The 72,089-nt window shown below is 37.0% G+C and overlaps 4 protein-coding genes, 2 long non-coding RNA genes and 1 pseudogene across 6 annotated transcripts; 5 read left to right on the forward strand and 2 right to left on the reverse strand.

Annotated features, from left to right (window-relative positions):
• Positions 1 to 1,359: 1,359 nt before the first annotated feature.
• Positions 1,360 to 4,249, forward strand: LOC128129373 (uncharacterized). The gene is made up of 4 exons (XR_008227266.1): positions 1,360 to 1,424; positions 1,980 to 2,059; positions 2,883 to 2,948; positions 3,504 to 4,249. It is a non-coding gene; the product is annotated as an uncharacterized LOC128129373 (long non-coding RNA).
• A 16,176-nt stretch (positions 4,250 to 20,425) lies between these two features.
• Positions 20,426 to 26,502, forward strand: LOC111901611 (uncharacterized). The gene is made up of 5 exons (XM_023897488.3): positions 20,426 to 20,635; positions 20,869 to 21,016; positions 25,283 to 25,509; positions 25,586 to 25,843; positions 25,955 to 26,502. Exons 1-5 carry the CDS (start codon positions 20,594 to 20,596, stop codon positions 26,264 to 26,266), a joined length of 987 nt encoding a protein of 328 aa, XP_023753256.1. The 5' UTR covers positions 20,426 to 20,593; the 3' UTR covers positions 26,267 to 26,502.
• Positions 26,503 to 30,425: 3,923 nt separating this feature from the next.
• Positions 30,426 to 31,282, reverse strand: LOC111901795 (bifunctional protein FolD 1, mitochondrial-like; annotated as a pseudogene).
• Positions 31,283 to 31,598: 316 nt separating this feature from the next.
• Positions 31,599 to 34,718, forward strand: LOC111901612 (autophagy-related protein 3). Its single transcript, XM_023897489.3, has 9 exons — positions 31,599 to 31,916; positions 32,460 to 32,530; positions 32,642 to 32,758; positions 32,833 to 32,999; positions 33,528 to 33,613; positions 33,760 to 33,811; positions 33,919 to 33,984; positions 34,303 to 34,430; positions 34,500 to 34,718. The coding sequence occupies exons 1-9, from the start codon at positions 31,756 to 31,758 to the stop codon at positions 34,594 to 34,596; spliced, it is 945 nt and encodes a 314-aa protein (XP_023753257.1). The 5' UTR covers positions 31,599 to 31,755; the 3' UTR covers positions 34,597 to 34,718.
• A 2,351-nt stretch (positions 34,719 to 37,069) lies between these two features.
• Positions 37,070 to 38,224, forward strand: LOC111901613 (uncharacterized). The gene is made up of 2 exons (XR_008226858.1): positions 37,070 to 37,443; positions 37,514 to 38,224. It is a non-coding gene; the product is annotated as an uncharacterized LOC111901613 (long non-coding RNA).
• A 12,212-nt stretch (positions 38,225 to 50,436) lies between these two features.
• Positions 50,437 to 51,876, forward strand: LOC111901615 (60S ribosomal protein L15). The gene is made up of 4 exons (XM_023897490.3): positions 50,437 to 50,581; positions 50,710 to 50,876; positions 51,046 to 51,243; positions 51,491 to 51,876. Exons 1-4 carry the CDS (start codon positions 50,578 to 50,580, stop codon positions 51,734 to 51,736), a joined length of 615 nt encoding a protein of 204 aa, XP_023753258.1. The 5' UTR covers positions 50,437 to 50,577; the 3' UTR covers positions 51,737 to 51,876.
• A 3,949-nt stretch (positions 51,877 to 55,825) lies between these two features.
• LOC111901796 (QWRF motif-containing protein 7) lies at positions 55,826 to 57,621 on the reverse strand. Its single transcript, XM_023897666.3, has 5 exons — positions 56,995 to 57,621; positions 56,669 to 56,905; positions 56,489 to 56,578; positions 56,115 to 56,222; positions 55,826 to 56,007 (listed from the first exon to the last, which is right to left on the reverse strand). Exons 1-5 carry the CDS (start codon positions 57,439 to 57,441, stop codon positions 55,957 to 55,959), a joined length of 933 nt encoding a protein of 310 aa, XP_023753434.2. The 5' UTR covers positions 57,442 to 57,621; the 3' UTR covers positions 55,826 to 55,956.
• Positions 57,622 to 72,089: the final 14,468 nt, after the last annotated feature.

Here is a 72,089-nt window from a genome sequence, read left to right on the forward strand (position 1 = left end):
TACATGGGTAATAAAACAAGTTAGATAACATACCTTTTCTTGTAGTTGGAAGCCTTGGAGCTTTAAGACACTACAAGAAAAATAGCATTTAATGACGCGCAAACAATGACACTCGCTGATTCACGTTACGCATTTTTGGGCGTCCTTAAAAATATTGTCAGACTTCCAAAATTTGAAGGATAGTGGACGCGCATTTTTGCGTGCCCTTAAATTAGTGTTTCAAGAAAAAAAATTAAAAACACGGAGGGCGCTTTATCTTAAGCGTGCGTCTTCTCTAGGTGTCGCTTTATAATTTTAAGGAAACGCGCCTTGAGAAGATAACGGGGGGAAACGAAACCCTAAAATTTTGAAAACCCGCCTTTCTTTTCTACCTTCTTTTCTTCATCTTCACAATCGAATCTCCCCTTTTGTTTCTCTATTTCGATGGTTGTTTCCCTCTTGCCCTAATCACGTCGTCGCCGCGAATCACACACCGAAGGCTGAAGCAACGAAAACATTGTAACTTTGTCTTAATTGTTTCATGGTGGTTGAAAAGGTTTTCCTTGTGTATCAGTTACCACTATCGTCGCCGTCATCTGACCTTCACTTGGTTCTAACGAAAAGGAAAAAGCGTGGTTTGTGTATTTGTAAACCCGATATAGAGATTTTTGGGTCCAATTTTTAGGGATTACCATAAATCCCCCTAAATCCAACCATTACTCATTCATTCCCCATAAATCCCTTCATCTTGATTACGATCTACAAACCCCCTAAATCCCCCAGTTAGAGTATCTACCATGGATGCTGTACGCCGACCTAATATCGATCTTAGTAATTCTTCACCCATTTCATCAATTTACACCAAAACCCCTCAAACACCAACCTCTTCAACTTTTTCCTGTAAGTACCGATTATCTTCTTCCAATTTCAATGGTTACGATAGCAAGTGTAAAGTACCAACACCACCTCATGCTTCATCTTGTTTGATCGGGCTCGCTGCTGCAGTCTCTGTTTATTTAGATTCGCCAACTCTTGCCGAGTCCTTGACAATAGCATTCCCAGGTTCTCGTACTCATGAGGTAGGTGTTCAGTTCGATCATCTTTTTTAGTAGTTTGTTTGGGTCGTGCAGATAAGGTGTTCGATCTATTGCTTATATAGGTTTGGTAAAATTTGATTTCATAACAGGTGAATGTTGTGCAGCGAACTCTCGTAGAGACTTGGGGTTTGAGATGCAAAAAATTGAAGATCACAACTTATAAACATATCTACCAAAATTTTTTATTAGAAGTTGTTAAACATATGCTTTTATAGTTGCTTTATATATTAAATTCAGGTTCTGTATTTTTGTATTCCATTTCATGACCTGGTTGAAAATCCAGCAGGGTTTGGAAATTATAATGAGATGTTTACTATTGTGGATGAAGTTCTGGCTGCTGCCCATCAGGTATTCGATGAAATGCCCGGGTCTCTTTGTCCCTATTGTTATCATCGGTTTACTTTTATTTTATATTAGTTTATTTGATAGATTCATTGGTGTTGTAAATATTCTAAGTGTTGAAGAAATCAACTAGCGACATAACAATTTTGTGTTGTATCGGTTTTATTACAACTAGGAATTATCTTCCCTTGAAAGCAATCATAAGACCATTTTATATGTGTTTCTTATTTCTATGAGGTGAAACAAAAATGTAACGACCCGTTTCCGGTATGTTAATTCCTTGGTATTTGTTGTAAGTTTTGCAAGAGGAACTCGGCGAGTTCATAGCCTGACTCGCCGAGTAGGGTCGCGGCTGCGTGCACGCGTGAGCCGGGGACTCGGCGAGTCCATATCCTGGACTCGGCGAGTCCATCCGTCTGGGTGAAACCCTAAATCCCCGGGTTGCCCACTATTTAAACCACCTTATATCCCCATTCTCGCCTCCCTCACCCTGAGAACACAGTGAGAAAACCCTAATCCTCCCTTGAGAGCTTATAAGTGATTTGGTGCCATTTTGTGAAGGTGTGAAGAAGGAGAAGAAGAAAGAAGCAAGGAAACGAGTTGTAGTGCAAAGATCCAAGGGCAAATCTGAGTTTATTGAGGTATTTTCGGAGTTCCCTTCTTGTTATATGCTTTAAACTTCCATTAGAGCTCTTCTAAGAGCTATTTGATGTTTGTTCCAAGCCTTATGGTTGCATGAATGTCTTAATAAGTCGAAATACCTTTGGATCTGAATGTTGGGGTGTTGTAGAGCCCATATCTACTGTCTTTTTGGAGTTACTTTGCATATTAATCATAGATCTACCCATTTTATGCATCTTTTAGCCTTATTTCCCTTATTCATGAGGTTGTGCACGTAAAGTTGGAAACTTTACGTGGTAAATCAGCTTATTGGACTCAGATCTATCAATTGTATGTGTTGGATTCAAACAAAATCGAGTAAAAATCAGTTGCATGGCGGCAACTCGGCGAGTCGGGAAGAACAACTCGGCGAGTTGGGTCGCGAGTTCCTGAGTCCTTCATTTTGATCAGTGTCGAGTGAATCCAGTGAGTTAGAGAGTGGACTCAGCGAGTTGAGGGTAGACTCAGTGATGGAGGGACTCGGCGAGTTGTTCATACAACTCGGCGAGTCCAATGCAATCTTCTTAGGATCATGAACAACTCGTCGAGTTTGTTCATACGGCTCGGCGAGTCGGATGAAGATTGTCTGAGTTCTTGGATCAAGAGTGTACTCGTCGAGTCGATGCCACACTCGACGAGTAGCAGCGTGTAGAACTGAGAAGTGAGAGTAGGACTCGGCGAGTTGGGTGGCCCAACTCGGCGAGTCAGCCCCAAAAGTAAGTTGACTTTGACCAAGGGTAAAAGAGTCATTTTACCCCAAGTGCAGTGTTTAGTATTTGATTGAGTGTGTTCATGGGCTTGTAGCCGAGGAGATTCAGGAGCAGCAGCCGGTAGCTTTCAGAGACACACACTCAGCCGCCAGTTTACGAGGTGAGTTTCCTTCCAGTAGGGACGGGTCTAAGGCCACAATGCCGGCCCGTCTAGTTAGCAGTAGTTTCCGGACTTGATCCGATGCAGAAGTTAGTATGTTTGATGCCTTCGTGGTTCAGACAGGATTTGTGAGCTATGTTTTATGTGTTATGTATTATGTGTTCCGGGCTACGGCCCGATGTAGTATGCAGTATATGTGCTCATGCTAGTTGTTATGATATGCTATGCTATGTTCAGTCCCGGACTTCGGTCCGATGCAGCCAGTTCCGGACTTCGGTCTGATGCAGTTAGTTCCGGACTTTGGTCCGATGCAGGGGACAAGGTCCCAGTCAGTTCCGGACTTCGGTCCGATGCAGTTAGTTCCGGACCTTGGTCCGATGCAGGGGACAAGGTCCCAGTCAGTTCCGGACTTCGGTCCGATGCAGTTTCCGGGCTTCGTCCCGATGCAGTGGGCAAGGCCCGATATGTGTTTATATGATATTGCTATTGTATGGTATGTGGTATTTTGGGGGAGCTCACTAAGCTTCGTGCTTACAGTTTCAGTTTTGGTTTCAGGTACTTCCGCAAGCAAAGGGAAGAGCTCGGGATGATGGCATCGCACACACCACCGCCTCAGCTTTAGCCTGGGATTGATTTAGTTGTTTTGATTTGATGTAGTATGATACAGTTTTCCGTACAGTATTTCATTATGTTTTGGAATACATCACGCATGGTTTTATTATATGATGCTCTGATTACAGTTTTGATTATATTAAAACAAAAATTTATGGGTCGTATTTTTGGGTCGTTTCAAAAAATCATGTGTATATATTTTTGAAGGCCATGAAAGCTATTGTCTGCTTTATTCTACAACTAAAATACACTTAGCATCTCATTTTATATTTTCCCCAGTCATGCAGTTATTCAGACATGGAGCTACAGCCACTACAGCTGAAAATAGGGTCAATTTAGGTATTTTTTATTTATTTATTTACTTTCTGGGAATTTGATTAATTTGAAAATGTTTTTTGAAAAAATTATATTTTGTTTCAGTTCTGTGTTTAAAGAGATATGAAAACACAGGGAAGGAATTTACAAGTACCTGGTATGGTGAATGTCAACGGGAGAGCAGGCAAAAGCTTGATCAGGTTGTGGCCACTTTATGCCAGAACTCTCAAACTTACTTATGAAGAGCAGAAGCTTTTGATAGAGGTATAACTAACTTCAAAATTATTGTTAAAATTTCATTTTAGGTCCTTCAATTTAGATGATTTTTGCCAACTTTGGTCCTAAACCGTCTGTTCAATGCTTGGTCCTTGAGATTTTTGTAACTATTTTCGTCTATGTTCCATGTAATATGACAATATTACCCTTATCTATTTTTTTTATTTACTTAAAGTTTGTTATCGAATCTCTAATGTAACATTTAAATAATTATTATATACTACTATTACTTTGAAACAATAAAAACTCCTGACACTGTTACTTGAGAACGTCAGGTTTTGATAAAGTAAGTTCTTCTAAGATGATGTCACTGATGATAAAAAGACATACAATTAACGATTATTATTTTTTTATAATTAAAGTTCACTTATAAACAACAAAATCCAACAAGGGTATCATACTATTTTACAATTCTGTAATTTAAAATTTTTGAATCTCTAATCAAATATATAGATTATCAAATGCATGGACCAAAATAAAGATAGTTATCCACTAAAAAACCTACAGGAGTGATATGTTGGTTTTTGATTAACTTACATATGTTAAAAAAATAGAATATTTGAGAAACCACTTTTGGTTTCCTTTGTAGTTCTAATCTTACAATTACTAATTTTAATACTTTTTTTATCTGTTTCCCAACAAACACCCGAGAAATAGCAATGTACTTTTGTTATAGGCCACAAATAGCTATGTACTTAACCATTTTGTCTCAAATGAAGTTAAATGGATTAAAAAAATTTAGAAAATGGTTTACTATAATTTTTAACAGATCTAGGAAGATCTAAATAAGTATGGTCCAATCATGTTTTTTCACTTACAGAAGATCACATCACAACCCACCTGATAAAGTTTTAAATTTGTTAATGTTATTAAGAGACTTTCATTTATAGCATGCATGAGCTTTTAAAGAAAAATGAAGATGGGGTTTCTATTATATTTTACAGATTTATGGAGGTATTATGTCTTTCAAATTTCAATTTTCAAACTCCAATAAGACTGTAACAGTAGTGTCATTTTTGTCATTTTCGAGGGTACCAATTTTCACCTATGTAACTAAAACAGGTCAATTTTCGCATTGCACTTTCAATTACCCATCTTTCGCATTACACTTTGAATTGTGTCCTATTAGGACACTGTAGCTAGAACAAATACATGAATGTACGTTGCTGTTTACTGCATTTATAATCCTTTTAATAATTTTGTTCTATTTTATTTTTCCTAATGTACTAGCTTTTATTCAGTGGATCCAAAAAACCGTGACCGTTCAACCCCGTGCAAATGGCTCGACTGCCTTTAAGGAACGTATATCAATATATGAACGTATCCTCATGTCAAGCAATAAAAAATCCAATCGACACATTTAATGCAAAAGCAACAGCTTCCAACCCCCGCAACGCGGGGGAACGCATCTAGTTATTATTCATGTTGTTGTTCAAACTTAAAATAAAATTTCCCAATCTATTAGGCAACTTTATGCCAGTCAGACAATCTGTGGAAGATCACAACTTATAAACATATCTACCAAAAAATTGAAGTTGTTAAGCATCTGAATCTGGTTCTTTCCCAAGTTTGAGATGCAAGCCAAGAAAGTAGCAATGGGAAGAAATTCTTCTAAAGCACTTGCTAGTCCAAAAGTTTCAAAAACTCAGAAGAAGGTGCCTGAAGATGTCAACAACCAAGAGAACAAAGCCTCTCAGATGATTACATCCTCTACTAGAAAAAAAACCAGGTTAGTTGGTTACCCTTTTTTATTTTTTGACATTATTATTACTTTTTGTTCACTGAGGATTATAAATTTGGATGCTTTATTTTTTGACATTATTACCTTTAATCCCAAGCCACTAGACATCAGGACAGTTATTAGCTTTTGTACACAATCGTCTAACTAAATGTACCTTTTAAACTGGGATAGTGCATGCCTATGCATGAGATCACATTTCCAACAATAGACATACCAAAGCTCCTAAGTCAGGTATTAAAAATTGCACCTTTTACCCTTGGCTTGATGCATATTTACTATTTAGCTTATTATTTTGATTTACACTTGCAGGAAATTAGAAGCGAGGAGCTACATAATGATGTTTCATAGGTGCTCCCTGGTTATAAACAGGTATGAATATGATTTACACTTCCAGTTCACAATGTATCCAATTATGGAGAGGATATTTGGCCCCATAGTAGTAGCTCGTTTGCAGGAGTAAGCAATTTTTCTTTAATTTAGTTTTTCTTTTACCATTTGTTTAATTTAATTATTCATTTTTTATGTAATTATTGATTTTGCATGAGAGAAAAAAAGTTTTATATATGAATCTTGAAAAATGGTTGTTTGATAAGTGAGGTCTTGAATATGTTTTGTGTAGGTTGTGTCTATACCACTACTCACAAGTTATCCATTCATAGCCATGTTGACTGGATTTGCTCTCTCGTTGACTTTAAATTGTGCATCCATTATTAAAAATGTTTTATATGTAAGTTTTTCAGGGACTAAATCTGTCTACTTCATTAATTGCATGCTACTATTAGTTTATTACTTAATATAAGATAATATTTGCACATATTTCTGCAAAATGCAAGAAATGTTATAATTATTTTTATCTTGATAATTTGGTTTCTTGTCATTAATAGGTATCCATCATAACGGGGACATTCACGCTGCAAAATAAAGTTGTGGTAATATTCGCCTCCTCAGTTCTATAGCTTTTTTTAGGGTTTGATTCATAAAGTAACAATGCACTTTCATTGATTTATTTATTTATTACAAGTTTATAACATCCTAATTTCATATTTTCTTATTAGAACACTGTACTTCGAAAAATCTACCCAATTATCTTATTGTATAGCTTGAGTGCATCTATGGCTTAATCTTAATAATAATTCAGTTTTATATTATCTTGTTGTCAAGTTTGTTTAGTAAGTTTAAGAAGAGTAAACATGGTATCCTTATCTCAGTTGCAGTCAAATCACAAGCTTCCGGGGCCAATTCAGTTGCTGTGACATTTTCTGAATTCAAACACCTTCTTCTTGTGTATAAGTTCAATAGCAAATTCATTACTTTCTTATGTATAAGTTCTATTAGAATACAAACATATTTTTGATCCCTTTGAGATTTATCCATTTCCCTACTATTGGAATGATTATTTGTATGACATCAACTTTTGTGCAATGTATTATATTTTTTGTATATGGTATTTTATTTTCTATTATGAGACATGAAATGGAAATTTAATTTGAAAATTAGTAAATCTATAAATAATTTTTTTTAAACAGTTAAAATTATGATACGCAAAAATGTGTGTCATTTGCATTTATGACATGGCCTTTCCTGACAGGGGCTTTCTTGATACGCATTGCGTGTCATTAACACGCGCGTCGTAAGGTTACGATACGCAAATGCGTGTCGTCTTCCTTTATGACAGGGCCTTTCTTGATACGCATTGCGTGTCATAAACGTGCGTCGTAATTGCGCGTCGTAAATGCGCGTCGTCTCTCTTTATGACAGGGCCTTCCTTGACGCGTATTTGCGCGTCGTCTGAGCCCTTTACGACGCGCAATGAGCGTCGTAAAAGGCTGTTTTTCTAGTAGTGAGAGCTTAGTGCCCCAAGTGTTGCACCTCAAATGGAATCACACAACACCACCAACAATTGGAATAACTTGAAAGAAGAACACTTCCACTCACAAATTGGCTAGCCCTCTTATCTCTACCACTAGTGCCAATTTCATGAGCCTTGGGGTTTCTTATATAGTGTGCACATTAGGGTTACACCATGTAACTCATGACTTTCCACATTCCTCATGATCCATGGGTTTTAACCTCCAAGGAGTATCTATGGGTCACCAGATGGGTTTAGCCCAACATGAAGAACTATGGATCATAAGCCCACTTTATAAGAATGAATGATTTACCAAATCAATCCCCATTTATTTAATTACTCTCTTCTGATCATAAAATTAATTCCAAACTAATTCTTGATCAATACTAATTAAATAATATGATTTCATATTAATATATTAGAACTTATAATATATTAATAAATCATAAATATCCTCTTCTCACAAAAGTCTATCCAAATTGTTCTGATGCCATGCAACCCAAATGGACCATGCTACTCTCGGGTCAAGTACATACCAATAATAGTTATGGGCTTAGAAACCTAATCCAACAAAAACACCCAACCACTTGTAGAGGAGTGATCCTCTAAGTTGTTAATCCATCTGGCATCTAAATAACCTTCCAAAATAGAAGGATATCCACTATAAATTAAACCATAATTTATGGTCCCTTTCAAATACTTGAATACTCTACTTACAGTTTGCCAATGATGTGAACTAGGATTACTGGTATATCTACTAAGCCTTCCCATAACATATGTTATATCAGGCCTAGTACTAATCATGGCATATATTAGACAACCAATAGCCCTTGAGTATTCAAGTTGAGACACTGGAGATCCTTTATTAAGTAGAAGCTTAAGACTAGGATCTATAGCTGTGCTAACAGGAGAACAATTCTCAAAGTTAAACTTCTTCAATATCTTCTCGATGTAATGAGATTGAGAAATTGAAATCCCATTGTTTCCTTTTCTAATTCTTATACCAAGAATTACTTCATCCTCCCCCATGTCTTTCATGTCAAAAGTAGATGATAAGAATTTCTTGGTTTTATCAACTTCACCTTGATCAGTACCAAAGATTAACATATCATCAACATATAGACAAATTATAACTCCTTTACCAGAAGAATAAAATTTGCTATATACACATTTGTCAGCCTGGTTTAATGCAAAACCATTAGACAGTATCACATCATCAAACTTTTGATGTCATTGTTTTGGTGCTTGTTTCAAACCGTATAATGATTTATTCAACTTACACACCTTATGTTCATTACCAGGCATCACAAACCCTTCAGGTTGTTTTATGTAAATTTCCTCATCTAAGTCACCATTCAAGAATGCAGTTTTCACATCCATTTGGTGAATCACAAGATTATGTATAGCTGCAAGAGATAACAATAATCTAATTGTGGAAATTCTAGAAACAGGAGCATAAGTATCAAAGAAGTCAATGCCTTCCTTTTGCCTAAAGTCTTGGATAACCAATCTGGCTTTATACTTATCAATTGTGTCATCCACTTTCATTTTCCTTTTGAGGATCCACTTACTACCCAATGCCTTGCAACCAAGAGGTAAATCCAACAATACCTAAATATTGTTATGCATGATAGAATCAATCTCATCCTGAATTGCTTCTTTCTAGAAATGAACATCCCTGGAAGCCATAGCTTCACTAAAAGTCTTTGGATCCTCTTTAATATTAAAACAATATTGATGCTGACATATAGTCTCATTCCATGTTCCTTCAACTAGATAAACTTGAAAATCGGATCCAAAAGACTTGGCTTTTCTTGCTCTTGTGCTTTTCCTAGGTTCAGGCACAGAACTTGCACCAACATAAACATCTTTAGCTTGAGTAATACTATTGCTGGAAGATTGATGACTCGTGTCCCTTGTTATAGGTATAGATGTAAATCTTTCTTCATCAAAGATAGCATCTCTTGACTCTATCACTGTGTTTACATACACAGAGTTATTAGATTCTAAAACATAGAATCTATATGCTTTGGAATGCTCAGCATATCCAATAAAGATACAATCTACACCTCTTTCACCCACTGTTTTCCTTTTGGGTTCAGTGAGCCTTACTACTGCTCTACAGCCGTAAACTTTGAGATAACTCAAAGTTGGTACCATTTTACACCAAAGTTCATAAGGAGTATTCTTACTCCTTTTATTTGGAGTTTTGTTCAAGATGTAACATGCAGTTAACATTGCCTCACCCCAAAACCCTTCACTTAATCCAAAATAGGAAAACATGGAATTAACCATTTCTTTCCTATTCTTCCTTTCAGCTACACCATTTTGTTGTGGTGTATAAGGAGCTGTGGTTTGATGTATTATTCCAGTTGATTCAAAATAAACTGGATCCTAATACTCACCACCTCTATCAGTACGCAAGACTTTTATTAATTCATTTTTATGAAGCTCAACTTGTTGTTTATAAATTTTAAATTTATCAAGTGCTTCATCCTTAGAATGTAGCAAATAGACATAATAATATCTAGATGAATCATCAATAAAAGTAACAACATACTTTTTTTTTTCCAAGGGAAGGTGTTGCATGGAAATCATATAAATCACTATGTATAAGATCCAACACCTTGCTTTCCCTAACAACATATTTGAAAGGTTGTCTAGTGATTTTAGTTAGTATACATGTTTTACATTTTTCATTATTTTGCATATCAAAAGCAGGAATTAAGCTCATTTTAGACATATCGTTTAATCTCTTGTAATGAATGTGTCCTAGTCTAGCATGCCATAATTCAGATTTATTAAAATTATTACTAGTACTAGTAGAAGCCATGCAAACAGAATTATCAATAAAATGATAATTAATATTAAGTCTAATTATTTCATTGCATATATATCCAAATCCCATAAAAGAACCATGTCTTGACAAGATATACTTGTCACTTTCTAATACTTGTTTGTAACCACAATTATTTAAAACAATTTCAGACACAAGATTCTTTTGAATCCCCGGTACATATAAAACATTGTTTACACACAAACACTTTCCATAATTAAAGTAAAGTAAAATAGATCCTAAACCCTTGATTGGTTCAGTTGTAACATTTCCCATTTTCACCACAAATCCATCTTCAATTGGTTGACATTCCTTGAACCAACGAAGATCCTTACATATATGGCTTGTTGCTCCCGAATCAACCCACCATGCAACATCATCATCCTGTACATAAAATGCTTTAGAAATATAATTTTGAACATATTTAGAATTCTGCATGGAAATAGAAATCTGACATTGTTGCTTTTTTGGATCCTTGGATCCACTTGGTCCAGCACCATCCTTGTTCACTTTGCGAAGATGACAATCTTTCTTGAAGTGACCCGGTTTGTTACAATTCCAACAAACCAACTTAGCCTTCTTGTTGGAAGACTTGTCATCCTTTCCTTTAAAGTTCCTTTTTGCATTAGACTTCTTGGGATTCTTTGAACTTTCTCCTTCCACCATGTTCACAGAAGAGGAACCAACTTGGTTCTTGCCTTTAGGATTGTTGTCAAGTTCTTGAGTCCTTATGGACTCTTCAATCCTTAAATGGCTTCCAAGTTGAGTCAAAATCAATTCCTCTTTGTTATGTTTCAGATTGTGTTTAAAATCCTTCCAGGAAGGGGGCAGTTTGTCAATGATCACTACCACATAAATGGCTTCATCCATTTTCAAATTGTGTTGAGAAAACTGTCCCAAAATCCTTAACATTTCATGGAATTGCTCCATAACAGGCCTGGAGTCAATCATCTTGTAACCCATAAAGTTACTAACAAGAAACTTCTTACTATATGCATCTTCAGCCATGTACTTTGATTCAAGAGAATCCCACAGTTCTTTTGCAGATTCGAAATTTTGATAGATATCAAAAAAAGAGTCAGACATACCATTAAGAATATGACCACAACATATGTAATCATCATTTTCCTACTTTGATCTTCTTCTTGTTGCCTCCAAAGGTTCATCTTCAACAGGTTCTGGTAAGACCGGCATGGGTGTACTCAGAACATACACCACTTTCAGAGTGGTAAGGAGAAACTTCATCTTCTTTTGCCATCTACGAAAATCTTGCCCTTCAAACTTGTTCAATTTTTCAAACTGCAACGCCCGTGTTTCTAGGCTTGTCATTAATGTTGATATAATAGTCTAGGTTAACCTTTGTAACCCATTTTGAAATAATAGAAGTGTATTATTTGAGTATTATGTGTTTTGTGCTTAATTGTGTGTCTTAATTTAATTAAGAATAAAAATAAGCGTCAAAATGAAATGTTAGATAAAGCCGATATCTATGGATAATGTTGTAGTAGTTGAAACGAGGTTTCTGAATATATAAAGAATGCCGAAATCCGAGTTATAACGAAGAAGTTATGACCTGTCGAAGTTTTCCGACAGAACTGGCAACGTTGAATGACGTAAAAAGTGAAATTTACGTTAGAGCGTTATTTAGCCTTAGCGATCTAAACGAAATTCGTAGAGTTCGTTAAACCGAGAGCGTGCATAAAAAGAACGCCCAAATCTGACTTCGTATGAGGAAGTTATGATTTTTCCGAAGTTTCGACTTAGCAGTATGCAGCCCGAATCCTCGATTTGAGACCGAGTGATTTTTAGCCGAAACAATCTAAATGAGAATCGAAGATCTCATCGATAGTAGTGAAACGATAAAAAGATAGGCGAAAACGGACGTCAGATGAAGAAGTTCTGAATTTCGAACGTAGTTTTACTGTCCCGGCCTACTAAAAATAATATATAAGTAATATATTTATAATATATTAAAAATAAATTCAAAATTAGCCAATGGAGTCTAAACGAGAGTTGTAGAGCATAATCTCACCTACGCGCCGATATAAAGAACGTCGAAAAAGGAGTTCGTATGCGAAAGTTATGAATTTCTGAAGTTCGGGGCGCGAAACCCCAAAACTGTCAGATACCACGACGTGGCAAGTCTTCTGACACCTCCTGGAGTCCCCCAGACGCAACTTGAGATGACGCATGCAGTGACGACCAAGCCCACGACATGGAAAAGGTGTCACGACGTGGCAAGGGCAAATTTTGCCCTATAAATAGATTTGAAGGGCCAGCCGATTATGGTTGCTCCATATCTTCTCTCTCACTCCCGATACTCTCTCTAAGCCCTATTTTAAACCCCCGAGGCCCCGGTGTTCATCCCGAGACCCGAAGCGAGTCCCGAAGCCCGAAGATCCCGAGAAGAAAAGAGTTTCCGAGCCGAAGCTCTGCCTACGAGAAGCCCGGTGTATGAAGATCTTCTAGTTTCACCGAAGAAGTACTACTCTTAGAGTCGTAGTGTTGTCCGATCATCTTCTGATCAAGTGAGTGTGTATTTACATTCTTTTAACGCATAATTACGAAGTATTTTATACGAAATACATGTTATGTGTATATTTTGTTGCTATATATGTGAATGTATATTTACTTTCTTCTATCTCATAGATATGATTTATTCTCTATGAAATACGTGTTATGTGTATGTGTATCATCTGTTGTTTGAAATATGTATTGAATGAGAATGCTATACAGGTTTTAAACTATGTATAAAAATATATATATTTATCTACTAATATATTGGGTAGAACATGGGTAGATAGTTGATGTGTGATAAACAGATGAGAGGCATCGATGTTGTTGTTGTTGATCTAGTTATTCAGCAGAGTATGGATAACGACCACAGACTCTTTCTAGACAGTCATGTGGAACGCTAGCAGGTTCATAACCTGTAGGTATTGTGAACGATGTGTTCACCGGTGTACTCTATCCCCCTCATGGTTGCCTTTAGGACATCTATTGTTGAGGAAACCCCTTTGCAGTAATGTCCGTCCCGATGAAAATCCTAGATTAGGTCCCTTGAGATAGATGTTGTTTTAGGGACGTAAAGTGAGTATAACGGGAATGAGTAATCGGGTTATTGTTGGTTGGTGAAATTAAATATAATTATTTATTGTGGGTTGAAAACCCTATATGCTCACCAGGCTCCCATGCCTGACCCACTCAGTTTTGTTGTATTACAGGTAGTGGCGCGAGAGCATAAGTTGGATGTCTTATCAAGATCTTTTGATATTAGACCAGTTGTTATATGTAACTGTTGTATGGTCTATCTTTTGTTGTTTATGATTTTGGTCTGTTTATCGGAACATGACATCCCGAATATTGTTATATAATGAAAATGCATCTCTTGATGAAATGCTTTGATAAACTTTATTTTATCATATTTTGTTTTGGGAACAAATTCCGCAACTCTTTTAAATCAATGGATTTACTCTGAAATTATTTTAAAAGCATAAATTAAAACGGTCTTTTCTGGCCGTGATTTTGGGGATATCACACAAACTTACTTGTCATTTCCTTCACAGAATCACCACTTGCCATGATCACAGAAATACTTTAATCTTTGTAAGAATTGGGGTATAGGAAAGACTTGGAAATTCTGAGAATTGTGGTTTTCACTTTCAGATTAAAGTATTTGGGTGGTACTCCCAATCTTTAATCGAATAAGACTCAGAATTTGAGAAAACAGAAGAGAGAATGTTCAAGATGTTATGAAGAAGAAGTGTACCAACAACAGATTTCGGATATGATCATATAACCAGAAAAAACTTCCATTCTTAAAACTGCCACATGACAGTTTTATGTCCTAAAACTGTCAAAACGTCGTAAACTAACTTAAATTCGGGTCTAGAATATAGATAAAAAAATCGGGTACATTTACCAAAAATCTGGATTTCTAGAATATCGATCCCAGCCAGGGGATCTGCCCTTTGGACCCCGCTCCTATGGGCGTTGCCCCCGGACCCCCGTCGGTTCAGGGGCTTCGCCCCTAAATAACAGTGTACTTTCAACAAAGACAACATTAAACAAATGTACACTCCGCACCATACCGATTTATTCAATAATTGTCAAAGTGACATTGATCAACAAATTAGCATCATTACACTTAAATAACATTAGTGATATAAAATCACTAACAGATAGTCAGGCGAGAAGAAAAGAAGCAGCTGCGTATTTTGGGGATCAATTCCATTTACCAGAAAAGCAGGGGAACGGTGATGGAAGCTTCACTCGAAAATGGGAGCAGACGAAGAGGACGACCAAACTGGAGAAGAGGAAGATTGTACACATAGGGTTAGTTAGAGGTCGAAATAAGCGGTGGATTACATTGGAAGATGGGAACGGTGATCGGCTCCAAACCATCGGTGGTATTGAAGCCAAACCAAACCACCAAGCCGACAGCTCCAAACCAGACACTTAGATAAGCATCTTTGTAATTTATTGTATGTATAATAAAAAATAGGAAAAGATCAGGTAGTCTAGGTCCGAGTAAACCCACATTGTAATTAGCCTATATATTAATATTAATTGTTGTTCAAGGAGAAGAGAAAGGAAAATATTTGTAATCAATCCATACATGTTCATAGCAATATTGCATTGTGGTGCTATGTTGACTTTTTGACTCTCTATATGTGAGAAAACCATGCAATGTAATGCTATTTTTAATGTTACACTAACACAACAAAAGCGACAACAACCTTTTTCGTTCCTATATACAAAATCGCATTTAAAACAGTAGAAACTCAGACGTTCTTCATCAATTCAGTTCAAGGCTTCAAGCAACACTCACCATGGTTAAAGGAATTAGGGTTTATGAACACGGTGGCCCTGAGGTGAGTTTCTTCATCAATCTATTTGTAAAATAGTAGAAACTCAGACGTTCTTTTGTTCAATTTTGACGAAGATCTTGTATGTTTTATCTCCAAATCAAATGGTTTCCACTTTCCACTATGGTCAGATCTGTTTATATTCTGCTCTAAATTGAAAAACATGTTTTTTGTAAAGCATGTCATAACTTTATGTAGGTTTGTTTATTGATCACAATTGTTTTTTGAGAAAGTCAACTATTATTTTGCATTTAATTTATGTAAAAATAATATAAACTATTTATCATATGACATCGACTCGTTTAATTTGTAAAAGTTAATGACAAAAGAACTATGATTATGAGGAAGTCGACATTTATCTGAAAAAATGCAATATCAAAAGGAACTTATATATAATGATTCTTGCATTCTGTCATTACAACTTTTCAAATATGATCAAATATAAGATTAATTAAAACTATTTTGGCATTTATAGAAACTTTAAATTTCATAAGTTGTGAGCTTTAATCTCGTAATAGTTCAATTATTTTAAGATTTACTCTACTAACACATACATTTAATAGTACATGTATATTCATAGACTTTCAAAAAAAACATAATCATTTTACACATGATAACTAATTTAAATTATCTCATCACTTTTTAATAAATTAATTATATCTAAAATATGGGTTTGTAACTTTGAAAACGTGCCATGAATGTTAAAAAAGTTAAAATATTTAATTAAAGACAAAATTTAAGTTATTGAAAGTCAAAAGACCATGATGTTAGATTTAAAAATTAAATCAAGTACATATAATATAATACTATTTTAAATAATATGATACATTTTAAAATACAATTAAAAAAACATTATTTCTTTAGATTTTCCCATCTATGCATCACACCGATCGTGCCTACGAACTGACTAGCACCAAACAAAGATAGATCATTAATCAATCACCCAAGTCCTTCAAGTTTGACCAAAAGTTAAACTGGTCAACGGTCAACTAAGTCAATGCTCACCACAACGTAGAGACCTCTTGGTCACGTTGTGGGTATGTCAGGAAAAAATGATCTACATGCATGACACCACCACGTCGTAGCGCCCTTGGTTACGTCGTGGTTCCTGGCAGAATGTCATGTTCTTCATTAAGAGCTTAATCCTTGTAGATCTAAACCCATAACGTCAGATATAGTCCTTTCTAATGACTTAATGGATAAAGTTTCCAACTTTATCCCGTAGGACCTTAACCTAAGGCAATATCTAAAACCCTAATCCCATTAAGTCCTTAATATGACCAAAACTTGAGCATGGACAAGTCCAAACATTACTCTTTTTCTTATTCATCAGAAGCCTATTGACCTTAGAAAACCATAACAATCTCTAAGGTTCCTCAAACTCCAAGACAATCCATGGAATTGACCAAAATCATACAAAATGAACTTAAACTTTCATCAAGAAGAAAAAAAAGGTCAATATATGAGCTTTATACCTCCAAGAACTCAGAAGTATAAAGGAGATGATGGATCCAAGCTAGTTTATTGCTCCCTTGCACCAAAATAATATTCCTCCTTCCTCAAGATTCACCAAAATCTAAGAACAAGGTCTTTAATCAAGCAAACACCTCTTAATCATCCATGGAGACTATGGTTTCATATTGAAGGGTTGGTGGTTGAAGAGGATGCCCTAATCCTTAAGTTTAGATACTTAAATATGGAAGAAACCCTAAAAATCATGGGCTTGGGCTGCAACAGCTACCACGTCGTGACATTCCTCTTGCCACGCCGCGGCGGCTATTAGATAAGTGTTCCATGTAATTGGCATGCCACGTTGTGGTGCTCCATTCACCATGTCACGACACAAAGTTTTTCCCAAAATCCTTGCATTTGATCCTTCTAACTTCTCAACTGATCTATCTTGGAAAACGAGTGTTACAAAGAGGAACGCACTTTGATCAAGACTTCACACCCCCAAAAAAAGGCTCCGCTCAACGCATCCATTTATGGCGAAGTACACATCCTTCCCAACTCTTTTCGCTCCACCCCTCATGTCGGTATGCCTATCTTTGACTTTTCCCCTCTCTATATATACTCTTTATTTCTGTGTATTTTATCGGTAGCTCTTGATTAGGATTTTTAGAAAACCTAATTGATTCAGAATTTCTAAAACCTATTAGTAATATGGTGCTCCAATTGATGTTAAGAGTGACAATCGTTTTGTGTTCGGGTTAGGGGGTCAATATGTCCGACAACATATTTTCTTCATTACTTTGTGCAGTTCGTCCCACATGCTCGTCAGCTCCCATTTGCCCAATTGATATGCATTTTTTCATGATATGCATTTTTCATCAAGTTCTTCCATTCTTGTCATAAGCATGTTTATTCTATAATTTCATCAAAATAGGGTCATTTTGGGCAAAGATACACTAATTTAAACGTTTCAAAGCATTTTACCATATACTTAAGATGGCCCGATCACCCTATATTGCACCTCCTTTCATTTCCATGTTAATACTGATTTGCCTCATTTACCCCTCCTACTCCTATCTTTAGGTTTCTCTCATTAATAGTACAATTATATCTTTAAACTCTTTGTATTCGTCATGTCTCCCGCTGATCTTTTGTTTATTTACATAATGTCAGCCATTAAAAAAAAATATACATGTTTATCGGGGTGCTATCTTGACTTTTTGATTACTTTACATGTGACTTTGTCCTATCTAATGAAGAACGTTACCCTTTACAAATAGTAATAACTAGTGATGAGCCCGTGCAGCACGGGTCAGATTTTTTTGCCAGGGGCACTTTTGTCATTTTTTTTATTACATGTTTTAAAGTGCAACTTTTTCCTTCTCTTCAACCACGTTGGCATTCTTATTGTTCTTGACTTCTTGTCTTGTTTCTCTTCCATAGGGGCATTTTCGTCTATAATATTTAAATGATTTACTTGTGAAAAAAGATATTACTTGATAAGCTGCAGAAAAATATGTTGTTGTTGTTGTTGTTGTTTTTTTTTTCTTTTTATACCTGCCTTTTATCACACCACCCCGTAGAATAAAAGTTATAGAAAATGTGGGGCAAATAGCTATCTGTCAGATATCAAATCATTCATAATATCTTTTTAGGATCAATACCTTTACAAAAATGGCTAAGAAACTCAAGTCATCAAGAGTCTTGTCTTTTTGTTGAATCTTCATCATCCTTTAAGAACGTAATACATAATGAAATTTAAAACCACCATTAAGAAACAAAAAAAATCAAGAACTTCCTTGAGTTATCTGACTTAGTAGCTCCATTTTTAGATTTATATCGGTATCCTGCATGATGAGATTAATAATGTAATTTACAACTTGAATTATAAACTAAGGGGCAAAAGGGTAAAAGAGACATACCAATTCAGCTTCAGCATCAGAAAAGGAGCAAGCTCAAGAAGTTTGGCAGTTGACATGTTGCCAAGCTTTGGTGGAATCAGTCTGATTCCTGTGAAGGTATGTATGGAATGGAATTAGACAAATCAGTAAGCAAAACAAAGAACAAAACAAGGATCAAAGTTTTTAACAAAAACAAAATAGCAATCAAAATATGGCAAAGGATAGAGACATCAATTAGGCTCAAGTCCAAAATTCAAATCACATAATTCCTTGGAAATCAAAACCAATCCAACATAATAAACCCATGAATCACCCATTCACCAAGTATGGAAAAAATCAAAAAGATTAGGATTAGCCACGTCCCAAATCAATCTCTTTTCTGAAACACCATCTGGAAAAAATCAAAAATCAAAAAGATTGAATTCATAAAATATGAGTTCTTAAAATATATGATGTTTTAGGTCAATTTTCTTTCAAAATCACGAATCGGCAAACTTGTCTTATAAGATGAAACTTAATGAGAAGCTTACATATATGATTTCTGAACTGGAAACTAATCAATTGAGCATAATTTTTGAAATGTGATATAAAATTTTGAACTGGAACTAATCAATTAGGTATAAATTTTTCATGGGCTAAGAAACGTATCACATTTCAAGAACACCCAATCGTGTTCTAAACTCTTTTCTTGAAATTAACCATACAAAGTCAAGGAAACTTAAACGACTATTAAAGCAAAAAAATTCGACCAAACTGGAGACTGGAAATAGTTGAATTTACCTGGTTGGTGTTGTAGAGTGTCGATAGTTGGAGAAAGATGGACAGGATTGTGGTTGGAGTAGAAGACTGGCATTTGCGGATCACAGTGAAGATAAGAAGAAACCATATCTAGGGTCGATTCGGGTTCGATTTTTAGTTCAGGTCTGAAATAGAAATAAACACAAACTAATCACTGAGTTCAAGTTATGATTTTTAGTTGAGAAACAGTAAAATTCAGAACAAACCCGAAATCACTCATACCATATACACCAAAGCAGCGACACTGATAATAATTAAAATCCGCCTACGAATTAAACAACTTCACCGATGATCTCCAAGAACAGTGAGAAGGTCTTCAACAAAAACCTCTGAAATTGGGAGTAATAGCCTAATTCTTTCAGCTATGCTCGTCCGGTTTCGACAGCTCAACGTGTTTATGGGAGATTGAGGATTCCGAAATTATGATATCGGTCAAGAAAAACCTCTAAAATCATGGAGGAAGATGGTCAAGCGAGAAGAGGAGATGCGGCTACGTATTTTGGGGATCGATTCCATTTACCAGAAAAGCGGGTGAACGGTGATAGAAGCTTCACTCGAAAATGGGAGCAAACGAAGAGGACGACCAAAGTGGAGAAGAGGAAGATTGTACACATAGGGTTTGGTAGAGGTCAAAATAAGCGGTGGATTACATTGGAAGATGGGTATTGAAGCCAAAACCAAACCAGACACTGTATTTAAGCATGTTTGAAATTTATTGTATGCATAATAAAAAAATAGGAAAAGATCAGGTAGTCTAGGTCCGAGAACAGAGAAAGGAAAATATTTGTAATCAGTCCATACATGTTCATAGCAATGTTGCATTGTGGTGCTATGTTGACTTTTTGACCTCTCTATATGTGAGAAAACCAGGCAATGTAACACAACAAAAGCGACTACAACCTTTTTCGTTCCTATATATATAAAAAATCGCATTTAAAACAGTAGCAACTCAGACGTCCTTCATCGATTCAGTTCAAGGCTTCAAGCAACACTCACCATGGTTAAAGGAATTAGGGTTTATGAACACGGTGGCCCTGAGGTGAGTTTCTTTATCAATCCATTTGTAAAATAGTAGAAACTTGAGACGTTCTTTTGTTCAATTTTGACGAAGATATATCTAGTATGTTTTATCTCCAAATCAAATGGTTTCCACTTTTCACTATGGTCAAATTTGTTTATATTCTGCTCTAAATTGAAAAACATGTTTGCCACTGATTTCCGATATTCAATGAGATTAGTTTCGTTTGTTTAATAATGCAAAAACTGTTGCAGGTTATGAAATGGGAGGATGTGGATATAGGAGAACCGAAAAGTGGAGAAATCAAAGTGAAAAACAAGGCGATTGGAGTAAACTATTTGGATGTTTATATGCGTAGAGGTTTAATCCCGAGTTTATGTCCTCCACTGACATTCACACCAGGTATAAATTTGTTTTAATTCCTTCTCTAATTTTCTCGTATCTTATTACGAACTTATGCGACGATCGATCAATTCTACGTTCTTGTTTGATGGATTACATCACTAATAGCTACATTAAATCGTGTAAGTATTAAAAATATATAAAGTGAAAAGGTGATAACGGGTGGAGTTGGTGGTTGCATTGGCAACTCAGTAATTGGAAAAGTGTATTTCTTTATTTTATTATTACTTTAATCATTTGTTTTTGAATTTTCATTGTATCCCTTTTTATTGGGTCCTCCTATATTACATCGAAATTAGTAAACTAATATTATAAAATTTTTAAATACAATCATACGACATGATGCTGCTGACCATCAAATTCTATATTTTATTTTTTGCCTTTTTTATTTGGTCTGGTTTAAAAAAAATACGTACTTCAATGTTTTTATTTTATATTTAGTCTCTTTTCATTTTAGTAATTTTGAAATAATTTTCAAATAAAAGTTGTATATTAACATAAGAAATCACAATCTATTACATACGCTAAAAAAAATACATTAATATTATAAATTTATTTTTTTATTGAATTAGTATGCGTTAAACTAGATTTGTTTGACGATTTGTTAAATATAAATGGAGTTTATTTTTTAGGCAAGCTCACTATAATAGTAAAATGCAAACTCCAATAACTAAAGTTATAAACAAAACCAATGAACATGAATGTAATTTTGTTTATATATGTTCGTTTATGTTTTAACCAAACAAATGAATGAAAACGACTGAATTGATGAACGTTTAGTTCGTTTATAATCATATTTATAGTTATACAGAAAAAACCATTATATTATATAAAACCTAATATCCGTTTTCCTAATTAGTTGTCAAACAAATTAAATAATTTATTATTGCTAGTTTTTTAACAAAGAAAGCAATTAAATTTTTTCCTATTATTTAGTATGCTTTCGATTCTTCATTTCCCACTATATAAGTTATTTTCAATTCTCTGTCCGGTTCGTCCAGGGTCCGAGCCGATGCTCACTTCCAGAATTGTAAATCCGTTAAATGTTAAAAAATAAAATATAACTAATATCAGAACAAAGTTATGAAACATCGCTAATATCATAACAAAATAGTTTAATATTATGGTGGATGGTGTGGCGATGGCAATGGCGGTGGTAGTGTTTGTAGGTGGTAAATGTGTTGATGACAATGATAGATGTGGTGGTGGTGGTTGGTAGCGGTGGTGGTGGTTGCTGGCAGATGGGAGGTGATGGATTTATATATGAATATACTTACATTTATTATCACATATAAATATTACCAACCCCCCATCGTGTGTATATGACATAACGTTTTTTGAAAAAAAAATTATTGGTTAAGAATGATTTCTATTTTCATAATCTTTTTGTTTCAATTGAATTTACATTTCTCTCTCTCTCTCTCTCTCTCTCTCTCTCTCTCTCTATATATATATATATATATATATATATATATATATATATATATATATATATATATATATATATATATATATATATACATCTTTCTCTCTTTCTCTCTCTCTCTCAGTGGCGGACCTTAGTGGTGCCCCAGGGGTCCCGGGCCACTGTTCCGACGCCGGCACATAGTGTAATTTTTTTTAATATTTTTTTCTATTGGGTGCACCGGCTTAAAACACGAGTAACACTACTAATATAGATTTATTTGGAAAAAAAATTAGTGTCACCCCCTACAAAAATGTTCTGTGTCCGTAACCAAGGAACCAAGAAACCAATCTTTTTTTCAACTTTTAGAACTTATTTTTTATAAAAAAAAAAAATACAGAAATTCATAACTTTTTATCCTTTTTCCAATGATATAAAATTCGATTTTTTTACGTCAAATTCACAATGTGAATCCGGATTCACACGGTGAATCCGAAAAATATTTTTCACATTCACAATGTTAATATATGAATTTAGATATTTTTAGAATTTTTTTTCGATAAAGAATAAGCTTTAGAAATTAAAAAAAAAGATTTGGTTCCTTGAAGAACCCATAATTATGGTTCTCTATTTAACTTTTCCATATATATATATATATATATATATATATATATATATATATATATATATATATATATATATATATATATATATATATATATATATAAACTAAAATTTTAAAAAGAATAAAGTTTGATTTCAATATATAAATATAAGGGGCGTTTTATGTAAATTGAAAATTAATATCTTCCAATTTTAAATAAAGACAAATTTATTTTAATAGATTAAAAATAGTTAAATTTGTTGAGTGACATATATCAACTCAACGACATGGTGAAGACATTAGGTGGCGGTGGTGGATAATCGTCGGAGGTAGGTGACGACGATGTTGTACAGTTGCTGGAGGTAGGTGGCAGCGAGGTTGTACAGTCATTGGAGGTAGGTGGTGGTTGTAGATAGTAAACCTTTACAACTTCTATTTCGTGAGAATTACAGCTTATGTCATTCCGTGTTTTGACAAGAATTTCCCTTAATTAGTTGGTTCTTAGGTTTTTAATCTTTTTTGGTTCTCATTTGAACCTTTATCTCTCTCTCTCTCTCTCTCTCTCTCTATATATATATATATATATATATATATATATATATATATATATATATATATATATATATATATATATATATATCATCTCATCTACCTTAATAAATAAAAATGTTATTGTCACTTGTCATTCTCTCATTCAATTGGCTACATGTCATTTTGTCATAATTTTGAGATATATTTATTTTTCACTTGTCATTTATTTCATTATTCATTTTCAATATATCATTAAATTAGTTTCTATAAATTAAACCTACTATAATAACTATTAATTTCAAATTTGAAATTTCAATTTCAATTTCAAATAAATTTACACTTTAAACCTTTGTATTTAACATTTTGTTATAATAACTGGTTTAGTACACGGGTCTAACAATTAAACATATAACTTTAATTAATTTATTTTTTGCATGTTTTTTTTTCTCATAATTTTCACTTATTTTATATTTCAAATTCAAATAAACTTCTCATTTAATCGCTCCTATTTAACATTATGTTTTTATCAACCCGTATAATATAGGGGTCTCACAACTAATATATATATATATATATATATATATATATATATATATATATATATATATATATATATATATATATATATATATATATATAAACTAAAATTTTAAAAAGAATAAAGTTTGATTTCAAATCTATATAAATATAAGGGGCGTTTAATGTAAATTGAAAATTAATATCTTCCAATTTTAAATAAAGACAAATTTATTTTAATAGATTAAAAATAGTTAAATTTGCTGAGTGACATATATCAACTCAATCAACTATTTGTGTATTTGGAAATCAAGTCGTGTGTTTAGAATTACCCTTAAAAATATATAAAGTGAAAAGGTGATAATGGGTGGAGTTGGTGGTTGTGTTCATGGCAATTCAGTAATTGGGAAAGTGTGTTTCGTTACTTTATTATTACTTTAATCATTTGTTTTTGAATTTTCATTGTATCCTTTTTTATTAATGTGAAAATTTAAAGAAATTCAGTAGGTGTGAAACACAAAAGTGTAATTATCATAACTTGTGTGAAAATTTCAAGAAATTCAGTAGATGTGAAATAAAAAGTGTAATTATCATATACATTATATCTAAAAGTTATATAATTAAAAACATCAACTCTAACATGAACGTTTTGGATGTCTCGCAAGTATGACGGAAGAAATTGACAAAAGTTGTCGAAATAAACTCATTTTAGGGCATCCAAATATATTAAATTTTATATTAATTTTCCTACAATGCATAAATTATTTTACTTTATAATTATATATTAATTTTCCTACAATATATTGAACTCAATAGAGTTCAACATAATATATATTTAATAGTTAAAAGACTTTTTTTTTCTGATTGAAGAGTTCAATAACCATTGAATTTCATATCCATTGAATGTCAACATGACATCTCATAATAATAGAGTTTAATCCATTGAATATCAATTAGGCATACCACTTCATTGAACTATGTGTTGTGGGGGTTAAATTCGTAACAAGATTTTAAGTTCGGATCAAATTTGTAATAAATCTTAAAATTTGAGCCCAAAATGTAAAATTTGAAATAGTTGTGATCTGACCTGTGATAGCAATAACCATATAAAAAAACATAAATTGGTTGAAATAATACAATTTTTTCAATCATCTATCATGATCCAAAAATGGTTGAAATTAAATTAAGCGAATATGCCATTAATGCAAAGGTATGGAGGCAGTCGGAGTTGTAATAGTCGTTGGTCCAAAAGTCACCACCTGTAAAGTTGGAGATTACGTGGCTTATGCCGGCTTTCCTGTCTGCTCTTACACCGAAGAAATGATACTTCCTGCGGATAGAGTCGTACCAGTTCCTCCTTCAATTGATCCTATTATAGCCGCTGCTGTGCTTTTTAAGGGACTCACTGCTCACGTTCTTGTTCGCAGTTGCTTTCAGGTGATTGAATTTTGCTTTTAGATGCCAAAAATGTCATTGGCAATATGACTCAGTATCGTTATAATTTTGAAAACAGATTGGACCCGAGCATACGATCCTCGTCCATGCAGCCGCAGGTGGAGTCGGGTCATTGGTGTGTCAATGGGCAAACGCACTCGGTGCGACCGTAATTGGAACCGTTTCAAATGAAGTGAAAGCGGTGCAAGCTAAGGAAGATGGATGCCACCATGTCATTATCTACAAACAAGAAAACATCGTTGATCGTGTTATGGAGATCACATCAGGAAAAGGAGTTGATATTGCCTATGATTCTATTGGGAAAGACACATTTGAGGTAACAATTTATAATTTTAATCGAAGGGTTAAATACAAGAAACAACAACGTATTTTAAATTTAACTACTGGTTTGTTAATTTATTATAATTTTTATACTTGGTTTTTGAAGGAATCGGCGGCGTGCTTAAGGTTTCGTGGATACATGGTTTCATTTGGGTTCGCATCGGGCTCACCCGAGCCTGTAAAATTCAGTGTATTTTCGGATAAATGTTTGCACTTCACAATTCCATCCATGATGCTTTACACAAAAGCACGAGAAGACCTCCTTGCAGCTTCGGAGGAACTATTTGATAATGTTGCAAAAGGAGTTTTACGTGTTCGAGCAAATCACAAGTACCCTTTATCGCAAGTGGCTCAAGCTCATTTGGACCTTGAGGATCGAAAAACAACCGGTTCCGTTGTTTTGATACCCGATAACTGATATCTATATGTTGTTTAAGCAAATCCACATAGTTCGTCCAAGAGTGTACTTTCATTTGGTTGGTCTTATTCATCATCTTTTTTTTTATTTATCTGTAGACTATAATATTCTGATTTGCCTCATAATTTACTATTTAATAATTCATACATGTTGACTGTGGTGGTATGTTGACTTTTTGTACCATGTAATGGAGAGCGTTACTCTCTACCAATAATGGATCTGTCTTTTTACGAACAGTCAATATTGGATCCTGAAATTTTGACTAAAGTTTTAATTTTGTGGAAGAAAAAGTTCTCTTTAGAGTTTACATAATGATTTTATATTATAACTTTCATATATATATATATATATATATATATATATATATATATATATATATATATATATATATAATCATAAGTTAATTGTCACATACTTAAATTTGGTACCACTCCTTATATGTGCAATATCTGAGATCCCCATAAAACCATGAGGCCAACCTATCTTATACGCATGCAAATTGGTTTCGCCTTGTCTTTGGCTCGTTAGGGAGGCAACATTAGTCCTCGACCAATTGTGTCTAACACGCTATAGTCCCTTCACAGTCAATCTCTTTATACGACTATGCATGACGGCAATGACTAGACTAACAACGCCCTTATAGAATAAATATTGCCACCTAATTAAGAAAAAGATCTTAGTTTGAGAGCTCTTGGTCCCATGTTCAATTTTTGGTCATGTTAAGGACTTAATAGACTTAGGGTTGGAGATCTTGCCTTGGAGTGAAGTCCTAATGGATAAAGTTGGTTACTTTATCCATTAAGTCATCGAGAATGATTAGATCTGAAGTTTTGAGCCTTGATCTATAAGGATTAAGCTCTTAATGAAGATTAGAGGAAAGCTGCCAATGACCACGTCATTGCCAAGGACTGACCACAATGTGGTGAAGTTCAGAATTACGACTGTATTGTCTTGTATTCCTTCGACATAGCAATCTCCAGCATGTCGACTGTTTTATCTCAACATGCCCACGACGTGGCCAAGAGGTCTCCACATTGTGGTGGCTGTTGACTTGGTTGATCGTTGACTTTTGTTGACCATTGACTTTTGACCAGTTTGACTTGGGGTCAATTTTAGAGGATTTGGTTTGTTGATGGAAGATTTATCTCTTTTCGTGTTAGTCGGTTCGTGAAATTGATCAGTGTAAGGGGTGAGAGTGTTGTTGTGCTTCTTCGGTTCTTCAATTCAAGTGATTTTCTCACTACGCCACATATCTCACTGTATATACTTTGCATGGCACGGTAGTGGTACTGTTAGAGTACAAGTATGCTAGTTGACTAAGATAAGTCCTTGTTTTGCATGTACAGTATAGGACACTTAGTGTCATGATATGATAGATCGGTAAGGTCATGCCTGTTGGTCGTATCTGTTAGGATTAAAGTTTGGTTAGGGTAATTGGGGAATGCCAGTTATCAAGATTATATATGTTTGACCAGTAAAGGACTTGATTGAGAAGTGGTCAGTAACAGGATAACTAGGGAAGGCTATTTGCTAACGGTATGTAATGGTAATATATGGTATGTGTTATGTTACATGATTATGTGATAATGATAGCATTGGTTGTATATAGTTTAAGTTGGATGGTCTGAGAACTATTGGTCTAATGCCTGATTGTGATGTTCTTGTTTGATTATTCGCTCTTGGTTGGACCATATCTTCGACTGTCTATCTGATACCTGACTATGGGAGTGTTTGGATAAATTAAATTATAACTTATTAGCTTATTTGCGGTGAGAATAAGCAATAAGAAATAAGCAAGGGGGAGATGCTAATTAAAATCAGCTTATTTAGTTTATCCATACGACAATAAACTGATTTTTAAGGATTCCTATCCAAACACTTAAACGTAACTTATTAAGGTGAGAATAAGCAATAAACAATAAGCATCATCTTTTTTCCCTATCCAAACACCCCTTACATATGACTTTATGAATTGTAAGGTCCGGAAAAAGTAATGACTATTGAGGGAACCTTAAAAAAATTGAAAAAAGAAATCTAAAAAAATATAAATCATAAAATCGAGCAAAGATCTATGTCTAGGAGAAAAAAATGGAAAAAAAATCGTGCATCATTAATATTGATCCATGATTCAATTTTAATGATCTAAATTTTTTTTCCAATTTTTTTCTTCCTAACATAGATCTATGCTCGATTTTATTATTTGTATTTTTTTTAGATTTTTTAAAAAAAATGTTAAGCTGTCCTCACGAGTGCTCAATTTAAAATGAGTCGTCACCCGATCTTATATATATATATATATATATATATATATATATATATATATATATATATATATATATATATATATATATATATATATATGTATATATATAATTTCAACTCCCCATATTCCATATAAGGGTTAATGACCTAGAAGGGTAATAAGGTTTTAACTTTGTCCACATAAGGTCTTTAAGGTATTTTTGTACATATTACACCAACATGGTTGTTATAAACCGTTTAAAAAGGGTAATACGGTTTTAATTTTGTCCATATTAGGTTCTCAAGGTCTTTTTTTTGTACATATTACATCAATATGGTTGTTATAACCGTTCAAAAAAAATGTAATAAGGTTTAAGTGTGTCCACATTAGGTCCATATTTTTAATATTTTTATCATTTTATATAATTCTTTTACAATTTATATTAGTATCTAGTTAGACGACTTCATCATTTCATCTTTTCATTTTAATCACCCATTCACCATAATAACGATTTCAATCGAAAGGTTACATAACATTTTTTTTCCATTTTTATGAAAAATGCTAATAATAATGAAAGTCTTAATGATTAAGACTATGTTTGGCGCCACAACTAGCTTATGAGTTAGCTTATTTTTCGATATTTTTTAAGTTGTCATATTTGGCAAGCCAAAAAGCAGCTTATAAACTAGCATTTTAAAAAGCTACTTAAACTAATTTTTTAAGAGTTTTTTTTTAATTTCCAAATATACCTCTTAATTAATTAAGAAGATATATTTTTAAATGTTATTTTATGTCATTATATAAATTTCCTAATTCGTTAACCCTCCGTATGATTCCTATGAGCGTACATGCCCTAGAGTTTATTTATTTATTTTGTTCGTTGGAGAAGTAATGAAATATTGTTTTATACTATCACTAGTTTATAACCCGTGGGCACCACGGATTAGAAAGGTAAAAATAATTTTATTTAAATTATAAGGTAATTATTAAGCAATGATAAAAAAAATTAATAATTTAATAAATTAGACAATAGATATTACAAATAAATTTTTGACAAAACTTCAAAAATGGTCCCTGTAGTTTTCAAAAATATCAAGTTTAGTCCCTAAGTTCAAAAAACCTCACAGATGGTCCCTGTGGTTTCAAAACTTTTAACAAATGGTCCTTTTCGCTAACTCCGTTAACTTTTGGCCGTTAAGTGAAGGGTATTTCCGTCATTTCACAAAAGAGGGACCATTTATGAAGTTTTTTGTTATTTAAAAAAATATAATTATTTAATAAAGGGTCCCACCCTCTCTCTCTCTCTCAAAAGAACCCATCTTAAACTGGATCTTCACTTCGTCGATGAACTCAAATGCAAAAGGGAGATGGTGCGTTTTCTTCGTCTGATCGGGGAAGAACACGAATGGAAGCAATCAAAAATCGAGGGTACTAGTGAGGTTCAAGCAGATCACAAGGTAGGACTGAGAAAGGGACCTCGGTCCTCATCTTCGTCTTCATTAGATCAAGAAGGCATCAGGCGATCGAAGGCAGTCAAAATGGTGGTCATGTGGCTGGCGATCGTGAGAAAGGGGGGAGGGGCGTCGACTATACAGGTCTGCTCCGACGGTTTCCCTCTTTCATTTTGCCTCATCGCCGGCCGTAACCCGACATAAGGGAAATAGTAGCAACATTTGTCTGTCAAGGGAATGAGGGGGTGTTCGAGGTTGCTTTTGGTCGTCTAAGGGAGAGCTGTCGGTGCTTTTCTTGTGACAGTTTCTCAGCAGTTTAAGCCTTGCTAGGAGGTTGTTTTAGGTGTCGATGGTACTTGAAAATACAACAAGCAGGTGGTGGGTGTTGAATTAACGAAGCAAGGATGGAGATGGGGCTGGAACAGTCGAGAATCGGAGATGGAGAGGCCGACATCCCGTGGTTAAGTTAAACCAGCGTTGACCCCATATCAATTACCACAACCCCAGGCTTCAACCAATGACTTCTAATCAAATTTGGAACTCCAACATCTGAAACCAAAATGTCAGCTTCACATGTTATTTCCTCTGGATTCTTTGTGAATGAATGCACAACGCTTACTGTAGCATGATGTCTCTGAATGTAGAAAGACATGTGATTCAGACGAATAATAACATTAAAACAAGACAATTTGGATACAAATAAAATAAATACCTGAATAGCAAGGAAGTGGGTAATCCAGTAATCATGCTTCTTCCAATTACCACTGCTTTCTTACCTAAAATTTCTACACTGCATCGATTAAGCACCTCAATACACCCCAAAGAGGCATAAGGAATAAACAAAGGCTCCCTTCCTCTCATTGCAAGGTTTCCCATGTTCACAGGATGAAAACCATCCACATCCTTTTCAACTTTCACTGCATTTATAATCTTCTCCTCACACAAATGTTGAATAAACAATTACATTGGGTGAATCGATTGAAATTGATTGCAAAAGAAAGGGTAAAAGAGTAATTACATTGGGTAATGGAAGCTGGACAAGAATGCCATGTACTGATTTGTTGTGATTTAACATTGAACAGCATCGAGAACTTCGCTTTCTGTACACTCTTCAGGAAGCTTTGTTACTACTGAGGCAATTCCAACTTGTTCGCAAGCTTTTTTCTTGATGCGTACAAATGTGAGTTAATCTTTTCTTTTCCCCACCAATATTACGCCTAATTCAGGTACCTTATTGATTGAATTCTTCAAATTAGAAACTTCAGTCGCTAATATAGCTTTAATTTCATTGGCGATTAATCTCTCATTGATTTCTGATGCTGTATGTTTATTAAATAATTATATTTTTTTAAATAACAAAAAACTTCATAAATGGTCCCTCTTTTGTGAAATGACGGAAATACCCTTCACTTAACGGCCAAAAGTTAACGGAATTAGCGAAAATGACCATTTGTTAAAAGTTTTGAAACCACAGGGACCATCTGTGAGGTTTTTTGAACTTAGAGACTAAATTTGATATTTTTAAAAACTACAGGGACCATTTTTGAAGTTTTGTCTAAATTTTTTATTGACATGGAAATTTAATTAACGAGTAAAAATCTTAAAATGAAAAGCGGCAAATAATCACATTCACATGTGCCTCTTTTATTTTTATTAGGCAGGAGATGTATGTAAAATTTTGACGACCTTTAACTTTTTTTCAAAATTCTTGACAAAAAAAGTAGATCGGCTTTCTGATCGTCGATAAATTTCGTTGTTCGATTGGATTCCTATCCTATTTCCGTGTTTGATTGGAGATGGTTTTATCGCAAAAGATTCACGACGCATTCAAAGGTACGGTAGAGAGGATCACAAACCCTAGAACTGTATCCGCTTTCAAAGAGAAAGGCGTACTTAGCGTTAACGAATTCGTCATCGCCGGTGACAATCTCGTTTCCAAATGCCCTACTTGGTCATGGTAGATTCGGTTTCCCTTTCCTTCAATTTATTCATCTTTGATTGAATGATGTCCCTTGAGTGTTAGTGTTATAAGTCGATGTCATCTAGCAGCTTATTGTATTGGATTTGAATCATGATTAATGTTTTTAGAATGCATATTCATTTCTATGGAATAAGCGTAGTGCTCCTGAAACTTAGATTCTATTCATGCTTATGAACAAGGGAAAACAAGCTTATAGCTGCATTATGTTATCCTTATTATGAACCAGAACTGAAATAAGCTAATTGCTTAAAGTCCTCTACTTTCTATATCATCAATTGACTTCTCTTTCACCCATCTGTTTTGGAACATAATCACAGATAAACAATGTTTTCCTCTCCCTGAATATTAGTTGCTCTTTCCTCTGTAGCATCAGCATGTTACATTTGGACTCTACATATATAAATCTGTTTTCTTATTCTCATCAACCAAATGGTTTTACACTGCTTGCTGATATATCTGTGAAAGAAAAATGTCTATTACTATACTACTCAATTTGGCTTTGTTTCTTTTCTTTGTTAGGGAATCAGGTGATCCAAACAAAAGGAAGACATATTTGCCCTCCGATAAACAATTTTTGATCACTAGAAATGGTAAAAATAATGTTGCCTGATGCTTGTGAACTACACAACACATTAACTATGTTTTCCTCTTTGAATCTTTATATAATTACAACTTTAACTTCCGATATGAACTCTATTCAGTTCCTTGTTTGCGAAGAGTTGCATCAATACAAGAAGAATATGAAGCTGCTGGAGGTGAGATATTGCTTGATGATGATGAGAATGATGGCTGGTTAGCTACTCATGGAAAGCCGAAAGGTATGCAGGCATTTAGAAATCCTTAATATTAACTTTCTTTATGTTTTTTTTACTTTGTTTGACTATCTGTATAGATACCAAGGGTGATGAGGATGAAAATGTTCCTTCAATGGATACCCTAGAAATAAGCAAGAACACCGTACATCCAATTTCTTCACATTTTGGCACTGAAGAGGAGGAAGAAGACATCCCAGATATGGAAGAGTTTGAAGAATCTGACAACGTTATTGAGAATGATCCTGTAAGTATGCATATGATGAAATATAAAGTTATAAACAGAAGAGTAAAAATGGTTATTTACTCAGATTAGATTCAGACAGTTCATTCGGTCTAAAAAAGAAACAGTTTTTCATGTTTACATCACTCTACCCATTCAGCCACTTAATGGGTCCAGCCATACAGGATCGAATAAACTGTCTGAGTTTGAGTAAATGACCATTTTGCCCTTTCTATTTAAAAATAAATTAAGTGGCTGAATGGGAAATGATGTTTGTCTGGATCAAGTGTTGTATACATAATGACTGTTTCTTTTCTAGACTGTCACAACTGTTCAAATATTAGTAAATGACCATTTTACCCTTATAGTCAGAAATGACATAAATACAATCAAGACTACATATCAAATCCGAAAATATTCATGGTTTATGCTTTATACATTCCTACACATAAAGAATCTGTAAACCAACTCTGATAATTTCTTCCATACATAAATTCATATTATATATATATATATATATATATATATATATATATATATTCCACTATTCAGGCAACCCTTCAGCCTACATATCTTGTTGCTCATGAACCTGATGATGACAATATCTTAAGGACTCGAACTTATGATGTCAGCATTACGTAAGTTTCAACTCCTTTTATTTTATTTAATTAGTGAAATATTTTAATTAAGTACTCACACACACACACATGTTTCACATGGTTTTAGTTCTTTTTGTTTTGCTGTTTATAATGTGATGTTTCACTTTTCTTTTTTTTTCTTCCAGATACGATAAATACTATCAAACTCCTCGTGTATGGCTTACAGGTTACGATGAGGTTAGAAACATCATCAAATTCAATCATAATCATTTAGTATTTATTTAAATTAGTGAGTTAAATTTATTTTCATAATTCAAAACTTGTTTTACCGATTTTTACTACAGTCAAGGATGCTTCTTGAGCCAGAATTAGTTCTACAAGATGTCAGTCAAGATCATGCTCGCAAAACGGTAAGCACTACATGGTCCACATGGTAAAAAAAAATGACCATTTTACCCTTTCGTTCTCCATTTCTTCATCTCCAAAATTTTAACACAGTTAACTAAACCATAAAAATCAAAATCTGAGATTTGTGGTTTAGTTATATTGTGTTATGACTTAAGGAGAAAAGGAGAAGACAAGGGTAAATTGGTCATTTAGGATGGACTTAACGGATGCACGGTTAATTTAAACCTTAGTTAGTGACCACGGGTGTAACAGATGAAAGTGCATCCATAACTTTTGACAATACCACAGGGACTAAAACTGTAAAAATTTACGAGTCTCAGGTAACTATTGAAGATCACCCGCATTTACCCGGGAAGCATGCATCTGTACATCCGTGTAAACATGCAGCTGTTATGAAGAAACTGATTGATCCTTTATTTGCTGGAGGATTCGAACCACAAGTTGACAAGTAAAATTTCTTTTGTATTTTTCCTCAAATAAACATGGAATCAATTACTAAATTATGTGGTGGTTGCAGATATCTGTTCTTGTTCTTGAAGTTTGTGGCTACTGTTATCCCAACCATTGAATATGATTACACCATGGACTTTGACCTTGGGAGCTCAAGTACCTGATTTCCATGGATTGTAAATTTCTCGAAATGTTGTATCTGATTTACTTGTTTATTCCTCACATTTGGAGAGGGAACTATAGATTTTATATTTATTAAAATAGAAATATATATTTTTAAAGTAAATCATGTTTTTTTTGTTTTTTTAATTAAAACCAGTTGTTAAGGATGGCAATTCTCTAAATGAAAATAAACGAGTTTGGGTTGAGATTCATGACCCGTCAAATAATCAGGTCGTCTGGTCGTGTTCAAGTTAGTATTTAAGTTCCCTGGTCGACCTGTCAACCCATTTTATTTATTTTTATTTTTTAAAGGGTAATACCGCATTAAAGTAGGCTCCTTTGAAGGTGGTTCACCATTTGGTGAAGACATGGACACCGTGAAATAACCTTGGGAATATTTGAATCCAAGATCTCCTTATGGGAAAATTCACCATATAATATATTAGATTTAAGTTATGTGGTTATACCTATCGACCACCGTTTAAACATGGGTTAACCTGCCACCGTGAAGATTAACCGCAAACCCGTATAACTAAACGAGTTAGACGAGTCGAGTTTCGGTAGCTGTTTCAACCTGACAACCTGACAGGATTGCCATCCCTACTGATTCATGAATAAAATGCAATTTGTTTTTATCACTTTTAAATAGAAGGATAAAATAGTTATTTACAATTCATTGGATGAACAAAAACACAAAAACGGTTTTTATATGTAAAACATCTATTCGAAAAGTACCAATTCAACTATTTAGGTATGTAAATTCCAATATCTATGAAACTTTTAGATACATTATGTCAGTTTGAAATGTTTGATCCCTTTCATACTTATCTTTTGTTGTGACATGTTTACAGTGGATTATAAGTCGGTATATTAAATCAACCATAAGAAAACACATGATATTCAGCCCAAGACTCTTACGTATCATGATCATCACATTACTATCCGAAAGTTAACCCATACTTTTGGGTTTTTGCACTTCCCACATTGAAAGACTATAAGTTCAAGTGTGTTTTAATGTGAGTAACATAATGTTTTATATTTTTAAACCGATTTCTATTTTTCTTAATTAAACTATTTTAAAGTTTATTTATTAAAGTATTTTATAATTACCAATTTTAAGTTGTAAATATCGTATGTAATTAATTTTAATAACTAGTATACTTATTGAGAAATATAAAAATGTGTATCAAAATTTATGGTTATATATTTCCAATAAATAAAGTGTATATATATAGGGTTAGGTTCATATGAGACGGCCTAATTTTGTGAGACCGTGAGACGTATTTTTTTATTTATTTATTATTTTTTTTATTTTATTTTAGTTAATTCAAGTTCCGAAAATAATATTTAAAAAAAGAATTTTTGGATTTTTCCATTTATTTTGCATTTTAAAATTATTTTTTAGAATATGTACAATGTAATATTCTATTAGGATATTTCACGTATTTTTCAAAAAAAAATGGAATTTATTTTTAATTTTTTTAGTTAATTCAAGTTCAGAAAATAATATTTAAAAAAAAGAGTTTTTAGATTTTTCCATTTATTCTGCATTCTAAAATTATTTTTTAGAATATGTCAGTGTAATATTCTATTAGAATACTTCACGTATTTTAAAAAAAAATGGAATTTTTTTTAGTTAATTCAAGTTCCGAAAATAATATTTAAAAAAAGAATTTTTGGATTTTTCCATTTATTTTGCATTTTAAAATTATTTTTAGATTTGTTTTCACGGTCTCATAAAATTAGAATGGTCTCAAATAAACCTGAACCTATATATATATATATATATATATATATATATATATATATATATATATATATATATATATATATATATAGAATCAAGATCAAATAAAAAGGAAATTTTTGGTAGGAAGATAAGAAAATTTTTTATATGCATATTTTCTTAGCAAAAAATGAAATGAATCATTAGATGATTCAAAAGTAAGATGATTCACAAGAAAAAATTCCGAAAAAAACACCTTAATGATTCATTTTTAGGTGAATTAAGAAAAAAATTCATTTTTATGACAATTTTAGTGAATATCAACAAAATCATCATAAAAATGAATCATCGAGATGTTTTTGTGGGATTTTTTTTGGTGAATCACGTTATTATTGATTCATTTGATGATTCATTTGTTTTTTTCGCCAAAAAATAAGTTGAATAAAAATTTCTTACCTTCCTACGAAAAAAAATTTCTTACCGGATCTATATATATATATATATATATATATATATATATATATATATATATATATATATATATATATATATATATATATAGAGAGAGAGAGAGAGAGAGAGAGAGAGATGAATGATCATTTGAGAACTCATAGTTTCCCGAGAACTAAAGGTGGAACGTTAGATCAAAATTTTTAATGGTCTAGATCAAAGATGGCATATTTGTAATTATGAACAATTTCAATGGTAGCTTTGACTTTTTTAAAATGAGGGTAGTTACGAAATAAAAAATTAAAATACATAGTAATTAATCAAAATTAATTTTTGAACACAACTTTCTTTCTCTTTCTTTATCACCGTCTTACTCACTCTCTGAATCTATATGGCTCTCTCTTATCTTCATCTTCATCCAGATCTATAGATGCAATCATCGGATCTCACCTCTTTATCACGTCATAGCCTCTGATGAAGATGTAATGGTTCCATTATCGTCTTCAATCGATTGTATCAGACGATGTAGTAAGAAGATTCATTATCTGTATTTTTCTCGTGACATCGTGGTTCACTGATCAATCAAAGTTCCGCCTGTATTGAGAAATTCCTCAGCCACTACCGCCGGAGATATTTCATCTTGTTTAGGTCTCTACCGATGTGTCTGTCTCATGTATGAAATTGCGATCTTTTCCACTTTATGAAATCGTTCTCTCCCTGTGTAATCACTTCGTCAATTTCAGATACACGATAGATAAGAAGTGTTGATCTGCTCAAACCAGAAGTTTCGATGTCTTTTAGGTAACATAAGTTTTTTTTTTCTCCTTTTGTTCAATTAATTCATTCCAAGAAACGAATTTATCTTCGAATTTCCTTTTGTTAGATTTCTGATGTTGTGTAGTCTCATCATTCACGTTCACAAATCTCTCACATTCCTTCCTCCTATCATCGCCTCGCCTTCTAATGTTGTCGCCTCATCCCCTATCGATCGCCTGGTTCTCATAGTGCTTGTGTCGATGTCTTATAAATCTTCTATTCGTTTTGGTTTTTAATTGGGGATATGTATTCTCGATTGAGATCCAATAGGCTTATTGTTCTAATTAGTTGGTCGGAAATTATGGATATGGTGGTGATCACATGGAGATGTCAAAACAAGGACAAAATCAATCTCTAGTTTATATGAGAAAATGAAAGAATTAAGAGGTTGCATCATTTGAAATTCGAGGTTCACATTTTTCATATCAACTCAACCTCATGATTTCAAGCAATTGTGAAAAGTACCAAAAACCTTGGATTAGTTTTTTTTAGGTGATTGTTATTTTCTTCTGGTAATGTATGGCATTTATACTATATTCATCATTGTTCCTTAATTGATGATATTTGTGCATATACATGATTTTCTATTATAGTCGATGGTGATGTGTGTGCATTACCTTGATGAATATTTGTATTCATCCTTCTCATTGCCTCCTTGATTCGTGCACACAGCCTGTTTGACAAAATGCCACAATTTTGCTTTATTTTAGTTTTTGTGCCTAGAAGAGATATATGATGTAATCCATTGTTTTGGTAATTTTACACAATTTGTTGCATATTCAATGTTATTGTTATCCACTAGGATTTTTTATTAAAACTTGAGTTGAATTGAAAAACGTATACAGGAATATAGTAGTTTTGACTCGAATCACATTAAATTTCAAACTTGGTGATCTTAGGTTTCATGTTTTTGTATACTCTAACATAATGATGGACATTATTTATTACAACAAAATTATAATTAAAGAAGTTGAAATTTGATGATAAGGGCTTAAACTCCATTGGAGATAGTTATGGTTGTTTTCTTCCTTTATGCAAATCAATCACTACTATACTATCTAAACCATTATAGCCAATTGTTCTAGTATATTCATCTTCTTTTCTCAATTCTTCCATGTAATATATTTATCAACACCTGTAGCAAACAAAAGTTTATTTCATCTTCTTCTTTTGCCAAATCCTTATTAAGTGCTTAATGGCTTAAGCACTTAAGCCTAAACTTCAGATCCAGAGGCCTAACATGCCTAGAATCCATAAAGTTGTGAACTTTATCCCTTTGGACGTCCATAAAGTCCTAAATGCTTGGTCTTAATCCATTAAGACCTTTCATGGGACACATTCAGCTAATGAGACCTCATTTTTATCACTCAAGGTCCATTCAAGAGTCCAAAAGGATAGTTTTTTACGTCCAAAACACAACATGCACCACCTTGTGGATTTTGGGAAAAGAAATGGGTCTTTTTAAAGAAAATGAAGAGATCTAAACATATAAGCATAAAGTTTGGAACTTTATACCTTCTGGAGTTTCTTGAGCACGAAATAGCTTCAAATTTACAAGCTTGGTCACTTCCTTCAACTCTTTGATGCAATGGTTTCCTCTTAAACACCCAAGAACACACCAAATGAGCTAAAACACACAAAAGGGAGGCTAGGGTTTTAGAGATACGAGTTTGATCTATGGAGGCTGAGGTAAAAGGGGTGTTGGTGCACATAATGTTGCTTATATAGGCGCCAAACCCTAAATATTAGGGTTTTCACTCCTGACGCTAGTACGCCCAGCATACACAAGTGTACGCCAAGCATACTAAGGCGGATCCTTATACGCTTAGCGTACTCAAACGTACGTGCAGCGTACACCCCCTTTTGGTCAAATTTGAAAAATTGGCCCTAATACTTGTCTTGGCTCTACATTCTAAGTCCCTAAGGGCTATAACTGAAAAAGTAAAGATAGAAGAGGGTTCGGAAATACATGAAAATCCCAGGGTGTTACAATTCTCCCCCACTTAACCTAGACTTCGCCCTCAAAGCCTGCTGCAGCTAATAAATCCGGGTAATGCTCTTTCGGGCTCCCACGTCCACTCGGATCCCTTCCGATGCTCCCACTGTACCTTCACCAAAGGTATTGCCTTGTTCCTTAGAACCTTTATCTTCCTTTCCAATAGGGTCATAGCCCTCTCCACATAATTCAGGCACTCATCAACCTGAATGTCGTCCAATGGTACCACTGCCTCCTGATCCATAATACACTTTCGCAATTATGAAACGTGGAAATTGCTATGGATCCGACTAAGCTCCTCTGGTAGCTCTAGCCTATATGCTACTTTGCCGACCCTGGCAATGATCCTGAACGGCCCAATGTAACGAGGACCCAATCTTCCCTTCTTACTGAAACGGATCACACCCTTCCAGGGTGAGACCTTCAGGAGTACCATATCACCCACCTGGAACTCTAATTTCGATCGGCATCTGTCAGCGTAACTCTTCTGCCGACTCTAAGCGGTCTGCAATCGCTGCCTAATCTGCTAAATCTTCTCGGTAGTCTGCAAGACTACCTCCGTCCATCCCATCACCCCTGTGACCAACCTCGACCCAACAAACCGGGGTGCGACATCTCCGCCCGTACAACAGCTCGAAAGGCGGGGCGCCAATGCCATAATGATAGTTGTTGCAGGCGAACTCTGCGAGGGGCAGGTGGGAATACCAGCTCCCCCCAAAATCGATGACACACGCCCTCAACATATCCTCGAGGGTTAGGATGGTCCGCTCACTACCGTTAGTCTGCGGATGAAAAGTTGTGCTAAAGTGTAGTTGCGTGCCTAGTTCCTCGTGGAACTTCTGCTAGAAACGGGAGGTAAATCTAACCTCCTGATCAGAAATAATGTAAACCAGAACCCCGTGGCGAGCTATAATCTCTCGAACATACATGTCGGCCAACTTCTCGGCCGACGAACTCTCCCGAACAGGCAAGAAATGAGCACTCTTGGTCAACTGATCCACAATGACCCATATAGCATCAAACCCTTTTGCCGTCCTCGGCAGCTTGGTAATGAAGTCCATCGTGATTTGCTCCCATTTTCACATGGGAATCTCTAGAGGCTGCAGCATACCATGCGGTCTCTGATGCTCGGTCTTGACTATTCTACAGGTCAAGAACCTCTCAACATACCAAGCGATTTCTCGCTTCATACATGGCCACCAATAACTCAAACTTAGGTCTCGGTACATCTTGGTGGGCCATGAGTGAATAGAGAAATGAGACTTATGAGCCTCTTCCATGACTGTCAGCCTGACCCCACCAGACATCAGAACCCACACCCCACCACATCGGGTTAACAATCCCCGATTATCCCTCACAAATCGGGTGTTTTCGCCCCTGACCCTCTCCGTCTACCAATTCTCTGGTCGCATTCCCTCAACCTGGGCATCTCTGATCAAGCCCACAAGCGGAGAATCCACTGTTATCCTCATACATATCGCTGGGGTGGAAGACCCAGCTGACTTACGACTCAAAGCGTCCGCAACCACATTCGCTTTACCGGGGTGGTAAAGGATCTCACAATCGTAGTCCTTAACTACATCCAGCCACCTATGCTGCCTCATGTTCAGGTTGGGCTGATCCATGATGTGTCTCAAGATCTTGTGATTTGTGTATATGGTACAACGGACCTCGTATAGGTAATGTCTCCATATCTTGAGGGCAAACATGACCGCTCCCAGCTCTAAATCATGAGTAGGATACCTCGTCTCGTGCGACTTCAGCTGCCGCGATGCGTAGGCTATCACTCGTCCTCTCTGCATGAGGATCGGCCCCAAACCCGTGATGGATGCATCACAGAATACCACAAAATCCTCAACTCCCTTTGGGAGTGTCAAGACTAGAGCTTCACACAACCGCTGATGGAGGGTCTCAAATGCCCTCTGCTGCTCAGGGCCCCACCAGAAATCCACCCTTTCCTCGTCAGACGAGTGAGGGGTACTGCAATCTTGGAGAAATCTCGAATGAATCTCCGGTAGTACCCTGCCAAACCTAGAAAATTCCTGATATCCGAAGGAGACCTCGACACCTCCCACTGCATGACTGCCTCAATTTTGGCCGGATCAACCAAAATCCCCTCCTGGTTGACGAGATGTCTGAGGAACTGGACCTCTCGTAACCAAAACTTGCATTTCAAGAACTTGGCATACAACCGTTCTCGTCTCATAACTCCCAACAACTCCCTGAGATAACGGTTCTTCACCGTCAACTTGTTCAACTCCCTATAATTAATGCACATCCGGTGCGATCTGTCTTTCTTCTTGACGAAGAGGATCGGTGCTCCCCATGGAGAACTGCTCAGACAAATGAACTGCTTGCCCAGCAGCTCCTGCAACTGGGATGACAACTCTTGCATCTCAGGCGGTGCCAATCGGTACGATGACTTAGCGATAAGGGCCACACCTGGAACTAGATCGATCCTGAACTCGACCTGCCTCTTCGGAGGCACTCCGGGTAACTCCTCCGAAAACATATCAGTAAACTCTCTAACCACTGGAACCTCTGAAGCTGGAGTCTGATCACCAACCCGCATATCCACCACGTACGCTAGGTAACTCGCACACCCGTGCTGAATGTAATGTTGAGCCATGGCGACTGAACAAAACCTTGATCCCACTCTAATGCCCTCATAATATATAACTAGTTGTCCCCCACTCGGGGTTCGAACCACTACCCGCTGACCCTCACAATCAATCATGGCACCGAATCGACTAAGCTAGTCCATCCCCACAATCATGCACACATCCCTCATAGGAATCAGAATCAAGTCTACCAGGAAGGATATCCCAAAGATCTCTATCTCACATCCTCGATAGACTGGAGAAGCAGAAATGCCATGTTCATTAGCGATAGAGACTTGTAACAGACACTCTAGCTCGCCTATGTGCACTTTGAACTCCCTACTAAATGTATGAGATACGAAAGACCTACTCGCCCCCGAGTCAAATAGAACCAATGCAGGCAAGGAATTCACTATAAACATACCTAATCGCAGGTACAACAGATAAGTATAACACAAATAAACAAAAGAGGTAAAGAGTAGAATCATACCAGCACCCACTGGTGCTGCCTTGGCCTCCTCGACCGTAAGCTAAAAGGCACGCCTCTGAGCCTTCGGGGGATCTGCTCTACCCTGCCTCCCATCGGTGATCCTTAATGTAGTCAGCGCCGGAGCTTGCGCCGAATTTATGGCAAGCAACGGACAGTTGGCCTTCAAGTGACCAACCTGATAACAGTGATAACACAACCTCATACTCGGAACAGGGGGTTGTCGACAATCCTTCGCATAGTGTCCCTCCTTGCCACACCTATGACACCCACTACCAGCTTGATAAACCCCAAAATGACCCTTGCCGCACTTTCCACAAGTGCGGCTCTGCTGACTCCCATACCTAGAATCAGCGGTCTTAGACCACTTCGGCGCCGGCTAGGACTGTGCCGGGGCCGGCTGCTGCTCCCCCAACTGCAGCTCAATCTCCAACTCCCGCCGCCTAGCGGCCTCCTGTAGCTCTAGAAGAGTATCACATCGATGTGTGGCAACAAACTGCCAAATGTCAGTCTTGAGCATGCTCAGATAACGAGTCATCTGAGCCTGCTCAGAAACAAACTCTGGGCAAAACATCACCCTCTTAATGAACATACGGGTGATCTCCGTCGCCGACACCCCATCCTGTCTCAAACTAAAAAAACTCCTCAGCCAATCGTTCCCGCTCGACTCGCGGAATGTAACGGGTGCGAAACACGTCTCGGAAATGCTCCTAAGTAACAGCAGCTCTCTGCTCATCGGTGTATGATCCTATCGTCAGCCTCCACCAGTTCTTAGCCCCGACCTCAGCATATTCAGGGTGCATCTGACCTTTTGGTCAGTAGGACATGAACACGTGAAGAAACAGCCTTCCACGTCATATAACCACCTCATAGCTCGGATAGGATCCTGGGTACCGTCAAATATCGGGGGCTTTGTGTTATCGAAGTCCCGGTACTGGAAGCCCCTAGTGGCTCCTCCCACTGTCGCGGATACAGCTGATGTAGCTGCCGCGACAGCCGTCTCCACAAGGGCTGCTTATCGCTCATCAAAGTACTCAACCATGGCGGTCTTAATCGACCCAAACATCTCCGGTAGCTACGCCCGGAACATAGCAGCAATCTCATCATGCAGGATCTCTCGAATCCTGACATCCAACTCGTCTGTACCCATCTGCACCACAGGTTCCAGTGATGTTGGCCCCTCCTGGCCTCCGTCTCCCTATCTTGATCCTGACCCAGTTGTAAAGTGTCTCGTAACCACCATACTGAAAATATAACAGGAAAATATCAGGTAACCATATAAAAACAGGGAACCAAATTCCCAACCCAACTCTAGGGGCTGTGACTTCCTTGCTACGCGTATGGGTCCTATGCTTTCAATAGTACGGGCCCATACTACCTTCCACACCTACCTATATCTGTCTCAAGTGTCATCACAACGCTCTAATATTATACATAATCATAATGAGCACTCAGTCCTCACTCCTAGAGGGATGCTAAATACCACATAGCTGGCTTCCCGGCCTCACACCACCTATCCATGAAACTTCCACCGACCCTGCAGCACTAGTGTATGTTAGCATACATAACGCTAGACCCTATAGACTTTCGAATATCCAATCCTACCCTAAACTCCCAATCAAACAAGAACATAACATAAGGCTAAATCAAACATTCTTATGCTATAAGATCTTAATTATGTATAACTATGGTTCATACACTAAGCAACTACATTAATGATGTCAATCTCATATAAAGGAAACCCTAGGCTAACAGACATCATGTGATCAGACAATTTTATCATGTAATTCCTGAAGATCCCTAGCCTAGCACTAGCGTGTTGTTCTAACATATCACATAATCAAGTAACTGTATGGTATTTTGGGGTCTACTTACTGGCTCCGGCTGATCGTACACCCTGCATCCTCCTTTACTCATTTTGAAAATCATTTAGAGTTTAATTTAAAAATCTTTCCTTGATTTGAGACTGGATTCACACGAATGTTCCTCCAATTCACTCAAACCAAGGCTCTGATACCAACTTGTAACACCCATAAAATTCATGCCAAATTTAAACGTTAAAAATTGTTTCAAATTCATCAATTCATTACAAAAGTGTTTTCAAAATGTATCATATCAAAGTTTTCCCAAAACCATAAACTAAACAGGAGGAGCTGTATGATCATGCCTTCGGCTTGCCACGATCCCCTAATGTACCTGAAACAAAAAACTGAAACTGTAAGCCTGAAAGCTTAGTGACTTCCCTAAAATACCGATATGCATACAGTCCGCACAACTATAACAGCACTATCGTATCATAACATAACAAGCAGAACAACATGCACTGGGTCCACAGTTTTATAGATTGGATTACGCATGGGCCCACAATGTGAGTCTGGATTGCCTTCCGGGCCCACAACATACATCTGGATTGCCACCGAGTCCACGGTACGAGTTTCCCTCAGCTCGTATCTGGAATGCTCCACTGACTAGAGTACCCCTGGGCCCACAGCATGAGTCTAGATTGCCTTACGGGCCCACAACTCACATCTGGATTGCCATCGAGCCCACAGTACGAGTCTCTCTTAGCCCGTATCTGGAATGCTCCTGGGTTTGTTGGCTACCGCACGGAGCAGTATCACCTCAACCCATCCCACATAACATATCAACATAACACAACTACTGAGCATACAGAAAATCATATAACAATACAGGTAGTCCTAAAGATCTACCAAATTGGCATAACCACTAACATGCAACACTAACTCATACTCAACATCTAACACTGCTAGGATAACATATCTAACGGACCGACCTTGGTGCCTTAGACCCCTTAGTATAGTGAGGTAACTCACCTTGCAAGTAGTGTCGAAGTACTGAAAATCTCTGACTGGTGACTCACCGAGAATCCCGAACTATTACAAAATAAACACTAGGTTAATTCTCAAGATAACCTCCTTGACTAAGTGTCCACCTAACTTATTAAGTCCATTCCCTATGTTGGGCCAAAGCCCAACACCAAGTCCTTGGCTTGAAAGTCCATAGACATAATTCCATTTTTGGCCTAATTTACTTAATTGGGCCCAACCTCCTTAATGGGCCTAGCCCCATGATCCACTAACACAACCTGGCCCAAATATTTCGTTTATAGAATCCAATAAAGGTCCAATTCCATTTAGTCTATAATCAGCCCAAAACCCAAAGCCCATTTGTCAAAAGTCCAACAGATAGATGTATGCGGGGCGTACTTCTCTAGGTACGCGGGGCGTACTCATCCAAATCGTTGACCCCCATCGGGGTGGTTGACCCAGTACGCTGGGCGTATTGGATTTATGTTGGGCGTACTAGACAGTTGGCCAAATCCTTATTAAGCACTTAAGCCCAAACTTCAGATCCAAAGGCCTAACAGGCCTAGAATCCATAAAGTTGTGAGCTTTATCCCTTTGGACATCCATAAAGTCCTAAATGTTTGGTATTAATCCATTAAGACCTTATCCTTCCATGTATGGGGCACATTCAGCTAATGGGACCTCATTTTTATCACTCAAGGTCCATTCAAGAGTCCAAAAGGACAGTTTTTTACGTCCAAAACACAACATGCACCACCTTGTGGATTTTGGGACAAGAAATGGGTCTTTTTAAAGAAAATGAAGAGATCTAAACATATAAGCATAAAGTTTGGAACTTTATACCTTCTAGAGTTTCTTGAGCACGAAATAGCTTCAAATCTACAAACTTGGTCACTTCATTCAATTCTTTGATGCAATGGTTTCCTCTTAAACACCCAAGAACACACCAAATGAGCTAAAACACACAAAAGGGAGGCTAGGGTTTTAGAGATACGAGTTTGATCTATGGAGGCTGAGGTAAAAGGGGTGTTGGTGCACATCATGTTGCTTATATAGGCGCCAAACCCTAAATATTAGGGTTTTCACTCCTGACACTAGTACGCCCAGCGTACACAAGTGTACGCCAAACCTACTAAGGCGGATCCTTATACACTTAGCGTACTCCAACGTACGTGCAACGTACACCCCCTTTTGGTCAAATTTGCAAATCTGGCCCTAATACTTGTCTTGGCTCGACATTCTAAGTCCCTAAGGGCTATAACTAACAAAGCAAAGATAGAAGAGGGTTCAGAAATACCTGAAAATCTCGGTTTGTTACATTTTGCAAATAAGTATAATATCCCGGTTATATGATGCGGTATATCTCGGTTATCATTTGAGTTTACTTATTTGACGTGGTAAATAAGGTGTTTAAGAATTTAATATACAAAAAAGTATGTTTATATGGGGTTAAATCTCCCCTTAAAAGTTATATAATTTTAGGGTTTACCTTAATGTGTCATACATTTTAGTACTTTTCCACAAAAAAAAGTTGACAACCAATATAATATCTCGGTTATCATTAGAGTTTACTTATTTTATGTGGGTTTTTAGCTCATCGTAAAATTGTTAGTTATTTAAATAAATAGGAAGTGATTTGGAGCGTGTTTTGTTCAATAATATGGAAGATAATATGGGTCATAGAGTTTTTGAAGATTTTGATTCATACGGTGGAAAATATAACCTAATTTCTAATGATGATGAAAGTATGATGTATTAATATTTGAATGTCATGGAAGGAATTACTTGGATAGGTAAAATGACAATGATAAGATTTGCAACCTTTGATTAGTGGAAATTTGAAAATGAAGAGAAAAAATGTTATTCAAAACTGGATTACTATTTTTGGCTATTTTGTGAATTTTAAAATGTTGGATTCGGGTTGCCTTCCAATGGGCCAAAAGAAAAAAGATACATAAATGAAGCTATTGGGCTAAATGACAGAAAGAATGTGGTATTAATTACATTGAAACTTATAACTATTTTGGGCCAACATATTAGGTTTTTGTTTGACCAAACCTTAATGACAAAAATACTCTAGATTTTTGTTGTTGGTGAGCTTAAATCACATTTTTTGGGTTGGGTTTACTCCAAAAGAACAAAGGTGCATTTTGGGCTTAAAGAATGACCTTCGTTTGTGTAAAATAAATGACATTCATTTATGTAAAAGATGATGCACTGATGCTAAAGGATGTGAATAGGGTTTGTGTGGGCGGGTGTTTCCTGTATCATTAGTGAACCGGACAAACTAAATGGAAAAAGGTTTATTGATCAAGCTTGGGTTATTAATTTGAAGTAAGAGGCCACCAAATTAATTGAAGTTGAGAAGCAAAGGAACAAAAATCTTTCCATGGAGTACAATGGATTTAAGGGGTGTTTGGTACGGAGAAAAGGAATTGAAGCAATAAAAATGCAGAGAAAGAGAATTATGATGGGGAAAGAGAAATGATTCTTCTGTTTGGTACAACTAAGAATTCACCGGAGAGACTTACCCGATAATCAATTCTCTTGTTTGGTTTTATTAAACAGTGGAATAGAAATAAATTTTTTAATTCAATAGACATTCTTTTAGGATATTTTCATTATGATTGAAATATTAATTTCTCACATTAAGCATTTTTATATTTCTAATTTTTCATTTTCTCAGTTATATTTTACCAAATACCTTTTAATAATTGTGGATTAAACCTACAAACATGTTAATGGTCAAACTATATGGAAGCTATATTTCAACATCAGGAACTCCAAATTTGACTTATGCCGTCCAAAAGAAACTTCAAGTTTGACTTTTAAATGTCAAATATGTAATTTTAACTTCAAAAGTAATGTTCCGGAAGCAATATTTCACCATGAAAATTGCACTCCCGTAGATGCGTAATTTAAAAAACAAGAAACTCCTTGCTTCACTATCATCTTCTTCACTGAAATCGATCATACCATAAACACTCAAAACACATTATAATTCAAAAAAACTAATGAATTAGAACACATGAGCAGTTAAATTGATTATACGGAAAAAAAAAGTTACCTTAATTGGAGAATTATGGGTTACCAAGATCGACAGGTAGAAGAAATTGTTTAAGGGCATAATCACACAATAAGATTGACACAGAAGGAATGAGGAATACCTGGGCCGATGTTCAATCACTAATCAAATATGAAATCGAAGGCAGAAGGCGACGTGCAGTTGAAATCGAAGGTGGAAGGGAAAAAATTGAAGCAGAAAAAAGATGAAATCAAAGGCAGAAGACGACGTGCAGTTGAAATCGAATGTGGAAGGGGAAAAATTGAAGCAATAAATAAATAAATAAATAAATAAATGTGTGCATGGATCGAACTAGGGAGAGCATTCTTTGATTTTCAAATCTCTGCTTTTTTTTTTCTTTTCTCGGGAGGCCTTCAAGCCTCAATTCTCACATTTTCCCTCTAAATAATAGAGAAATAAACTCATGGAAATGGAATCCGTTTTTTTTTTCTCAATTCTCTACATTTTAATACAAAACAAACAAGGGAAATAGAAACAATTCTATTTCCCTCCTCTCATTTTCCTGTACCAAACACCCCCTTAGAGTCTTTAAAGTGTGTTACATTTGGCTCATTCCATTCATTGGAACTGAATTTGGATTTTGATTGGTTGGAAGTATATATCTAGATTTATGCATAATTGTTTTTATTTGACGTTTTAGTTTGTTTAGGTTTTTTTCTCTCTTTCCTTGTAATTGCTTCTATTTTCGTTAAAGTATCCAGAAAGAAATTGTTTATTATGTTGAAGATCAGTTACAATTTCAACCATAAAGCATACTAAGAGTTTAAAGATATCATAAAACCTAACTCACAACCTCACATTTATACCAAATTGTTGAGCACAACTCTTTTGTTGGATTACATTGACACTGTTTTATTACAACTTGAGAATAATTTATAGGATTGAGTTTATAAGGACTTACAAAACAAAAATACTATAGGGCGTCACTATTATATTTTGCTTTTCCAGAATGTTGATGAAAATGAGCTCCATAGCTATTTAAAGGTGTCTCCCACTTACATGTAGGAAGGTTCTAGGTTTTCCTAACAACTTGGTACATTAAAGACAATTCTAGAATGTTATACCACACTATATTAGTATTCATAAGGTTTTGCATGTTTCAAAAATATTCCACTATCTCCTAGAAAGTCTATAACTTTCTAAAATCTTTGAGGGTATTTTAGGACGTTTTTAAATCTTATGGTATCTTATGAGATATTATAGATTCTTTCGTAACATTATATTATAGAACATTTTAACATTTTCTAATAACGAGTTTATATTAAAATTGAGTTAGACTCTATTAGGCTAGTGATGATCTTTAAACATATATAACATACAATCTCCACTTTAAGAAATCTTCATTACTTGGACCTGACGATGCTCTTTTTCTTGATGCTTTCTTTCTTGAAAGACTGAAACCACATATTTAACTTCTTTGTATGAGACATCATATGATATGAGGAATACCATATTGTCTTCTATTAAAGGATAAACATTCTACGTGACAATTACAACTATCGTACAATCTTTGAAATCAACCAAAGTCTTGCGCCAAATAACTTTTAGTAGATATGTTTCTTAATTAGGTTTGTTCAATGATGAAAGATTTCATATGAAAACTATAATGTTACATTTTGCATATATTATATAGACTTAGTTGTGTCAATTGTGTTAAATGTCAATTGATTTTTGAATTTAAATATCATCATTGCTAGTACTCAAAAACTATTTAGAAGTGAAAAATAATAAAATAGTATGTAAAATAATAAAATAGTTCGAAAAAACATGTCCAATATGAATTTCTATTATTTTCCCACATATTCGTTTTCTAATTCATCCTAAAATAACAAAGTTTTCATGAAAAAGAAAAATCGTCTAGGCCCAATAGTTACATATGAGACCGAGCCCAATGAAATCCTTATAAGGTTATAATGTTATATCTTCTAAAACCCTAACCATAGATTCACTCTTTCACCGTCGCTGTGCGGTTCATAGGCAGGAGAGAGCGCAACAATGGGTATGGCTTCCTTCCGTGATCTCTGATTCTGCAAATCCATGGTTTATATAATCTGTTTTCCTTGGTTGAATGTGGATGATGAGGTTTTAATTAGTTGAAACGCCGTGTGCTTTTGGTGGTTCTAACAGGTGCTTACACTTATGTTTCGGAGCTATGGAGGAAGAAGCAATCGGATGTGATGAGATTTATGCAGCGGGTGAGGTGCTGGGAATATCGCCAGCTTCCTTCCATTGTCCGTGTCACTCATCCTACCCGACCCGATAAGGCTCGTCGTATGGGTTACAAAGCCAAGCAGGTATATTTCTTCGTTTTTTCCCTAATTGCTTGTCCGTGTACTTGTAAGCTTACACAAACGGAAATGTATTCATATTATCATATCAATCAAACAATACTTAGGTTTATTAAGGTTGGCCAAAATGATTGAAATCCAATCTCTGAATTAATCAAAATGATTGTATTTGTAGGGCTATGTGATCTATCGTGTTCGTGTGAGGCGTGGTGGAAGGAAGAGGCCAGTTCCCAAGGGTATTGTCTATGGAAAGCCCACAAACCAGGGAGTCACCCAACTCAAGTTCCAACGTAGCAAGAGATCTGTTGCTGAAGAGCGAGCTGGAAGAAAATTAGGTGGCCTTAAGGTTCTCAACTCTTACTGGCTCAATGAGGTATGCCAAATTCGTCAATGGTTGTTTCCTTTTTACTTAATGACCTTAATGGGTTATGTATTCGATCTGTACAATTAAGCTGTTTCGTTTTAACTTCATGATTTTCATTGGTTAAGCTAGAAAACTTGTCTTAATGTATTAAGACACTAATTTTTTACCTGTTTGTCTTTTTTTTTTTCGTCTTCCCATGTTAAAATGAATACATATTGTGAAATTTTCTGAAATGTTTTTTGAACATTTTATGTAGGACTCTACCTACAAGTACTTTGAGGTGATCTTGGTGGATCCGGCCCATGCAGCTATCCGCAACGACCCAAGGATCAACTGGATCTGTAACCCGGTTCACAAGCACAGAGAGCTTCGTGGGCTGACATCAGCAGGAAAGAAATACAGAGGTCTACGTGGCAAGGGACACTTGAACCATAAGGCACGTCCTTCTAGGAGAGCAACATGGAAAAGGAACAACACTCTTTCACTTCGTCGATACCGTTAATGATGATGATGGGTTTAAAAGGTTGTTATTATTACATTGTGGTAATGTCTGGTTTTTTCTTAGTTTTAAATTTCTGTTTTCGGATTTTGGACACAATGTTTTTGGTTAATTATGGTTTAAGAACTGAGTTCAGTTTGTCATTTGAGAGATATTTGATTGTGTTGTTTATTGAAAGAGAATGATGCTAGTTTTAAAAGTTAGGTTTGTTGTTAACTTTAGAACTGGTCTAGAGTTGAGATTGGGGTTGGGATTGTCTGGACCGTTTCAGACCTTGACCTTAGTTCCGAAATGAAAATTTTGGGCACATTCTAAAATCTAAAGTTTTCAAATTTTATTTTTTCTGAAATTCCAAAACCCACAAAACAAACACGCAATTTAAACTAAGGTTGTAAAGAGCAGGATGTTATCTATGATTGTTTTTTCATTTTGAAAAAATGTGATTGGAAAGTCAAATTAGAAAGTACACTATTTAATATGAAATAGTTGCAAGTTTAACCTTATTATATAAAACTTTAGATCTAAACTATCGGGTTGTTTTGTAGCCTTTGAAATGTTAAATCTCGATGGTTCACAATCTTCGAATGAATATGTCTCTTTAATGATTTATATTTGATTCAAAAGCTTTGATCGAATTTGTCTCTAATTTAAAACATATGCTAATGGTTTTGAACGAGAAAAATAATTTGTTTTGCCTTTTTGTTTAAAATTGCAGAACAACATCAAATAAAATCTTTAAAATGAAATAAATGAAATTGCTAGTTAAACAAATGAAGCTACCACTTCAAGTTGTCTTCCAATAGAAAGCTTATACCATGCCTATTAGGCTATATGGAGTGGTCACTACAAATTCACCGAAAAAGTGGCGCCACCTATGCGCCACGTCACCTTCACCACCAATGCACTCCACTAAGGAAATGGTCACCACTAACAACATTCACTTTTATATTATTTTTTTTATTTTTTTTTACCATTTTGTTAAATAAATAACATATTTTATAAATAACATTTTATAAATAATATATTTTATATTAATTAAAACCATATTACATAATTTAAAACACAGAAAATTAATACTAAAATACTAAAAAAACATAATCCATACTTAGAAAATTAAACCTAAATTATTAAAAAACATTAAATCTAGTTGCGATATTGGTCGAGAACTTCTTGTTGAATTTTCATAAAGACCCTTAAATTTTCCGGGTCGAGATTGGGTTGCGGCACTGTGTTTACGATTTGAAGATTGGTGAGTGCCAATTGTCGCCGGCGTTGCTCCTCCGTTGAATCAAATTTTTTTTTTCTAAAAAATGTAGAGTTTTTTCGATTTTCTCCGCTAACACGTCCTCGTTGGTTGATTTTCCGCTAGACGAAGCCCCCTTTCTCGCTTTGTCCCTACCCGGTGGTCGACGAAGATGGACGTCCGATGGACCCTCACCCTCGGTGGCGTCGAACTCATCATTGAGGTCGAGGTTAGCACCGATCTCCGACTCGGACGTTCTCGGCCTTTTGTTGGAACCGGTGGTAGATCCCGAATGCGCCGTTTCCGGATAAAGGACCCATTTTGGGCCATTGCGACAAACTTCCCACGCTTTTTGGTTGCCAAAAGGTTTACCATTGTTGGTAATTTTGTATTGGTGCAACGCCGTTGACAAAATGTTGAAATCGTTGCTACCACTTCGATGCATATTTTTTAAATTGTCAAATACGCCGTTAAATTTGGTACACGTTGCTCTAAGATCACGCCATTTAGCATTGACTGAATCATATGTCCGGCTCATTTGCCTTCCCAATAACGCGTGGAAGTGGTCTAAAATACGATTACAAAAGCTATGTCCCGATTGCGCGTTGGTGACATCCCCGTCTTGTGATATGGCAATCCAAGCTTTAGCTAAAGTCGCCTCCTCCTCCTCGGTCCATTGGGTGTTTTTCTTCTTTGTTGAATCTTTGGATTTTTTTTGCCTTCTACGACTTGGTTGTGTTTCTTGAACCCGTTCATCGTCGTCTTCATCGTCGAGGTTTACGGATTGAGATTGCGATAATGAAACTTGAGATGGTTGTGAACTTGGTTGTGGTTGTTGGAAAGTTTGGGGTTGAAAACGCGGAGGAGGTTGTTGTTGAAAGGGTTGAAATTGGGTTTGAACAAATTGTGGTTGTGGTTGGTTTTGGTAGTAGTGTGGGTGGTATGAAAGATTGGTAAATAAAGGTTGTTGTTGAACGGGGGATGATAACAATTGCATATAACCAATGTTTGCTAACGGATCATTTGGAGTATTTGGGGTGTTTGGGGTGGGTGGGTTATTTTGGTTTGGATCCATGGAGGAAAGTGTATTTTTTGAATGAGAGTATATTTGTTTGTGTTCAAAGTTTGGTGTGTGTTTGAAAGGTAAAATATATGTTGATATATATAGAGAATTGGTAGTAATTAATTAATTAATTAATTTTTTTACAAACGGTAATAAAGCAACGGTCAAAAAGAAAGAGCCAATCAAATCCATCGTCTTCACCCGTCTTCAGCTCCAGGGAACAAGACACCCACCAGAAGTTGGGGCGGTGTTCACGCGTGAAGGGGGCTGACACGTCAGCTCCCACACGTCTTTTCCTTCCCACTCCTGATAGCCTTAGCTAATACCAATAAGTGTTGTTGCAAAACTTGACAACTTAGTTCTTGTCTTTTTGTTGCTAACGTGAATAGATTAGAACACATGAGCACCATAACACAAGCTAAGAATAAAAACTACAATCATCTGCAAAAACCCGTTCATAGCACAAGCAAAACTATATCGACAAACAAATGACCACATGTCGAGGGCTAACAACATAAATCATATGAATGAATAAATATTTTCCACAATTTAAGAGGCAGACACCACACAGTCTACAATCTTACGAGATATATTACTTTGAATGCAATATAGGAAACATCCAAAGATAAATCATATAAGGACAATTAATTATCAGGATGGGAAGAAGACAGACACAAAACCCTAGAACCAATATGATTTTATGGTACAATCGATGAATTGACTCGTAGATTGTAGAATTGTTTTCTGGAACAGATTTCAGCAAAATGTTTAAAAGAAAGTCAACGATGGTAAACGATTTAAGCAACATCACTATTTCGAGGAAGACGTTGTGGTAGTGGTGGCTTCGAGGAAAGAGGAAGACGACGAGGGGAGGGTGGTTGGGGAAGGATGGTGGCATGAATGAGTGTTTGGAGGTGTAAAGGCACATGAAAGAAAATAGAAAAGAAAGAAAGAAATTGGTTTTGTGGGTATGAAGAGAACTCTTGCATAACTAGATGGTTCTGACTCGTTTTTAGTTAAATGGTTAATATGGTTTCGAACTAGAGGCTTAAATTTGACAAATCAAATGCTCTTAATGATTGAACTATTTGGAGGTTGCCTGTTAATGGAACCATTAGGAGGTTATTAAATTGAGCCTAATTAATGAACTATATCATTTTTCCCCTCTATTGCACTATCTTTATTTTTCTCATAAATCTTACTAGGCAAAAAGAATTAACTAAAAAATCTTATATTTCTCGAAAATTTTAAAATCATTAACCAAGCAAATAACAACGCACCAAGTTGTGGTTGTGTATGTGGCTTCATGCCTTATGCCATGTTCAGTTTCGAGCTCAAGGGACAAATTTTGAGGTTCGATTTTGAGTAGAAAAGAGAAAAATTTTAAGATTATACATTGAATCATTGAACTAATATGTAAGCTCATTTTTTCTAGTGTTCGGTAATAATTTAGAATTTACACTTTTAAACATTAAAGACATTTTAAAAAAAAGTGATATAGGATTGTTCTACACTCGTATCTCCGATTTTGCTACAACACGTTCCTATTGGTATTCATGTTGCCTTTTGGCTTGTAGGACCTTAGGATCTTATAACATTATCAAGATCCCAATCTTGAAAACCTTGAGATATACCCCTTAGTCCTTCTTTGTTAGGATTTAACTTTTTATGCATTTGTTTTTATTTAAGTTTTCCTCCACATATATGTTTTATTTTTAAAATATTTTTAGACATTATTTATCTAGACATTATTGCTTTGGTGAGAAGTCCACATAAAGATCAAAAATCGAAATTGACATTAGTCGATAAAACTCAAGTAACTCATGATTCGATAGTGTAAGGTCTATACTCAAGATCAACTCATCAAAATATCATTCAACTTGATTGCTAGCTACTTCACTAAATGTACTAGAATCTTCACTTCACTTGGATTAAATGAGCTCGCAAACTTCTTTCTTTTTCCTGTATCTTCAAATAAAAAAACATTTAGTAAACAAAAGTATTTCTTAAATTATTTTCATTATGTGCAAACATACGCACAATTTAAGTATAAAAAAAAAACGAAAATAGTTCACCTTAAGCGTCATGACGACACCCATCCATCTTTGTAGCTCTGCCAAAGACTCTTTTTCTTCTTTTGCGATAATTGAAAGTTCGGTCAACAAATAACATGAATTCTCCACCTATATATTAAAAAACCATGTGACATGTTAGTAAAAATTATAACAATACAATTGTATTTCAACTCGTTTTTTTTTAAATGTTTCAATATTCTCTTACTAAATCTTCTTACTTATCCTTCTTCTAATATTGGATCACGACAAATATCAAAATAAAAAGATGAGATGGCAGAAACAGGGAAGGTGTATTACACATATCAATAATTAAATAGGTAGGATGATGAAATATAAAAATAAATATGTAGAAATTTTATTTTCTGTTTTTTTACCTGACAATTTAATTTTGGGATTGTTAATTCTATATCTTCCAAGAGTCTTGTGGCGTTGTCCAACGCGTCACGAACCATTAAAATCTCTCCCTATGAATACAACATGATAAAAATGTTTAATTTAAATAATATTTTAAAAACTTAAGGAGAAATATAATTGAAATGAAATTAAGTATGTACCTTAGAATCATCAACCAATGGCATGTTGACAGATGCTACAGACAATTTTCTAACCATTCGACCTACAGCTTCAGAGTTTTTAGCCTCCAATTTCGGCCATTTTTCTAACAAGAATAACTGTGAGTTCATAATATGATACAATCTGATGTCTCTTTCGAGTTTTTCTACTTCCATCCGCTTTACCATGGTCGAATTTCTTATCGCAAGTATCTTAAGCCATGCATTGAACGTTTTCTTCTGCATAAAAATACAACTACAAACATAAGATCACGAAATTGATACTTGATCATGTATCTTTGATCTTTCTTGTTCATGAAATTAAATACCTCTGCCACGCTTTTCACGGTGGACATGGCAGCCTGAGCTCGAGCATTTGCAAACCGCCATTGCAATAACCGATTGTTCATCAGTTTTGAACAATGCCGATCTGCTTCTTCCGATGACGCAACTTTCTTTTGCTTAAAGTACTTTAAAACTCCGCTGATTCTACCACCACCGCCGCCGCCGCCGCCACCCTCACCGCTGCTCCTGCCACCTGTACTTGGCGTCTTTGGCGGCACCACCGCGGTCAAAATAGGCTGAGCCCTCCCCGGAGATAAAGCCCATGCGGAAGGAGACGTGGGTTTTTTTCGTGGCAGAAACCGGGTAAACGTTCCGTCTCCTCCATTGCTATCGGCGTCTGAAGACTTCTTTTTTTTAACCGCCGGATTAGTGACTCCGGTATTGATCTTCATCGGCTTCGGGAGGTTAATCATGAAACTGTTTACTTCCATCTCCTTATAATTTCTCGTTTTTGAAGTGGATGTTGAGCGCGATTTGGAGACTGTGTTTGATCTGTTGGATAATGTGGTGGTGGGAGGCGGAGATATGGCTGGATTTTCGCTTTTGCAACGTATCAGACGGGGCAATGATTGTTTTCCGGCGGGTGATGGGTGGTGGAGACGGCTGCTGGATCGAGGACGTTGATCCATTTTGAATTTGTTGAAGTTTCTGGAAACGAATTGGTGGAATATATGTGGTTTGAGGGTTGCATGGAAGTCAACGTTTTGACTTAATTACGCATGTAATATTGAGACTTGAGAGCACGTTTACGGTTGTTGGCTTGAAGTCAACTTTTGGACCATGAAATGTTGAGAGCATGTAGTGTTTAATTTCTTGCCAAAGTTTGTCGTCATATATGTTTTTATGTGTAAATTCGTTTGAACTTATATTATTAAAAAAACTTAAGCTATTTATATTGATTCTCGTTCGATTTAATACAGCTTCACAATAACAGTGATGAATATGATAAATAAGGGGATTCGAGCTTTGAATGGGTTAGAGATGATGCCATGATGAATGATTATCTAAGGTACACGAAATTATGATATAAATATTAGGCAATTGATTATGAGAATCGATGTTGGTGTTCATGAGAAGGAAGAAGCACCCAAGGGAGTTTTCTTATAATTGCCAATAATGTTTGTGTATAAGGTCATCTTCAATACATTGAGTTTAATGGATTATCACATGTGCATTTCACTCATTATATAATTTTAAACTCTATTATATAATTTTACTTATTAAACTCTACATTCCATTAAACTCCATTTAATGAGGACTGAACTTCCTATTCTATTTAGTGTCATTTAATTAACCCACAATGAAGATTTTGAGTTTAATGGGATTAAACTCCCCATTCACCTCTCCATTAAACTATCATTGGAGATGACCTAAGAGAGAAGACAATTCAACCCTCATGTAATCATTTATGTCAAACATGTCCATCACATGTTAACATCGCATAAGTGTAGGGTCCAAGTTTGTCATTATGGCAACACTAGGGTATATGTTATAAGAATGTCTTAGTAATATACATTACATGATGGTCAAATGCCAAATTATTTGTAAAATAGTGGACTTAAAATGAGTGTTTGAGTGGGTGGAATGATTTTCTTTTCTAGAACCTGAATCACCCGAGAAAACATAAGTGCATATCGCAACCTGTGGGCTCGAGATCACGCTCTCACACTTAGGTTAATATTCGAGAGACGAAGAAATGGACTATTCACTAGTTTAAAGAATGAATATATGTTTTCCTTTAACATTTGTTGATGTTTGGTATTCATAGGGTTGGTGAAGTCATCAACTTTTGAATTTTTGTGTGGTAAAAGGTGTATGGTACGAGGTACCTGTAACATCCGGATTCCCAGGTATCCTATGTTAAGTATTTATATTGAATTTATGAGGGGAACTCGGCGAGTAGGCGCTCTGACTCGCCGAGTGGGATCACACATTTTTGGTCTGATTTAATGAAGGACTCAGCGAGTCCACGCTGTTTAATGAAACCCTAAATTCTCGGATTTGGGACCTATTTAAGGACCCTTATAGCCACCATTTGCGGCTACCAGACCCTTGAGAGAAACCCTAATAGTGCCTGAGCGTTTGTGAGAGAGAAGAAGCCATTATTGGACCTTTGTGGGTTTGTTTTACAAGAAGAAGTTGATTCCAGCTTAGAGGAGGCCAAGGAGGGTGCATATTTGTGGATTTCAAGCAGAGGGCATCATCTTTGAGGTATTATATCGACCATCTTTCTGTTTTGTTAAAGAATCCATGAATCTAGGGTTTCCTATACCCTTTATTGGGTTGATTTGTTGAGAATAAGGTCCTTTATCATGTTTAGACTTCAGATCTGGAACCATAGTGGTCCATAGGATGTTATCCATCTTGCTTTATGTTGGGTTATGGAAGAAATGGACTTAGAGTGTTGTATTTGGGACTAAATCATCATGTAGTGTCATTTGGACATTGCATGAGTATCAAGTTCAAACCTTTATGTGTTTATTGAGCTTGGGGAGGTTAGATCTATGGATTAGAGGAACAGATCTGACCTCAAAAGGTCATTTGAGTTTGATCATGGCGGCAACTTGCCGAGTCCATAAGTGGACTCGACGAGTCGAGTCGGGGTTGCCCCGCAATTCGTGTCAGATGTAACCCATCTAGTGGAAGGATGACTCGACGAGTCAAGAGAGGCTGAAAAGATTCAGAGAACCCGCATGGACTTGCCGAGTCGCCCATGTGCACTCGACGAGTCGGGTCAAAGTTTGACCATTGACTTTCGTTGATTTTAGGGTTTTGGTCAAGACTTTTCACACCCCGAAACCGATGGCGGAAATGTTCCGGGGAGGAGGACGTCATGTAAAGTATCACAACCAATGTACATAGTAAGCATAGTAAACACAACCATTACATTACATAGAAGTATTTACATTTGTTTGAAAGTAAGGTTATACATGATTATAGATATATACATCCAAAATGAACAAAAGTAAAGACGAGACTTCTATACGCTCCATCTTCTCCAAAAGGTCGCGGGGTACCTGTCTAATGTTGACCTGAGAATACAAGCAATTTTTGAAAATATCAGCATACAGCTGGTGAGTTCATAAGCGGTTTGTTTTCTGAAAATGAACAAGTTTCTTTTAGTTTTCTGAAACAGTTGTTATCCAAGAAAATCCCATATTTTCTTATAAGAAAAGTCTAGTTATCCAATGTTACACAGTTTGGTTAAGAACAGTCAAGTTATCCCAGGAAAAACCCTTATTTTCCTAAAAGTTGGTGGTTGGTTATCGATCCGAAATGAAGTGTACAAGTATCTACCATACTTGTAGCGTTATGAGAAGTATTCTGAAAGCCTAGTTGTCCTTGTAAAGTGCATTAGTTTTAACACGTATATAAAACTAATAAATAGGAAATAAACCAATTACTAGGTTCATTATTACTAACAAGTAAATCTCTGTTATCTAAATTCTAGCTATAAAGGCGATCCTCCACTCGCGTATCTCTATGGAGTGTTACCGAGGACGTATCGAAAGTTCTAAGCTAATGCTTTTAACAGAAAAGTTGTGGAAAATCATTTGTGAAATATAATATATAACAATTTATAACGGGTTTCACAAACAGTTTGAAAACTAACTCTGCAAGTTAAACAGTTGGTTAATACGGATTCCAGTGTTAAAAGCATACGAAATATGAAACATTTCAAATGAAATAATAAGTTTGAGTACAAGATTTTCTTGTACTTTTGCTTGTATTCCCCCCCTGAAATCATTGAAAACACGGAAAAAGGTGTAGGGGTATGAACTCACCAGACGAGAAATGTGTCGGCTGGGATGCTAAGTGTCAGTTTGGGGTTTGATTACACGCGAGGTTCCTATGTAATATGAAGAGATACACAATTGTATCTAATTAGACTTTGAACCACTAATTAATTAAGATAGTACACTCCGTGACGCGAAAACACTTTATTTCAAGTGTTAGGAGTGACCCGGGTGGCATCTATGGATGTGTAAGGCCTAGACATGGAGTTTGCTCTTCAAGAGTAAACTCCTAAGGGAGTTTTTGGCCCAATGACCATATCCCAATGAGTTTACGGCCGTAAACTCATGGGGTGGGGTGTTCTTGGGTGCTTAATGGCCTTATAACACTTGAGGGATGATGTTAGGTTTAGTTCTAGGGCATTGGAAGGGGTTTAACCATCAAAGGGACCACTTTAAGGAGTTTACGGCAGTAAACTAGGAGTTTATGACTGTAAACTCACACATGCACCTTCCTTGTGTGTTTTGATGGTCCTAGTTTAAGCATAAGTGGTTCTAGTCCAAAGTACAAGCCATGGAAGGAAGTTAGGGCACCATTTGACCACCTTATAAGAGTTTACTGCCCAGGAACCATTCCTTGGGGGGTTTTACGGCCGTAATCTCCTAAGGGGATGGTTTCTTTCATGTTTAAGGTCCCTAACACAAAGGTGGATGGTTCTAGACATTATTCCAAGGCTTAGGAGGTGTTTAAGGGGCATCTTAACACCTTAAAAGGTGTTTGCGGCCTAAGAAAGGGTGTTTACGGTCCAAGCATGTTCTTGGGCTGTAAACTCATGTTTAACCCTCAAATGTTAAGGTTGTGGTGTTCTAAGTCCAATCTTGTAAGCCCCTAAGTCATATCTAAGCATTAGAAGTGGTTTGGAAGGGTTTTGGGGCTCCAAAACCCCATTTATGTGTGTTTGCGGCTTGGGGATGTTCTTGGGCCGTAAACACAAGTTCTTGGTCCTATTTCATGATTTAAACCTGAATTTGAAAGCTAAACATGCTAAACATGCTAAACTATAAGCTAGGATTGATCACTTACCAAATTGGAGCTTGAAAGGGGTGATTTTGGATCAAAGTTTGGATTGTAGAGAGAGAGTAGTGAGAGAGTGGAAAATCTTCAAATGAAGTCCACTCACCCTTATATAGGTTTTGAGTTTGAGGCTCGGTGGAAATCTACCCGATACCGACGTTAAACGAGGCTTATGGTTGCACCCGATTTAGTTGTCGTAACCCGATGTGGTCGAAACTAAAAAATTTCCAAATAATAATTTGGGGTGTTTTCACTTGTTTCTAATGGGTTTGGACACTCATGAGATTATAATAAAGGTCTAAATTTAATTAACCTAACCCAAAAGTTAACGGAAAAATCGGAAATACAAACGGTTTTATTAACGGAAACGGGTTACAGTGACGAAATAAATTACGGGTTGTCACAAGACTTATCCAGGAGAGTTCAGGGTACGGTAGAATGGCCTTCTACCCAGTTGTAGAGATAAGATCAAGAGAGAATTCTGATCAGGATGTTATTTGAATAATAGGAGGAGGCTAAGTCGGGACGTCGAGCACGAGAGTTTATCCGACTTCATTGAGGTGAGTCTTCTCACTATACTGTACCTGGAAGGGTACCTGTGTGTGACCGGAAGGTCTGATATGCTATGAGATGTATGAGCTGTGTGTTGTTATGTGATATGTATGTGTTATGAATGTTATGTATGTTATGGACCGGAAGGTCGAGAGGTTATGGACCGGAAGGTCAAGAGGTTACGGACCGGAAGGTCGATACGGGTATGACCGGAAGGTCTACCAGGATTCGAGACAGAAGTCCCCTGAGACATATGGATCGGAAGATCCTGCTGAGTTATGGCCTAGAAAGGCGTATGTGTGTATGTGGTATTTTGGGGAACTCGCTAAGCATTTATGCTTACAGTGTTGTGTGATGTGTTTCAGGTACTAGTGACGACCGCGGGAAGGCGTCAACATGATCAGTACACACACGAGGAATTTTACATGTTATGATCTTGGGATGTAATGTTAAGGGTTGTTATGTGATACAATGACATTTTCATAACTATTATGAATGAAAGTATGTTTTTAAAATGTGAAAAATTGTTTCGAAAATTTATGTCGTTACAAGTTGGTATCAGAGCCTTGGTTTGAGGGATTCGGGTGCATCTTTGGATGAATCTAAACTCAAACTGAGGATTTGAGAAAGTTTTCATAAAATAAACAATTTTTCTAAGGGAGTAAAAGATTTTGAAAGACAGAAGGAAGCAGTGTGTACGATCAGCCAGCGTCCGAATGGTGATTTCCCAAAATACCCATACATTATGTGTTATGAGATATGTTATGATATGATATGCATGCTAGAGATGGATAGGTATTCATATTAGGACTAGAGTGGCCTGATTTTGTGATGCCTTAGCCTAGGAAGGATTTTGCTGCTATGTGATGCTTGAGAGCGAGTAGGTAGCAGTTAGGAGCTGATGAGAGGCCTACCGAAGGGTAGCCTATGCCAGTGAGATATAGAGTACTTGTGATCCGGGATCCAAGGAGGAGGACTTAGGGTGAATACTGATGCGGTGTAGACGGTAGTATAAGGGCCCGTACTACTGAAGACATCGGAGCTGTGCGCACTCTAAGTAAGAATCCTTTGGGTACTAGGGAACAGGTAGGGTCGAGTTATCGAGTGCAAGCATGCTCGAGCGAGTCTCTGATATTATTATGTTGTATTTCAGAGACACCATGGTTGGGACACGCCACAGACTTGAGGTGAGTGGTGTGAGTGAAGAGGAGCTTCGTCAGATGATCCACGATGAGGTGGCAGTGGCGATCCGGGCCGAGATTTCAGAGATGTTTGGGTCTATCAAGACCACTTTGATTGAGACCTTTGACGAGCGTTATGCAGCGGTGACTGAGGCTGCAGCTGCTGCAGCTGTGGCTGCTGCCATGCCTCAGGGAGGTGACTCGTTGTTGTTTCGGGAGTTCAGCAACACGAAGCCACTTGAGTTTGATGGGACGAGGATCCTATCGTTGCGATGAGATGGATTGTTGATATTGAGGGATGCTTCTACACGTGTTCATGTCCGGAGCATCTGAGGGTACGGTTTGCATTGAACCAGCTTCACTTGGGAGCGAAGGACTGGTGGAAGTTCGTGACGGCAAGCTTCACTGTTGCAGAGATTTCAGAGGTGACCTGGGAGAGGTTCACCACCATGTTCAAAGATGAGTATGTTCCGCCTATGGAGAGGGAACGGTTGGTTAAGGAGTTCTTGACCCTCAAGCAGTGTACTGATTCTGTTACTGTGGTTACCAGGAAGTTTCATGAGAGGGCGATGTTCTGCCCTGAGCAGGTGTCTTCTGAGCAGGCACGTATGAGTCGGTATTTGGGCGTTTTGAGGAGAGACATTCAGGAGTTCGTGTCGAACTCGACTTACCGGACATTTGCTGAGCTCCAGGAAAATGCCCGGAAGAGGGAGATTGAGTTGGAGACTCAGGCCAGGGAGGAGGCCGAGTCTCAGAGGATGGATCGGCGACCGGCACAGTCTCAGCCGGCAGCCAAGCGGGCCAAGTCCGCTGATACGAGATCTGGAGGCCAGAAGGGCCGCAGTTGTGGGAAGTAAGGGACATGATGGGGTCTGTCGATCGGGTGCTTGCTACAAATGTGGCAAGTAGGGGCATATCACCAAGGATTACCCCAAGGGATTTATGGTTTGCTTCCATTGCAAGTTTGCAACCAGACTGGCCATCGGAAGGCCGAGTGTCCGCAATTACATCAGGGATCAGCACAGGGATCTGCACCTGCTGCTAGGGTTACTGAGGTTCGTCCAGTGAAGGCCGAGGCATCGAAGGCTCGTGGGAGAGCTTTCCAGTTGACAGCGGAGGAGGTCCTCCCAGCGCCCGATGTTGTGGTTGGTATGTATTCTTTATTTATTTTTTTGAGTCGAGATATTGTGCTTATATGATGATATGCATAGGTACTTTTCTTGTGAATTTTACCTGCTTTGGTGTTATTTGACTCGGGTGCGAGTCGGTCATTTGTTTCATTGGCATTTAGTCAGCACTTTAGTATCCGACGAGAGGCATTGAGTCGACCTCTTCAAGTTTCTATAGCTGACGAGCGAGCGGTGTATGCTACGGATGTGATTCGAGGATGTATACTTGAGATATTCGGTGTGGAGTTCCCGATTGCGATGGGGGACGTATGTGTTATAGTGGGTATGGATTGGTTGAGCTGATTTGGAGTGATGGGGGACGTATGCGTCAGTTGGTGACGATATGAGACCCTAGTGGGGGAGTACTTATGGTGTACGGCGAGGGTACCCGATGTGGGTCAGCTTTTTGTTCGGCTGCCAGGGCGAGACAGAGTTTGCAGCAGGGCTGCAGTGGGTTTGTAGCCTATGTGATGGACACGCGAGTGGCCGCTGGGAGGCCAAGTTCGATTGATGAGGTTCCGATAGTGTGTAAGTTCCCAGATGTTTTTCTCGAGGAATTGTCGGGTGTGCCTCCCGAGAGGCAAGTGGAGTTTCGTATCGATTTGGTTCCGGGAGCCGTGCCTATCGCCAAGGCGCCTTATCGCCTTGCGCCGCCAGAGATGCAGGAGTTATCCTCGCAGCTTCAGGAGCTGCTGGGGAAGGGGTTTATTCGACCGAGTAGCTCGCCATGGGGAGCGCCGATCCTTTTTGTCAAGAAAAAGGATGGTTCACACCGGATGTGTATTGATTACCGGGAGTTGAACAAGTTGACGGTCAAGAACTGTTATCCGTTACCGAGGATCGACGATCTATTCGATCAGTTGCAGGGGGTGTCTTGGTTCTCCAAGATAGACTTGAGGACGGGTTATCATCAGATGAGGGTTCGGGATGCAGATATCCAGAAGACGGCGTTCAGAGCTCGTTATGGGCATTACGAGTTCGTGGTGATGCCTTTTGGGCTCACCAATGCACCAACAGCATTCATGGATCTCATGAACAGGGTGTGCAGGCCGATGCTGGATCGGTCGGTGATCGTGTTCATTGATGATATTTTGGTGTATTCGATATCTAGAGAGCAACATGAAGAGCATTTGAGGGAGATCCTCAGAGTTATGAGATCGGAGAGGCTTTATTCCAAATTCTCCAAGTGCAAGTTCTGGTTACGGGAGGTCCAGTTATTGGGGCATCTCGGCAACCAGAATGAGATTTTGGTCGATCCGGCCAAGATTGAGGCAGTCATGAGGTGGGAGGTGCTGAAATCGCCCACCGAGATCAGGAGCTTTTTAGGATTGGCCGGATATTATCGGAGATTTATCGGGGATTTCTCCAAGATCGCCGTGCCACTCACCAGGTTGACCCGGAAGGGTGTTGCTTTTTCATGGGGTCCGGAGCAGTAGACCTCGTTTGAGACACTTCACCAGAGATTATGCGAAGCCCCAGTGTTAGCTCTCCCGGAAAGGATGGAGGATTTTGTGGTGTATTGTGACGCATCGATATCGGTTTTGGGTGCGGTGCTTATTCAGAGGGGGCATGTGATATCGTATGCATCGAGGCAACTGAAGCCTCATGAGACGAGGTATCCCACCCACGACCTGGAATTGGGGGCAGTGGTGTTTTCCCTCAAGATTTTGTGTCATTATCTATATGGGGTTTGATGTACCATATTCATGGACCACAAGAGCCTGAAATATTTGATGGATCAGCCCAATCTGAATATGCATCAGAGGAGATGGTTGGACATGGTAAAGGATTACGATTGTGAGATCTTGTACCACCCGGGCAAAGCCAATGTTGTAGCTGATGCGCTAAGCCGAAGGGCAGAAAGTGCCCCGATTCAAGGCACTTGTATGAGATTGTCTGTGATGACTCTGGTGTTGGACACCATTCGGGAGGCCCAGGCTGAGGCCGTGTGTGACATCCCCAAAATCAAGGCCAGAAAAGACCGGTTTGTTTATGCTTTGTTTAAAAATCAGAGATACATTTTAAATGAAAGTGTTGCGGAATTTGTCCCAAAACAAAATATGATAAAGATTTATCAAAAGCATTTCCATAGAAATGTATTTCATTAAAAGACTTGGGATGTCATGTTCGTACAGATCAAAAGCATAAACAGTACAATATAAGCCTTACTACATTATTTCATATCTACATGCCTATATCCGTAATCCCTCGTCCAACATCATATCTATGGTCAAGCGCCACTACCTGTAATACATAAAACTGAGTGGGTCAGGCTTGGGAGCCCGGTGAGCACATAGGGTTTTCAACCCACAATAAATAAGTTTATTAATTTCATCGATCAACAATAACCCGATTACCCATTCCCGTTATCCTCACTTTACGTCCCTAAACACCTATCATAAGGGACCTATCCTAAGGATCATCATCGGGACGGACACTACTGCTAAGGGGATTCCTCAGCAATAAATGTCCTAAAAGCAACCATGTGGGGGATGGAGTACACCGGTGAACACATTGTTCACAAACACCTACAGGTTGCGAGCCTGCTAGTGTTCCACTGGACTGTCTAGAAGAGTCCGTGGTCGTCATCCATACTCCGCTAGATGACAGAATCAACAACATCAACATCAAGGCCTCTCATCATTTTATCACACATCACCTATTACATCTACCCATGTTTTACCCCAACATTTTTGTAGATATAAAATACATATACAGTTTAAATCATTGAAAACATGTATAACAATGTGCATCCAGCATAGATAGCAAGTATTCAGATAATATGCACACATAGCACGTAATTTATATAAAATACTTCATATCTATGTGTAAGCTGAAAGTAACTATGCACTCACCTGATTAGGTGGCGACTCAGCACTCGGACAGCGCTTCGATACTCTCAAAACGACATTCCTTTGATAAAACCTAGTATCGATACCACTAGGGTTTAGTTTAACGATAACCGCGACAAATTAATTAGTCCGAGTATTATTAAGCATTAATAATACTTGATATAACTCATAATAATAGCCCAAATAATTTTTTAAGGACCTAGTAACATTCCTATAATTATTTGAAAGCTATATTAAAAATTGCGTAAGCGTAGCACACTTACAACGAATTTTATCGAAAACCGGGACTTAATAGGAGCAGCGTTTCGAAACCGAAAAACTCCTTTTTCTCGGGACTCCGGGAGCCTCAGGGCTTCCCTAGGGTGCTAAGGGGCTTAACTAGGGCTTAGGGGAATTTATAGCACTTAGAGAGAGAAAGCTTGTAGAGAGAGAAGTGATTTTGGTGTGAAAAATGAAGAAATCTCGGCCCCTTTTTATAGCCTTGCGAGGCCTCGGTACGCTGGGCATACCTCGGACCTACGCGGGGCGTAACCATCGGATAAGAGCACCAGATCGACTCCAGCTGTTAGCCACTTCGGACCGGATAAGAACCGAGGGTACGCGGGGCATTCCAGATCTCGTATGCGGGGCGTAGGGCGAGGCTTCGTGGCATGATCCGAAGCGAGATCTGAGACCTTCATCGGATGGCCCACAACGCGCCACGTCATCAGTCTCGCACCAGGTTTCGCATTTTCATACTTCAACTTTAAAAATTCGTAACTTTCGTGTACGACCTCCGATTTCGACGTCCTTTATATCCACGCGAAGGTGGGAACGTACTCTACAACTTTCGTTTAGACTCCGTTGGCTAATTTTGGCTCGATTTTAAATTTTATATTATTAACGGGCCGGGACAAGATTGGTCTGTTAAATCCTCATAACTTCTTCATCCGACATCCGTTTTCGCCCATCTTTTTCTTGTTACGCTACTCTCAACGAGATCTTCGATTCTTGTTTAGGTCGTATCGGCTAAAAACCGCTCGATCTAATATTCGAATTTTGGGTTGTACACTGCTAACTCGAAACTTCGAAAAATCATAACTTCTTCATACGAAGTCAGATTTGGGCGTTCTTTTTATCGATGTTCTTAGCTTAACATATTCTACGACTTTCGTTTAGATCGCTAAGGCTAAATATCGCTCTATCGTAAATTCACTATTTACGCTCTCCGGTATCGTGTCGGTTTTGTCGCGAAACTTCGACGGGTCATAACTTCTTCATTATAACTCGGATTTCGGCGTTCCTTATATGCACGGAAACCTTGAGATATATTCTACAACTTTATATAGAGATATCGGGCTTATTTAACACTTTAATTTTGACGCTCATTTTTATTCTTTATTAATTATACATTTATAATTAGATAATAAACACATAAACACACATAATTCTCATAATACTCAAATATTTCATCTTTATTACTTCAAAAAGAGTTACAAGAGTTGACCTAGACTATTACATTGACAAAAATGCTTAGCCCTGAAACCCGGGCGTTACACCGTGAGACTGGAGAACTGCAAGAGGGAGTGGTGATTGGTCAGATACCTGGGTTTGTTACCAATAGTTGAGGGCTGATGACCTTTCAAGATCGGATTTGGGTGCCATACGCAAGCGGGGCACGTACCATTCTGATGGAGGAGGCGCATAGATTGAGATTCTCGATCCATCCCGGGGCCACAAAGATGTATTTGGACCTGAAGAAAGATTACTGGTGGCCCTGTATGAAGAGGGATGTCGCGTGGTTTGTTGAGAGGTGCTTGACTTGTCGCAAGGTTTAGGCCGAGCACCAGCGTATGCATGGCAAGTTGCATCCGCTTGAGGTTTCCCAATAGAAGTGGGAACAGATTTCCATGGATTTCATCACCAAATTGCCGAGGACCGCGAGGGGTGTCGATGCAATTTGGGTGATCGTCGACCGGCTGACAAAGAGCACACATTTTCTTGCTATCAGTGAGAGATCTTCTACCGAGAGGTTAGCAGAATTGTATGTGAAGGAGGTGGTATCGCGTCATGGGGTACCGATATCGATTATATCCGATCGAGATGTGCGTTTCACTTCCAGGTTCTGGAAGAAGTTCCACGAGGAGTTAGGTATGAGGTTGCATTTCAGTACCGCCTACCACCCACAGATGGACGGGCAGAGTGAGCGGATGATTCAGACGCTCGAGGACATGCTCCGAGCATGTGTGTTGGACTTCGGAGGAAGTTGGGACACGTATCTGCCGTTGGCTAAGTTTTCGTACAACAACAGCCACCATTCTAGTATTGGTATGCCTCCTTTCGAGCTGTTGTATGGGAGAAGGTGTCGGAATCCCATTTGTTGGGGAGAGGTAGGGCAGCGTGTGATGGGTAGCACTAGCCCTATCGAAAATACCCGATACCCGAATTACCCGCCCGATTTTTTCGGGTATCGGGTAAAATTTTCCAGGTAATCGGGTTACCCAATTTTTTTCGGGTCGGGTAAAGGTTATATTTTTTGGGTTTCGGGTATACCCGAATTACCCAAACTATTTTAAAAATTCCTTTTTTTTTGTAGAGCTTATACTATATAACAGGTATTTGATCACGCTTAAACTAACTATCAATATTGTAAAACATAAATATATTTATTATGACAATACGACACTAACAATATTAAAAGTGATTTTTATATATCATCACGTTCTTTAAAACTTAACTGTTTCTAGATTATAGTTTTTTATTGCAACTAACAAACTCATTATCTTGACGAACCTTCAGAACATGACAAAACTTATGGCTACATTTATCTTAAACATTTTAAACTTTTAAATTAAGATCTTTAGGTATTTGTTTTTTTAACATCTTATTAGATTAGATTAAGTTGTTAAAAAATTACTTGATATCTCATGTATTATTGACTAAAAAATTTCAATGTTCAAAGCTTGAGTAACTTCGTTTATGTCTCGTTTGTTTATATAAACAAGACTAATAAAGCACGAAGTATTTATTTCATTCAATTTATTTTCAGGTGAAATTCAAAAAAAAATTATATATTTCGGGTAATACCCGAATTACCCAAACCCGAATTTAGTTTGGGTAGGGTAACGGGTAATTTTTCTAACATGAAAAACCCGAATTACCCAAACCCGAAAAAATTACTCGTTCAACACCCTAGGTAGCACTGGGATAGTGCTTCAGACGACAGAGCAGATACAGTAGGTTAGACAGAGGTTACTGACGGCTCAGAGTCGTTAGAAGAGTTATGCGGATCGACGACGATCCGAGCTGGAGTTCCAAGTGGGGGACTTTGTACTCCTGAAAGTATCTCCTTGGAAATGAGTGATCCGATTCAGGAAGAGGGGCAAGCTGGGGCCCAGGTAAATCGGTCCATTCAGGGTGACCGCAAGGGTGGGCAAGGTGGCATATCGGTTAGTGCTACCTACGGAGTCGATCCAGATTCATGATACCTTCCACGTGTCGCAGTTGAGGAAATATATAGCCGACGAGTCGGTGGTGGTATCTTTGGAGGATATTCAGTTGGATGCGAGTCTGAATTATACGGAAAGGCCAATCACGATCCGGGATCGGAAGATCAAAGTTTTGAGGAACAAGGAGGTGTCACTGATGCAGGTCCAGTGGCAACATCGGAAAGCGTCCGAGCTGACCCAGGAGCCGGAGTTGGAGATGCGGGAGCAGCATCTAGAGTTGTTTGTTGAACAGGACTTCGAGGGCGAAGTATGATTCTAGTGGGGGAGAATTGTAACATCCGGATTCCCAGGTATCCTATGTTAAGTATTTATATTGAATTTATGAGGGGAACTCGGCGAGTAGGCGCTCTGACTCGCCGAGTGGGATTGCGCATTTTTGGTCTGATTTAATGAAGGACTCGGCGAGTCCACGCTGTTTAATGAAACCCTAAATTCTCAGGTTTGGGAACTATTTAAGGACCCTTATAGCCACCATTTGCGGCTACCAGACCCTTGAGAGAAACCCTAATAGTGCATGAGCGTTTGTGAGAGAGAAGAATCCATTATTGGACCTTTGTGGGTTTGTTTTACAAGAAGAAGTTGATTCCAGCTTAGAGGAGGCCAAGGAGGGTGCATATTTGTGGATTTCAAGCAGAGGGCATCATCTTTGAAGTAGCATGTCGACCCTCTTTCTGTTTTGTTAAAGAATCCATGACTCTAGGGTTTCCTATACCCTTTATTGGGTTGATTTGTTGAGAATAAGGTCCTTTATCATGTTTAGACTTCAGATCTGGACCCATAGTGGTCCAGAGGATGTTATCCATCTTGCTTTATGTTGGGTTATGGAAGAAATGGACTTAGAGTGTTGTATTTGGGACTAAATCATCATGTAGTGTCATTTGGACATTGCATGAGTATCAAGTTCGAACCTTTACGTGTTTATTGAGCTTGGGGAGGTTAGATCTATGGATTAGAGGAACAGATCTGACCTCAAAAGGTCATTTGAGTTTGAGCATGGCGGCAACTCGCCGAGTCCATAAGTGTACTCG

The sequence above is a fragment of the Lactuca sativa genome, chromosome 9, assembly GCF_002870075.4.
Source record: "Lactuca sativa cultivar Salinas chromosome 9, Lsat_Salinas_v11, whole genome shotgun sequence".
Taxonomy (NCBI): Eukaryota; Viridiplantae; Streptophyta; class Magnoliopsida; order Asterales; family Asteraceae; genus Lactuca; species Lactuca sativa.

Coding starts and splice junctions, on each gene's coding strand:
- LOC111901615 (XM_023897490.3), top strand. Junction 50,877..51,045: donor TGGGTTACAAAGCCAAGCAG/GTATATTTCTTC, acceptor TTGTATTTGTAG/GGCTATGTGATCTATCGTGT. Junction 51,244..51,490: donor ACTCTTACTGGCTCAATGAG/GTATGCCAAATT, acceptor CATTTTATGTAG/GACTCTACCTACAAGTACTT.
- LOC111901796 (XM_023897666.3), bottom strand. CDS start 57,441: ATGGAAGTAAACAGTTTCATGATTAACCTCCCGAAGCCGATGAAGATC. Junction 56,906..56,994: donor CCGTGAAAAGCGTGGCAGAG/GTATTTAATTTC, acceptor ATTTTTATGCAG/AAGAAAACGTTCAATGCATG. Junction 56,223..56,488: donor TCCCAAAATTAAATTGTCAG/GTAAAAAAACAG, acceptor TTTAATATATAG/GTGGAGAATTCATGTTATTT.
- LOC111901611 (XM_023897488.3), top strand. CDS start 20,594: ATGGTTAAAGGAATTAGGGTTTATGAACACGGTGGCCCTGAG. Junction 21,017..25,282: donor TCCACTGACATTCACACCAG/GTATAAATTTGT, acceptor ATTAATGCAAAG/GTATGGAGGCAGTCGGAGTT. Junction 25,844..25,954: donor TTGGGAAAGACACATTTGAG/GTAACAATTTAT, acceptor TGGTTTTTGAAG/GAATCGGCGGCGTGCTTAAG.
- LOC111901612 (XM_023897489.3), top strand. CDS start 31,756: ATGGTTTTATCGCAAAAGATTCACGACGCATTCAAAGGTACGGTAGAG. Junction 32,531..32,641: donor ATTTTTGATCACTAGAAATG/GTAAAAATAATG, acceptor AACTCTATTCAG/TTCCTTGTTTGCGAAGAGTT. Junction 33,985..34,302: donor AAGATCATGCTCGCAAAACG/GTAAGCACTACA, acceptor TACGAGTCTCAG/GTAACTATTGAAGATCACCC.